The sequence below is a fragment of the Vicugna pacos genome, chromosome 16 (assembly GCF_048564905.1).
Source record: "Vicugna pacos chromosome 16, VicPac4, whole genome shotgun sequence".
Classification (NCBI taxonomy): domain Eukaryota; kingdom Metazoa; phylum Chordata; class Mammalia; order Artiodactyla; family Camelidae; genus Vicugna; species Vicugna pacos.
This window is the reverse complement of record NC_133002.1, coordinates 62441453-62499563: the sequence shown is the minus strand read 5'-3', so window position 1 is coordinate 62499563 and position 58111 is coordinate 62441453. Positions and strand designations below refer to the sequence as shown.

Genomic DNA, 58111 nt, shown 5'->3' with positions numbered 1-58111 from the left:
TTTTTTTTTTTTTTTTTTGGTGGTGGAGGAGATAATTAGGTTTGTGTATTTTTTTTTTAGGAGGAAGGACTGGGGATTGAACCCAGGACCTCATGCATGCTAAGCACGCACTCTACCACAGAGCTAGACCCACACCCCCCGGGTTGCTTCTACCATCGAGGCCCAGCATGTTGTAGTTTAAGTCACCCTCACATCATCTGGCGAAATGGAGGAACAAGAAGAAAGTTGGATGAAGGTGAAAAGGAGACTCACCACCCAAGCCCAGGAGGGACGTGAACTCCCCAGGCTTCACTGGCTTGAAGAAGCCCCACAGCCACCTTCCCAGGCAGGGCAGCTGGACCACGTGAAAAGGCAGGAGCAGGGTGGGCGGGGGGAAGGTCCTGGGTCTCCGATGGCCCTGCTGGCAGCTGTGGTGTCATCCCTTGCTCGTCATCATGGGAGAAATGAACTCCCATGGTTTCAGGCAGCGTTAATCACCTCGTCCGCAGCTGCTATCGCACTTCACTGATACGGAGCGTGAAGCAAGGTCTATGAGCACAGTTTACGGGGAAGAGAAATTAAATAAAGGAAAATAAAAAAGAACAAGGTCCTACTGCATTGCACAGGGAACTACATTCAACACCTTGGAATCACCTAAAATAATGGACTATGAGAAAGAATATATATACAAATAACTGAATCACTGTGCTGTACACCAGACACTAACACAACATTATAAATCAACTATACTTCAAATTAAAAAAAAAAAAAAGAGGAGGAGGAGGGTGGGGAGGGTAAAGCTCAGCACCAGAGCGTGCTCTTGGCATGCATGAGGTCCTGGGTTCAATCCCCAGCACCTCCATTAACAAAAAGATAAAAATAAAGGAAAAAAAGAAAAAAAGCAGGGACATGGCAGGAAGGTGCCTCGGCTCGAGAGGGCGGCTCTGCTGCAGAGTCCAAGCTTGCACTGCTTGCCCCAGGACATGCTGAGCAGAGATGTGCTGGGGCAAGGGAAGCTGGCAGGCCGAGGGAAGCTGGCAGGCCGAGGCGATGGTGAGATACGCCAGAGACCATCTTCCCAGGGTTAGAATTCAGGCTCCTTTTACACTAGAAGAGGAGAGGGTTAAGGGCTGGTTCCAGCCAGACTCTGGAGGGGACGAGTTCATTTCTTCATCCCAGCCTGGTCAGGAGGTTTCCTGTGAGCTCAACAAAGTTATTTTAGCTGAATGCTTGTTACCCAGGAGGCAGGGTTCCCAGACATGGGCCATTGTGTGTCATTTAAGCTAATGAGCAACACCCTTTTCGTGAGTAACTTCTAATAGGACACGGAGGCTCTTCCCAGTCACAGCTCCCGCATGCCGTCTGAGGTTATGGGGGTTCAGCTGTCCTTTGTCTTTTAAGAGGAGCAGCGAGAAGCACCTGCACCCTGAAAAGTTGGCCAGGACAGCAGATCCCTCCGAAACTTGACAGACGGGAATGTGTGGCATCAGGGTGACTCCGCCATCCACACAGGATGGGTGCAGACCTCGTCCAGAGCCATAGCTCTGCCCAGCCCTGCGGACGGCATCCTGCCCGCCCAGCTGAGCACCTGCCCGCCCAGCTGAGCACACACGCTCCGGCCCCGCAGTCCCTTGAGGCAGCTTTCCTTTCATTCTCAGACCACAGTTGTAACAGCTGCATTCAAGTCTAGCTTAGGGGGGCCCCGACAGTTGTTGATTCGGTTTAGAAAAGCTTCATTGTATGTGGGAGCAGGCAGGAGAGGCTGAGGATTGAGCAACCTGACCTGCAACCCCTCCTCACCCCCAAGAAAGTTATCTTGGACCCAAGAGCAAGAGCAAGGTCCTCAGCTCCAGGCTCAGTGCTGGGGGCCCTGGGCCTCCAGGCCAGGGTCAGCTCCCCCCCAGAAGGCCGTGGGGCCCCCCGGGCCCTGGGGCAGGGCCACAGGGAGCTCGTGCCGCCTCCCTGGCTCCGCTCCCCTGCCGGCCACTCAGGTCTAATTCCAGGAGTGGCTGAGGTGGCTTTTCCCAGCAGCATCACCTTACAGGCACCCAGGGAGCGCTTGTGCCTCAGGAAAAGTCTGCCACTCTCCTCCCCTAGAACTTCCCATGACCAAGAGCCTAATCTCTCGACAAAAGAGAACAGCCTCCCGTCTCAGAGCCCCACCAGTCACGCAATAATCCCGTGATATGGGGGTGGGGTGGGCAGGAACCGCAGGCTTTTTCCCATCAGAGAAGCTGTCGGCTCCCCCAGGGGCAGGTGCCGATCCCAGGGAGCCAGGAGCCTCTGGGGAGGGGGACCCCTGCCAACAACCCCGGCCCTCAAGCCTCTCTCTCATTTCTCCAAAAGCCTGGGGTCAAGCCAGGAACAAGTCAGCTTCCCAGAGGGCTGAGCCCTCCAGAGTGGGGCCAGGGCTTCCAGGAGGTGGGAGATGCGGGCGGGGGCGGGATGTCCTGAGGACTGAGACTCGGCAGTGAGTGGTCCTCCCCCAGTCCAGCCACATCAGCTACTGCCGGGCACGGCCCTCCGCCCCTGGGCCCACTGCACGCGGAGTCCCCTCCCTGCATGTCACTGTCCCCTCCGAGACTCTGAGCCCCGACGGCAGGGTTGGGACTCAGCCCTGCTGGTGAAGAAAAGAGCCAACAAGCACAAGCTGACATGAGAGGGACCAGGAAGGGTGGCCCCAGCTCGATGGCGGGGCCACAGGTGGTGGCCCAGGTCCTCAAGGGAGGCGTGCACAAAGCCCTTCCTCAGGGTGCCGTGAGCTCAGACCCCTCTAAACACACACGCGGTGGGGGGTGCGCATGGCAGGAAGGGCCCCATGCTGAGTCACAGACACTCCTGGAGGCAAGGGCCCCCCCCACCCGCGCTGGGCTCCTGGGGCAGCCTGAGCCTGGGATCCCCCTCCCTGCGGACAGACCTGGACGGCCACGCCCCCAACAGGGTCAGCTCAGCACAGTGGCCCTGGCTGGCTGCCGGCTACACAGAGACTGTCTGGAGAGCTGGAAGGACCAGCACAGTGTCCAGGAAAGTGGGGGCTGGGAGGCCTTAGGTCTCTTCAACTTCCTCATTGTCCAGAAGAAGGCAAAATATGCCATCGAGGTGGTCCTTGGGTTCTCTCCCAGAGGGCGAGCGTTTCCCCAGGCCCACCCACGGGGACCTCCTGTGTCTGTGTGTCCCCATGTGTGTCCCCTCTTGTGTGCACACACGAGTGGTGACGGGAATGGTGACCTGTGCCCAGTGACCTGGACAGGTTTCCTCTCCCTCCCAGGGTCCCCTCCTGCTTTTTCTCAGCTGCACCTGCCTCTTGCTTCCTCCAGGAAGTCGCCCTGCGGTGCCTGAGGCCTGATGCTGCCCGGGGAGTTAAACTCCACTCGAGGACTCTTGCCCTGTGTCAAGGAGGCCTCGCTGTCAACAGCGCTTTCTTGGTCACAGCGCTGCGGACAAGAACAAGCCACTTCCACCCATCTGGGACGTGGGCCGGACGAGGAGCCGGGGGTGGGGACCTGGACCGCTGTGAGGGTAGCCCGCAGCCCTGCTCCTGTTCCCCGCCCCGCCCGCTCGACTGCAGGCTCCCTGTGCAGACGCGGGTCACGGCCTGTGCTCTGTGCAGCCACAGTGTGTGGCTATCACCCTCGTTTTAGGGTGTGTCGTTCGTTCATTCACTCTGCAGACACATGCTGGAAGCATCTCTCACAAGTGCCAGGGAACAGGGGGTGCAGAGGACGCAGGTGATCGCAAGGCAGAGGGAACATGAGTGACTGAGTGGCCAGAGGGCTGAGAGTCAACACCTGAGGTGCCAGAGCCCAGAGGGGGAGCCCTCAGAGGAGCTAACACCCCAGCTGGGCCCAGAAGCCAAGAAGTTGGAGGGGAGCCTGGCAGGGAGTGGAGGTGGCCTGGCCTGGGGGAGGGGGACCTGGGGACATGGTCAGACCAAAGGCTCCCCGTGCGGTAGAGCCAGTGGGCCTGGTGGGCACCGGGCAGGAGCAGTGGAGGATGAGGAAGGGTCTGGAGCAAGAGGGGGCCCTGGACTCAGCTTGGCCTGCAAGAAGGGGCAGCGCCAGGATGGGCCACAGGAGCCCAGTAGGTCCCGCTGCTCCCAGACTCCCGTGCTGGGAGACAGGCTTGGTTTCCAGGCCCAGAGGGTGTGGCCCGTCTCCCAGACACCCAAGTTCCCACAGTCGGCTAGAGTGACCCACCGACCTCAGGAAAGTGTGGTACTTGCGATCAGTACCGTAACAGAAGGATTCAGCACTCAGCTGAAGGAAGAGACGCAGAGGACAGAGTCTGGGAGGGTCCAAACACGAGCCTGACTGCGGCCAGACGTGTGACAACACACACGGAGTACTACCCCCGGGGAAGCTCGTGGTGTTTGTATTGTTGCGGTACTCACTGGGGCCTTATCACCTTCTGCCCACGTGGCTGGCTGTCCTTCAGACCCAGCTGTTCCCAGAGGTCAGAAATGACACGCGCTTTCCCAGAGCCCCGAGCACAGATCGCACATTGGACCATCAGGTGGGCAAGACCCCCAGCAACCAAGATGCTCCCATCAGGCAGGACATTGTGGGGCCCGGAGATCCCACCCCAGACGAGCAGGCCAGGGCCAGACCTCTCTGAGCAAAGCTAACCCATCCAACACACTGGACGCGAGAGAGCCGCGGTTTTGGCACACAGGCTAATGCGCATGGGCCCAGCCCCAGGGAGGGGCTCGTGGCTTGCCCCGTGCGCGTCGTGGACACAGAGCGTGAGCCAACGTACAGGGTTACTCCCTTTGCTTCAGGCATGAGCACACAGCTTTCCTTTTGGAGACTCAGACGAGCCCGCGTCAGGAGCCGGGGGAGCTGGGGCGAGGCGGTGGGGGGCCTCTGCACACCCTGCCCTGGGGTGCAGGCACCCCCTCCCCTTTCCCCTCACCTCAGGGCCATAGCCTCTGACCCCAGGGTAGAGGGCAGCCTTTGAGGGACGATTCTGGAGGGTGAAGAACCCAGAATCTCAAGAGCAGAAAACCAGTCCGCAGTGCAGTGTGGGGCCAGTGTCGGAGCTGTGTTGGCTGTGGGGTGTGTGCTGGGCGTGCGGGGTGTGAGGCCCTCTGCCCCTCTCCTGGGGCTGGCTGGTACCCACTTGCTGGAGCAGTGGGTTGTGTCCGCCACGAGGCCTCCCAGCCCCGGAGCCCGCCTGGTCATGTGCCCTGGGCTCCCAGCTGACACATCACAGGGTAGGGTGGTCGCCTCTAAGAGCCCGGGGGGGAGGGACATTCCCACCGAAGGCCTGCATGAGGGACCTGAGAGCATCTGGGGTAGCCACAGAGGAGATGCTGCTTTGCTGGGGGATACTTCCAAAGCCAGACTCAGCATCTCAGCCTGAATCACAAGCTGAATTCCTAACCCAGCAGGGACCGTGTCCTTAAAGCTGCAGCATCAGCTGGTAAGGAGTGAGCCTGGGACAGTGGGATGGGGGCCCACTCCGCTGTGCTGGGCCTCCTCTCCCAGTGGAAGCAGCCCTTCCAGCCCCTTCCCTGGAGCCCAGTCTGGGCCGCTTTGCCTGAAGAACCTGAGACCGCCACCCTGAGGTGCCTTGCAGGGAACCGCTGGTCCTTCAGAGCACCCAGCCCTCCGCCTCTCCTGCTTCAAACCCTCAACCAGACTCAAGTCTCAGGAGGGCCCAGGGGGTGACAGATGCAGTGAGACCCACAAAGGGCGTGAGGCACACACAAGAGGAACTGCGTGGCCTTGCTGACTTACATCCACAGAAACAGGAGGAAATCATGTGGAAGGAACAGAAGGTTGCATGAAGCTGGCTGTGGGCACACTGAGCAGAGCCACCCATCCTGTGGGTGACTGCAAGCAGCAGGGTTAGGACTCTCCGGTGCGCTCAGTTCGTCGGCCAACCTAGACCCCACGGTGCGGTCGGGGTTGGCAGGTGTAGGGGGCCAGCCTTGAGCACAGTGTGCCTTGGTCATCACCCCGGGGCACTGGCCCAAGGCTGCAGGGGCCAGCTCCAGGCCACCTTCCCCTAGCAGCCAGGAAGGGGCATATTACCCACACCAGGGTTTCTTTTTAATTTATTTTCCAAAACCGAGGATGGAGCTTCTGGCTGGCATCTTTGGGTTGTGGGTGAGGAGGGTGGCCCCTTCCAGGGAGGCAGGTTTCTGTGTACAAGGAAGCAGTGCAAGGCGGCCTGGTGCTGCCTGCCTCGGGCCAGCCCACACACCACACCCCACTGCCACCCAGCCCGCTCCAGCCCAGGCTTATAAACCCTCCACGCCTGCCTCTCCTGTTGGACAGAGGCTTGGAGTTGGCATCATGCAGCTGAATTTCAGTGGCCTTCGGGCCCTGGTGACAGGGGCAGGGAAAGGTAGGTGTGAGCTGGGCAAGTGGGGGTGTGGGAGAGGCCAGACCTAAGGCCTCACAGTCCCATGTTGGGGGTCTGCGTGTCCCTTCATGCCTGTCACAGCCTGTCCTGCCAGCACCTGCCCCCCGACTCCACCCACCGAGCCACAGACCGGGGCCTGGGCCGCTCCCCGCCACCCAGCAGGCCCCACTGGGACCGGACATGAGCCCCTCTCTGCTCAATGCAAGGCCCCTCCAGAAAGGGCAGCCTTCAGACTGGGCAGCCCAGGTCTCTTTCCCCAGCCTGGCAGGAAGGAGCTGCCCTCTGGGCCTCCCTTGGCCAGACCCCAGGTGCTGGGCCTCTGATCCCCACCACCTCCTGGGCCAGCGCCCTCTCACTGCTCTTTCCTGAGCAGCAAAGCTGCAGCCCCCAGCCCCAGACTTGACCCAGACGTGTTGGGCCATCTGCCTGCCATCTGCACCCCTGCAGGGATTGGGCGCGACACTGTGAAGGCCCTGCATGCCTCAGGAGCCAGAGTGGTGGCCATAAGCCGCACCAAAGCCGACCTGTTCAGTCTCTCCAAGGAGGTGAGGTGTGCAGCCCCCTGCAGCCCAGGCCCGTGACCCTCAGAACCTGCCAGAACCATCCCTTTGGTCACTGGCCAATGCCTCCTCTCAGTGCCCGGGGATAGAGCCTGTGTGCATGGACCTGGGTGACTGGGAGGCCACAGAGCAGATGCTGGGCGGCGTGGGCCCCGTGGACCTGCTGGTGAACAACGCTGCCGTGGCGCTGATGCGCCCTTCCTGGAGGTCACCAAGGAGGCCTTTGACAGGTGGGGAGTGGGAGAGGAGGTGGACTGGGGAGAGGGCTGCTGAGGAGGCAGAGCGGGCATGGCCACTGTCTGTCTGTCTGCAATGCCCCTAGGTCCTTCGATGTGAACCTGCGCTCTGTGTTCCAGGTGTCCCAGGTGCGCCGGTGGGAGGGTGTGGCTTAGCACGGACGTGGCCCAGGTTGGGGTGCGCTGGGTGGGGTCAGGCTGCCCCCTCTCTTGGCTTCCAGATGGTGGCCCGAGGCATGATTGCCCGCGGAGTGCCTGGCTCCATCGTCAATGTCTCCAGCATGGTGGCCCACGTCACCTTCCCCAACCTAGCTGTCTACAGTGAGTCCCTCTGCCCAGCCTGGACTCCCCCAGAACCCCACTCCATGCAGGAGCCGCTGGACTCCCGGGCTGGGCCGCACGCAAAACGGGCTGAATCCCTAAGGGCCCTTGGTGCTGCGCTCTGTCCACAGGCTCCACCAAGGGCGCAATGACCATGCTGACCAAAGCCATGGCTTTGGAGCTGGGGCCATACAAGGTGCGTGTGGCGGCGCTCGGGGCGCCGGGGGCCCGGACCTGGGGGGGAACCGGTGGTGGGTAAGGCTGGGGGCTGGGGGCGAGGACTGGGCAGAGGGTGTCAGAGGTACGTGGGGGCTGTGGGGCGAGGCTCGTCGGCCACCTGAGGCTGCCCCTCCGGCCTCCCCGCCCCAGATCCGGGTGAACTCCGTGAATCCCACGGTGGTGCTGACGGCCATGGGCCAGCTCGTCTCGGCAGACCCCGATTTTTCCCGAAAGCTGAAGGAGCGCCACCCGCTGAAGAAGTTTGCAGGTCAGCGGGGCTTCGCGGAGCGGCGGGCGCGGCTGGGGCCAGGCTCAGCCAGCGGAGCCGAGCCGCGCTGACCCCGCCCGTCGCCCGCCGCAGAGGTGGAAGACGTGGTCAACAGCATCCTCTTCCTGCTCAGCGACCGCAGCGCCTCCACCAGCGGCTCGGGCATCCTCGTGGACGCCGGGTACCGGGCATCCTCGTGGACGCCGGGTACCTGGCCTCCTAGATGTCCCTGCGCCGGGCGGCCGGGCGGATGACGCTCGGCCCCGCTCCCCGCCCCGCCGCGCTTCTACACCGGGCCCCGCCCCACGCCCGGCCACGCCCCCGGCCCACCCCTCTGCGCCCGCCGCCGGGCCCGCCGCCCCCACCCCACTGCGTGGCTCCACTGGCCTGGGCTCCCCTTCCCGACCCGCTAGCACGCCCCACTTCCAGACGACATTCCACATTTCAGGCACCCACACCCGCGCTGCCGTGAGACCCCGCCCCTGTCGCCCCCACCCACTGCGTCTTTTGCGGTGCGGGGTGGATTTGCCTAAATAAACGCAGGCCATTCTCCTGCAGCAGGCGAGTTCCCTGGGCTCTGGATGGGCTCGCCGCGACGCTGGGAAGGGGAGGGTCGGGGCTGGGGGGCACATTCACCTTCCAAGAAGTGAGCAGGTGGCCTATTCGAAGCGCACCCCGACATGCCCCCATTCCACCGCTGACCCTGCCTTTGAGCTGACTGGCCGCGATTCCTGGCAAAGGAAGAGATTCCTCATATCCAGGTCCCTGACAAAACACCCAACCAGCTCTGGGCAGAGGACGGAGGGCAGCCTGTGGCCACCTTTCCTGCCTGCGGCTCTGGCTCCGCCCCTCAGCCCAGAGTCTTCGCTTTGACTACTGCCGGCAGCGGAGGGGAGAGGGTCTGAGGAGGGTCTGGGGAGATGCCCTGGACCATAGGCCAGCCCTAGGGGAGATGGGACTGAACGCTTAGCCTGGGCGTGAGGGGCGGGGTGCTGGGCCAGCACAGTTTATCCAACCCTGAGGAACCCAGCTCCACCTTGGGGCACACCTTCCCCCACAAGACCACCCACGAGAGGGCAGCCCAAGCTGGGGAGGGGTCCACAGCTGCTGCTGTACCTACTGTCCGTGGCCTGAATCTGGGCACAACAGCTCTGCAGCCTGAACAGCTAGAGGGTCTTGCAGGCAGGGCCTGCTGGGATTCAGTTGTGCTTGCATGGGTCAAGGTCCTGAGTGTGACGAGGCCTGAGGTGACCAGTCAGCTGGACTGGCACAGTATCCAACCCTGGGCAAGGGGGCAAGGGATGAGGGACTGGGGTGGGGCCCTCCAGGCACTGGTACACTGGGCTGGGAGAGCAGAGGGCATGGAGCAGGGGTGAGGAGTGCTGAGGCCACTCTGGCCAGCTGCAGGGCCTCCTAAATCAAGGTCTGTGCCAGAGTTGGTTTGGGTCAGTCCAGCTGGCTCAGTGAGGAGCACAGACAAGTGAAAGGATCTGGACACCATTCCGGGGGCCAGGAAAAGCCAGTGCAGGGACCTGGGCAGATGGGCCTTTCAGGAAGGACAGGCTGGGGGCTGTCTCCCACTCTCAGCCTGGGACAGGCAGAGGGCAGGGTCCAAGGTTAGAAGCAGAAGGCAGGGTGTGCTGGGTGGCCAGGGGGTGTGGGCTGCACCACAGGGCTAGGTCTGGTAGGGGCTTGTTGGCTGTCCGCCAGGCGTTTCTCAGATCTGACTCTTGCTGGACCTGGCCATCCTCTTCTCCAGACTGTCCACCTCTCTGGCCCCAGTGACCCGACCGCCCTGCAATCACCAATTCCCTACTCCTGGCCTCAGAAGGTTCTCACTTTCCCACCATGACCCACAGAACAAAGTAGCTTTTACAGGGGGAGCCAGCAAATACGTGGGCACAGGAGCACACATACATCTGTCACTGGCCCTAAAGCTGCAGGGCAATGTTTGCCTCTGCTGTTCACTGTGTACCCCAGTGACCCCCAGGCTTATCCCCTCCCATCCTACCCACGTTTTTAAAGTGCTGTGGCCTTCTGTGGGCTGGCCAAGTGAGCTAGAGTTTCAACTCCTTTTGAGGCTAAAGCCCACGGTAGTTGGTCTTGGCCTCTTCTTCAGGCTTATTGGGTTATCTAAACCCTTGCCCTCTGAGCACAAGTGAGCCGGCGTGAGCCCCTCCCAGGTCTGGGGGAGGAGAGCATGCGATCCTTTTCACCAAATTTTTCTTCTCAGAAACAAAACAGAAAATGTTGGCACTGAGTTCTCCATTTCGCGTGTAGTTACACATTCTTTCTGCTATTAACTACCACACCTGTGTTTTTTTCTAATAAGCTTGGTAAGGGAAAAATGCTGGTAGGGTCAGCTAAACCAGTTTAGCGCCCCGGGTAGAAGGGTCGCCACCCAGCCGCTTGAAAAACCCCGCCCCAGTGTCCGGCGGGGACCCTCCCCGCCTGCCCCGCCCCGGCCACGCCCACCTATTTCGACCAATCGCCTCCGTGGGCAGGCTATTTGGATGTCCCCGCCTCCCACCAGAATACCGCCCTGCGATTGGCCCGCCTCGCCCCGCCCCGCGCCCTCCTGGACCCCTGGGCTCGCAGTAGGGCGGCCGCAGAGTGCAGGGCCAAGCCGGACCTCATGGATCTGGGGCTCGCAGGGCGCCGGGCGCTTGTCACCGGGGCGGGCAAAGGTGGGCTGGGGTCGGCCAGGGGCGGACAATGGTAGGCTGGAGGGGCGGCTGGGGGCGGCCGGGGAGGGTTGCTCGCCCTGAGCCGCGCTCCCCGCAGGCATCGGGCGCGGCACGGTCCAAGCGCTGCACGCGGTGGGTGCGCAGGTGGTGGCTGTGAGCCGGACCCAGGCCGACTTGGACAGCCTGGTCCGCGAGGTAGGCGCCGCCCTGTCCCAGCCCAGCGGGGGACGGGCGGGGACACGCGGGCGCCGGGCCCTGGGGCTCAGCAAGGACCCTAACCACCCTCCCTCCCCGGGCGCGCCGCCTCCGTGGGCTGCCGACTAGTCGGGAGAATGACGGCGCCCCCTGGATTTAGAAAGAGGCAGAAATGGCTGTCTTGCTGGCCCGGGGCCAGAGGCTCCCCAGGCGCAGGGAGGAAGTGGGCTGGCCGGAGGCGGGTCAGGTTCCTGTTACCCAAGCCCAGAGTTATCCAGAGGCCCAGTTAACTCCCTGTCCCCCGCAGTAGCCTGGGATTCTGAGCCCCCAAAAGGTTATTGGCTCCTCTGGGCCCCGTAACCTCTCTGCTTGTGAGACTGAAAAGTCACCCAGATCCAGCCCCCCTCCGACTGGTGGCAGATGCCCAGCTGTACGCTTTCTTGGAGCCTCTGGTAGATGATCTCCCCACCCCTCACTTAGTGCCCAGGGGTAGAACCTGTCTGCGTGGACCTGGGTGACTGGGAGGCCACACAGCGAGCGCTGGAAGGCGTGGGCCCCGTGGACCTGCTGGTGAACAATGCCGGCGTGGCATTGCTGCAGCCCTTCCTGGAGGTCACCAAGGAGGCGTGTGACATGTGAGCCAGTGAGGGTGGAGGACCCTGGGGGGAAGGGCTGTCCCCTGCAGCAGCAGCCCCTGTCCCTGACCAGGGTCTATCCATACCTACCTCCAGATCTTTCGATGTGAACCTTCGGGCTGTCATCCAAGTGTCCCAGGTGAGCTGCCTTCAGGGCAGGGGTGGGAATTAGTGGGTGACATTCTGCCTCATGCTCCCTCTGCAATTCTAGATCGTGGCCCGAGGCTTGATAGCTCGGGGAGCCCCAGGATCCATCGTGAATGTCTCCAGCCAGGCCTCCCAGCGTGCCCTGACTAACCACAGCATCTACAGTGAGCCAACCCTGGCTGTTCCCTGCCCCCCGTCCCTCCCCTCAGGCCTGAGCACCCAGCTCAGGCTCTCCACACTCTGTCCCCCCTCACAGGCTCCACCAAGAGTGCCTTAGACATGCTGACCAAGGGGATGGCTCTGGAGCTTGGGCCACACAAGGTGAGCCCCGCTGGGAGACCTCCCATCCCCCAGCCCACCTGCCCAGAGAGTCCCAGCCCACCTTGCTGACTTCCTGACTGTCCCGGGGCAGATCCGTGTGAACGCAGTGAACCCCACAGTGGTGATGACACCCATGGGCCAGGCCAACTGGAGCGACCCCCAGAAGGCCAAGACCATGCTGGACCGCATCCCACTTGGCAGGTTTGCTGGTGAGTTGGGCAGGAGCCCAGCTGGGAATTATACCAGTAACCTGCTTGGGTGAGGGGTGGGAGGGCAGCTCCCTTCACCCACACCCTGAGCCCCATCCTGCCCGCAGAGGTGGAGAACGTGGTGGACACCATCCTCTTCCTACTGAGTGACCGGAGTAGCATGATCACAGGCGCCACTGTGCCGCTGGATGGGGGCTTCCTGGCCACCTGAGCCCCCTCCACCCACACGTACTCCTGTTCCACGCTGAGCCCACCTTAACCGTCCCCTTCTCCATCCCTCCAATAAACCTGACTCTTCTGCCCAGCCTGCATGCTGATTCCTAGGCTGCTGTCGAGTGGCTGGAAGATGCAGAGCTCAGGGCTGAGTGTGGGAGTGAGTCCCAGATAGAGATGCCCATTCAACTCACATCCCAGGCCGGGCGGCAGCCTGGCTCCCCAGCCTGAGGTCTGCAGGCCTGGCTAAGTCCCTGGCAGGGCTGGGAGATGGAACCTCCTAAAGAGGCTAGTGAATTTGACCAAGGATGGCCTTTGACCTGGTCCAGAGAGGCCTCTGGGGTGGAAGCAGTAGTGTTTTGAACACAAACATTGGCTGGGATTCCTGGAAGTCAGCGCATAAAAGACAGAAGTGAACTGAGGAGGCAGTGTTGGAAAGTCACTACTTTGTTGACTCGAGTGACTTCTTTGCTGAATCAGACGGTTTTCAACTGCTGAGAACATTTCCTCAACTTTTTGAGTTATTCACCATGTACTGAACACAGGCACAGCACAAGTTCCAGCTGCAGAATTTGCCCACTTCCATGGTGTAGATACTCCCACCTGTTTGATGTCCTTGAGGCGGCGCTGGGGAGAGGCGGGAACCCCTCACCTCTGCCTGGTGTCCCCACCACGCAGACACAGTAGCTCTAAATGACCCCACCCCGAAAGCACAGATAATAATGTACAAAAATAATTAGAAAGTGATGTGCTTTGAGCATTTGTTAAATTGTGTCTTTGACAGAACTAGTTGTAAGTTTATATAATTATTAACAATAGCGGCTTAAAAGCTGGCCAGCAAATTTCCTGAGGTTTAGCAGTCGGCTCAGAGACCCACAGTCTGGGTAGCAGAGTGTGGCCTTCTCATCATGGGTCTGCCCAGGAGGAGTGGTGCCCTGTGTCCTCGGGGTGAAGTTGGTGCCAGGCCAGGCTCCCGGGCCCTCCCAGGCTGCAGGCTCCCTGCCGTCCCTCCTCCCCGTCCACACCACGCTTGTCCTACCTCCACAGCTTCATGGGCCCCTCTGCCTGGATGCCTTTCCTTCTCACAGCCTGGCTCCTTGGGACTCCGCTCAGTGTTCCCCAGACTGGGCGGAACAGCCTTGCCCTAGGCTGTTGGGGCCACACTGCCCCCTGCCACACCTGGGAACTGCTTAAGCAGACAGAGCCCACCTGCTCCCCAGGCCGAGTCCCTCCAGAGGCCCCGTCCACATGAGAGGGGCTGTCTTCATCCGGAAGGGGCCAAGTGCATTTGCTCCCACTATGATCTGGGTCCCTCCTTTGGAAACTGACAGCTCAGTAAGCTCTTCCTTCTTCTCTGGCCCAGGGTTGGGGGATCAAGGTCACCTGCTCTGTACCCACGAATTGGGAAGGGGACTGGGGGCAGAGCACCCGAGGGCAGAGGGGCAGGCAGGGTGAGAGGAGCAGGTCAGGCAGCCAGACAGGCAGGAGATGGTGGAGAACGTTTATTGTATAAAATAAGAAAGGGCCGCCCCATCCTGGGGCACAAGAACAGAACCCACCCCCCAAACTCCCCCAGCAGGGAAGCCCATCCTGGGGCTGCCCTGGGCCCGCCCCTGCAGCCTGAGGGAGTCCCTGCTCCCTTCTGGCCTCCCGTAGGGACCAGGGGAGGCCGGAGCTGTGCCCCTGGAAAGAGGTGGACAGGACCTCCCAGCCCCAGCACCGCCACCAGGGACAGCAGCCTGGTCCCCATGCTTCCTTCCCCTCCCCACCCACACCATTCCCCCACCGCGGACTAGGGGACATCGAACAACTCGACAGGACAGACATGGGTGGGCACGGGCTGTGCCTCCAGAAGTGTGGTTCTAGAAGACCGTGCACTTCTTCCCCGGCTTTTTCACGGGAGGTGGGCAGAGAACAGCCCGGATGGCCTCATCAAACACGGTCTTCAGGCCCCGCTGGGTCAGGGCTGAGCACTCCAGGTACTTGACAGAGCCTGGGGGCAGCGAGGGACGGGGGACGCTGAGGGAGTGGGGGCGGCACAGGCGCACAGCAGACGGGGATGCCTCTCTTCCCCGCTCCCCATGCTGGCTGGTCTGGCGGTGCCCACTCACCGATCTCCCTGGCCATAGCCAGGCCCTGGGGGTAGGTGATGGGCGCCAGCTTCTTGTCCCGCAGCCGCTCGACAGTGTCCTTGTCGTCTCGGAGGTCCAGCTTGGTGCCCACCAGGAGGATGGGTGTGTGGGGGCAGTGGTGCCGCACCTCTGGGTACCACTGTGGGGATGGAGGCTCTGATCCCTGCTCCTTGGGGCCTTCACCCCAGTCTGGCCCAGAGCAGGCCATGGCTCCCAAGGGCCCCTTCCCTGTGGCGCCTAGACCCACCCTGAATCGTTCCTCTTCACGGGGTGACCACTGGGTTCAGTGGGGAGATGACCAAGGACAGAAATCCCCAGCCGGGAAGTTTCCAGGCCCATCAGGGCCTCGCAGTCAGGGCCCTCCCTCCCCTGAAGGCCTTGCAGCTCGCCACTCCAGCCCCACCCCGGCCCCTCGTCACCCCTCTGGACCACCTTCAGACCCCACGCCCAGCAGAACGGCATCACCTCTGCCTTCAAAGGACAGTCTGCCTCTGGAAGGTCTTCAGGCAAGAGACCCCTGCCCTGTAAGGGCAAGTTCTCTGGGCAGCCCCCCCCCCTCCGGCAGAGGATGAACCCTTCGTCCAGCCCTGCCCTACCTTGGCTCGAACATTCTCAAAGGAGGCTGGGCTCACCAGGGAGAAGCAGATCAGAAAGACATCCTTGGGAGAAAGGGAGGGAGAGGCCTAGGCGGAAGTGGTCCAGGAGGCTCCAAAGGGCCACCGGCCCCAGCACCCCCACGTCAGGACCTCTGGGCCTCCACCTAGCCTCCCAGCCCTGTGGTCGCCTACTGTCTGAGGGTAGGAGAGTGGCCGCAGTCGGTCGTAGTCCTCTTGCCCAGCAGTGTCCCACAGCCCCAGGTTGACCGGCTTCCCGTCAACCATCACATTGGCGGAGTAGTTGTCGAAACTGCAGGAGCGGAGTGAGAAAGGTGAAAAAGGTCGGCTGGGTCTCTCAGGCCCGCACGGAGCTGGAGCCCAGCTGGCCCCTCAGCTCCACCTGGGGAGCCCGGACCGGGCCCACGTGGGTCTGGCCCCCAGGCACCTGCGCCCCCCACACCAACCCGGCCAGCCCACCACAACTGCTCACACGGTGGGGATGTACTCTCCCGGGAAGGCGTTGGTCGTGTAGCTGATTAGCAAGCAGGTCTTCCCCACGGCGCTGTGGAGACAGGGTGAGCCCAGGCTGCTTCCAAGCCCGCCCCAGCTCCCTGCCCAGCAAGGGCAATCCCCTCCCACGGAGCCACAAGCCAAGTGAGGCTGCCCAGGGTGGGGACAGGGGTCCCTGCCCAGCAGATCCCCAGCGACCCAGGAATAGAGGAGGAAAACCAGGGCAGGCAGGCCTCTAGGGGGAGCAGAGTGGTGGGTGCGGGCTGGGGCGTGCTGCCCCACAGCTCCAGGCAGGTGCCGGAAGGGTGGCAGGCGAGGGTGGGGCCGGCTGAAGGTTCAGCCCAGGTGAGAGGCCTGGCCCCACCCACTGAGAGGCCAGGCGGGGCCGCGGGCCGCCCGCAGCATCAGGTGGGCCTGGGCTGGAGGCCGGAGCCCTGAGACCAGCCGGGGGGGGGGGGGGGGGTCCCGCCCCACCGCGTCCTCCCGCCCCACCGCGTCCTCCCGCCCCTGCTGGGTCCCCCGGGGCCCACGGTCGGTGGGGTGGTCGGGGGCGCGCTGGGGCCGCCCCGCCGGACCCCGAGGCGGGGTCCTGGGCCCGCGCGCGCCGCCCTCTCCGCGCCCGGGAGCCGAGCGCCCCGCGCGGGAGGGTCCCTGGAGCCGCCCCTGCCCGGCGTGCCCGGCCGAGCGGCCCCCGCGCCGCGCACTCACCCGTCGCCGACCACCACACACTTGATGGCCTGCATGGGCGCGGGCCGGGCGGGCGCGGCCGTGAGCCGAGCTGCGGAGAAATGCCCGGCGCCGCAGCCGCCGCGGACCGGAGCCGAGCGCCGAGCCGAGGGGCCGGAGACAGCCGAGCGCCGCCGAGCGCCGGGCGCGGAGACAGCCGAGCGCGGCCGGTCGGGCGGGCGGGGGGCGCGGACCCGCCCCGAACCCAGACCAACGCGCCTTCCAGAGAAATCTGGTGGGGGGCGGGGATATGACGCATCCCCCCCGATCCGGTCCCCGAGCTCCTGTGACCCACACTAAGGCACCGCGCAGGCAGGCGGCTCCCACCCACCTGGACAGGTTTGGGTGGTCCATGCGCACAGGGTTTCTTGCAGGGAGAGCACTCCCAGGGTCCACCCACCCTTCAACCAGGAGACAGCTGGAGACAACTGGTGTTTGCAGTCACCACAGGCCCCCAAGGCGGGCAACCCCGGGCCCAGCTGTCACCCTCCCCTCCCGTCTGCTGCAGTAGCCAGACCACCACCTCCATCTGGCAGCAGTTGTGGGGAGTGACCCAGCCACACCTAGAGGGTATTTTCTGCAGGGTCCAGCCTTGGGAGTACTGGCTGATGTGGGAGAAAGGCTCTGGGACCAAAATGTATCACAAAGTACAAAAGCCTGTATTTCAGAACTACCGGAGAGAGGGCGCGCTGGGGCCGCTGAGCTCAGGGTTGCTGTTAGAAGGTGACTGAACAGAGGCGGAGGGGCATGTAGGGCTCAGGGCCGCTCCCCCCCGTCTTCCATGAGGGTCTGTGCTCTCAGGCACATCTCCTCCTCCCTGGGACTGGACCGAAGGAGTGGGGAGGAGCCAGGGCCCACTCCAACCCCCAACCCCCTTGGCCAGCCCTCTGGGCCCCCGCAGCGGGGCTGCTCTCAGATCCACCCCGCCACTGATTTTCCGAGTCACCAGCTGTAGACTCTGCCCAAACAGCCCGGGCGTGCCTGATGGATGGCCTGTCCCTTGAGAGGAAGGGATGGGCAGCGGTATGACCCAGACGTCCAACAGATGCCACCTTCCTGCTGCTCGGAGTTTTCCTGCCTCCCCTCATTTCTGGGGGCTCAGGGTCCTCAGGGGGGACCCTTGCACATAAGCCAGGACAGCATTTTGCAGAAAGCTGGCCCTCTGGGCCTCCTCATCCCGGATCCGGGCGATCTCTGCTTCCTTGAGTCGAAGCTTCTCGCGGAGGGAGGCGTTCTCACTCTCCCTGTCCAGCAGTGCCTCCCGGTGGTCACTCGCGATCACTGCAGGGAGGAAGCTTGGTGAGGAAGGGGCGCTGGGCGCTGTCTGGGCGCCTGCCATTCCAGAAGCCCACTGGGGGCTGGGGGACCAGGCTTGCTCACACTTGCCTCTTGTGCCAGGACCTCCGGGAGCTGAGGCCTCAGCCAGGCTCGGCAGGCCAGGCCAGCCCCCTGTGGGATGACCCAGTGAGGGAGGTCCTGCAGACTCTCTGTGGGGGTCTCCAGGCCCAGCTCACCTTTCAGCTGGCGCTCCAGGGCTGCCACCTTCTCCTTAAGCGCCTCCTGGGCCGTCAGCTCAGCCTTCAGGCGGCCTTTCTGCTCCTGCAGCTCCACCCGCACCCTGGTCACTTCGGCGACCTTTTCTTGGTCCTTGTTGCTCAGTTCCTGCCAAGCGTGTGGGTGGGTGGGGGGTGAGATGGAGGCTGGGGCAGGGGCACCCCCGGTAGCCCTCAAAGTCCCAGCTACCTGCTGCAGCTCCTCCAGGCGCCGCTGCAGGCCCTCCACCTGCAGGCCCAGCTGGCTGGCCCTCGCCTGGGCATCGGCCACCGTCTGCTTCTGCTGCAGGCAGGCGCTCTGAGCCTCATCCCGCGCCTGCGCCAGCAGCCGCAGCTTCTCCTCCAGGTGAGCCAGGCGCTGCTGCTGCAGGCATGGGGGAGGGGCTGGTGAATTGCTTTTTGGCCCGTGGCCCTGAGCTCACGTGGGCAGTGACCCCCTACTCCCCGCTTCAGGCTGAGAGGAGCTTTTATTTGCTGTGTGGAAACCGCACTGTCGCTAAAGTTGTTGCGAATACTGCTCTGAATGGGCTCAGCTTGAACGGGGAGCCTCTGGGGACCACTCTCCCCGGGCTCCTCCTCCAGGCCCCAGGCTGATGCCATCCTGCCCTCTGGTCTCCCACTTCCACCATGCCATCACGGGCTGCACGTTTGGGCCAAACCCCTTCCCCACGGGCCTGGAAGATGATGGCTATTTGTGGGGGGTAGATGTGGTCTGACTCTTCCCCACTCCTGCACCCCTGGAGCTTCCATTCTCGACTCCCTCCCTACAGAGATAGGGGACAGCCCTGATCTGGCCCCCTGAAGCCTGCGGTGCCGTACAATCCAGAGAGCCCCTGGCAGCCCCTCAGACCTCTCCCTATGGTGGGCGCTGCCAGCAGTAGGCAGCGGCCTTGGGCTCACCTCCTCCAGACGGACTTGGTTCTTGGCCTTGACAAGCTCCTCCTCGGCTTGGCTCCGCTCACTGAGCGCTGCTGCCTTAGCCCGGCTCAGCTCCTGCACCACAGACAGCAACCCCTGGGTCCTTCCTGCGGCCCAGGAACCCGTCCCGGCCACATCCGGCCTCCCCAGGGGAGGGCAGAGCTCCAGCGCCCAGCTCACCTCCTCCAGGGACAGCCGCGCGGCTTCCAGCCTCTGCACCCTCTCCTGCATGGCCCTCTCACTCTCCTCCAGGTGCCGAGTCATGTGTTCCACCTGCGGGGCGCAGGGATGGGGCCGGCAGGCTGGCTCCCCCACCTTCGGCTCTTTGGATCCCCACCCCAGGAGGCAAGTGAATCATGGGGACCCTTCCAGGTGGGGGCTTGTGGTGGGGTGGACGTGGTGCTGATGGGACGTGTGTCCTCATCTGACCTTTCCAAGCAAGGGCTGCCCCAAGCGTCCTTGCAGATAGCAAGGATGGAGGGTCCATCCCAGCGCTGTCCACCCCCCACCCCCCGATGGCACGGAGCACATGGCAGCTTGCACTGGGGTGACAGCACGGTCAGGGTCCCTTCTAGAAACTGGTCAGGAGGTTCTGGGTCTGACACCTGCCAGGACTGGTGGAAAACTGCCACCAGAGCCCCACGGGCTCCTGGGGGAGCGCACTGGGAGTGTGCCTTGACACTGTGTCAGACCGAGGTGTCCACAGGCCCTGGTGGGGACGTGAGGGGCAAAGGCCAGAGAACGTGACCAATGAGGAACCTCCGTGAAGCGCAAGTGCTCCGAGTCCTCCAGGCTCTGCCGGGACCTCTTCTTCTCGAGCTCCAGGCGCTCTGGAAGCACGGGGGATCGCGTGGGCAGGGCTCCTCTGGTGGCCCCCTGGCTCCCAGGGTCCCCGTCCCCAGGCCCCAGCAGCTGGCCTGGTGTGCCTACCTTCGGCCTGGACTGCCCGCAGCTTCAGCTCAGCAGCCGTGTTGCTCAGCTCCTGCCGGGCCAGGAACAGCTGCTCCTGCTGAGTCTTCGCCTTCCGCTCCAGCTCGTCCACCTGAGCCAGTGTCCAGGGAGGGAAGCTTGGGTCCCTGTCGCGAAGCCCCACCCCGGGCTCTCCAGGCGCCTGGCCCCACGCCCCCAGACCTGGTTTCGCAGAAGCAGGTTCTTTTCATTGGCAGCAGACAAGTCTCTGAAGAGCTTTGACTCCCGCTCTGCAGCTTCCTGGGGGTGAGACAGGGAAAGGGCGTCACTGGCCACCCGCCGCCACGCCCCATCTGCCTGCCCCACGCCCGCCTGCCGCCCAGCCCTCCCTGCCCGCCTGCTGCTCCAGCCTGTGCTCCTTCGCCTGTCTCTGTGCCTGGCTCCGACGTTCCTGTTCTGCAGCGGCCAGGAGCTCCCCCAGGTCCCGGGCCTTCTGCTCCGACAGAGCCAGGGCGGCCTCTGCCATCTGCAGCCTGCAAGGAGGAAGAGCCAGCCTTGCCAGCAGGCTGTGAGCTCCGCCCCGGCCCCGCCTCCAGCCTTGCTAAGGCCTTGCTGTTCTAACTCGTGCCAGGTCTCTACCCAGCTAACACTCGGCTCCTCCAAAAAGCCTTCCCAAGTCAGCACCCCAGCCGCTTCCCACTTCTACTTTGTACACTGGGGTCTTGAGTCCTTGCCTGGACGGTCCTCCTCTGCCCTGTGGGCAGGTCTCTAAAGTGTTCCAAAGCACCCCCGACCCCAGTCCTGTGCTCTGTTCCTCCTTACTTGGCCTTGAGGGCTTTGATGACGGAGTGCCTCTCATCCAGGGCTTCCTGAAGCTGCCCTACACGCACTGCTGATGCCCTGCGGGCCAAGAGGAAGGTCCACGAAGCCCAAGCCCCAGAGCCTCTCCGGGGTTGGCCCTGTAGCAGCCGCTGGTCGTCATGCTCACACAGTGGGCTGAGAATGTGCTCGGTGCTGCCTCTGACCCTCCAGCCCACTGGCTCAGGGAATACACCCCACGACCACAGGTGAGGTCACTCGGAGGCTAGAGCCGGACTCGAACCCCGGGCACCTCCACCGCCCCGCCCCTCTGCCCCTAGTTCTGGGGCCATGCTCACCTACTGCTCCGTGCCATCTCTTCTCTCTGCCTGTCAATTGTCTCCATCAAGTCCAGAAACTGGGGACAGAACCGGACAGAACCCCGTCGGGGTCCAGAGCCTGCCCGCTGCCCATGCGGGCGGGAAGGTGGCCAACATGCACTGAGGCAGCAGGACACCAAGCGGCTCAGCCCCATCCAAACGGAGGATGGGTCCCATGAAGGGGAACCCACCCACCCAGCCAGAGGGCACCAAACAAGAGGCTGCCTCCTGGGCCTGGGTGGGCTGTTTGGAGAGGTTCCAGGGCCAAAGGAGTGTGATGGCCCTGGCACTGGGCCAAGGGGGGGCCCTTCATCCACAGGGCAGGGCTGGGGTTGCGGCCGGGTAGGCGTCTGCGGTCAGAGATGGTGCCACTCTCACCTGCTTGGATTTCTCTTCCCGCAGGTGCTGCACCTCCTTGCTGAGCACGTGGGTGCGGGCCTGGTTCTCCCGGAAGGCGGTCTGCCGGTCCTGGTTGTGGTCCATGGCCTGCTCTGTTGGAAAAAGCCAAGTCATCTACCAGGGGTGCTGAGCCTTGGGAGTGGCTGACGGCCGGCCGAACCCCATGCCCAGAAGGCCCCGTGCAAGGCAGTGTCTCACCCCACAAGTCAGACAGACCCCTCAGGGCACTAGCAGATGAGGGGCTCAGCAGAGGTGGGGGTGACGGTGAGGCCAGGAGCTTGGGAGGCACATGGCAGGGGGATGCACAGGAAGCGGTGGAGGAGGCTGCTCCACTTCCACAAGAGGTGGGCACTTGGGCTCTGCCCCAAATATCAAAGACACACTGCCTGACTTTCAAGAGGTTACTGCTGAGCTCAGGTTTCAGGTTCTAGAGAGATCCAGGACAGGAGCCAGCCAGAAGCAGCCATGGGACCAGAAGCAATGACAACAGCTGGAGGCAGGGCCAAGGACCAAGTGGGCGAGGCCACGTGTTGGGCAGACCCAGCAGCAGGGTGACCCCACACTAGATTCCAGCCCAAGCTTGGGCCCTCAGGTGGCCGGCGCTGCTGGCAGGACAAGGAGCCATGGGAGTGAGTTGTCGGTGTCAGGACGGGAGCAGCGCCGGGCAGTCAGCGCTCGCTCTGGTTTTAACGGGCTACAGTCCTGATGCGCTCACGCGCTCTGGCTGAGCCGCCCACCCTGGGTGGCTAGGCCTCTGTCAGAGGGGATCAGCTTCACGCTCATGACCTGCTCCAAGTGCTGGAAGCTGCCAGCAGCCCGCACGCCCATACCCACAGCTCTGAGGACATCCCCGGGGATGCTGTTCCCAGCCAGCTCCAGCCTCCACAGGGTTCTGTTGCTGGGGAGACAGTTCACCAGGGCGCGGCCACCAAGGAGGCCGATGTGATTCCAGCGCAGGTCTGAAAGGAAACCTGTTGTCACCGGACAGAGAGCACCTGGCGGGGGTGGGAGGGCCAGGCCAGCTAAGCCGTTTCCTTTGTGGGGCCGGGGCTGCCTGTGATCAGCCACAGATCGAGGAGCAGGAGATGCAACCCCCACCCCCACCCCAAGACCCAGACGGCCTGGCTGGGCCTGAGGACCTGGGAGGGCAGTACCGGGTGGCCTCACCCAGCTGCTGAAGGCTGGCGTTGCTCTTCAGGGCCAGGGCCAGCTCCTCGGCGCCCTTGTGGCTGATCTGGTTGTTGCGGAGGTCCAGCTGCCGCAGGGCGCTGTTGGCCGCCAGGGCCCCACAGAAGGTGGCGAAGGCTTCTTCCCAGGTGCCCAGGCTGTTCCACTCCAGGGTGAGGCTGCGGGAAGCAGGGGTGTGAGGTCATGGCACTGGAGGGCATCCTGCTCCCACAGGCTCCGAGGGGGTGAGGAGGGGTGCTAGCTTGGGGGTCTCTGGCACTTTCAGGCTGGAGCCGCCTGCTCCCACCTACTCCCCACCCATAAGTGGGAAAGACAAAAGACTGGAGTGAAGGAGAGAGCTCTCTCATGTTGCAGAACCACGTTCTCTGGAGCCAACCTAGAACCGTGGTTGAGGGCAGCGAGGGCAGGGACCCCCACGCTACCTCTGAATGGACCTGTTCTGTCGGAGGAGTTTTCCCAGTGCCTCGGTCCCTGTGGCTCGAAGGTTATTGCCCTAGGAAAGGAAGAGGCCAGCCAGTCACTCCCCACCACCCCGGGCTGGGCTCTGACGTCCATGGTCAGGCAGTGGGCAAGGCCACGAGAGCTCTAGACAGAAGATGTGGCCCCTGTCAGGTTCTGCTTCCCCTGACCACAGGAGGGCTCCTGGTGTGGACGCTCTGGAACTCACATTCCCACCCTCCAGACACTGGCCCCCAAGCAAGAGACCATGAGAAAACGGTGCAGGGCCTGTGTGCCAAGTGCTTACAGAAGGGGTCTCTGCTGCCATCTGGACCCCTGGCTGCCAGGACACCTGTATCTCCTCTACCCTCTTCTCAGGTGGCACGCCCCTGAGCACAAATCCACCCACCTTTAGATCCAGAAACCGCACCACGGTGTTGACACACAGCCCCTGCAGCAGCAGTGCGGCCCCTGGAAGACAGCAGGGCAGTCACTCTCCCCCCCTTGGTAGCTCCATCTGGGGGCAGCTCCCCCAACGTCAGGGAAGGACGTCCCGGTGGCCCCCATTAGTCAGGGTTCATGCAAAAATGGGTCACCTTACTCACTGTGGCACATTGCGGAGGGGGTAGGTACAGCTCAGTGGCAGAATGTGTGCCTAGCATGCACGAGGTCCTGGGTTCAATCCCCAGTACCTCCATCAAAATAAGTAAAATGAAACTTCAGGAAAAAAAAATCTGCCAAGAGCAGAGTCAGCCTGCTGACCCGTGCTGGGACTCTAAGTGGAGGGACCCTACAGAGAAACAGCCCTCTGCTCACAGTTTTCACGGGCAGATGCTGCTGCTGCTTGCTGTAACTACAGTAAAGGGGAGAAACCTCGGGGAAGGGTTGGGGTGGGAGGACAGAGAATTCCTTGCTGGAGGCTGCCAAGCACTAAGGACCGGGCGTGTGCAGCAAGCAAGCAGCGAGGCAGAGCCAGAAAGGCTGCCCTGAAGCACGGGGCTCGACTCCAGCCTCAACTCTGAAGTTGGAAGGGCTGCCCTGGCCTCTGCCAGCCCTGCGGTGCCCACCTTCCTCGCTCAGCATGCAGTCACTCAGGATGAGCTCGGTCAGCAGTGACCCCTTCTGCAACAGCTTGCCCAGGGCCCTGCAGCTGTCCACTGTCAGGCTCTGTGTGGCCAGGTCCAGCCGGCCCCGGGACAGCTCCTGCAATTGCTGCAGGACACGCTCCTGCGGCTCGGCCCCGCTCTCCTTACACAGCCGGCTGTAGGCGCGCCGGAGCTCCTCCATGTCCCTGGAGTGCCAGCAGGGCCTCCCCCGAACGCTCACCAGCTAGGGCCGGAAGCCGGGGGAGCAGACTGCTGGCCCTTGCTCGGGGCTCCTGCCCCTGTCGGCGGTAGGGCAGGGCCTCTCCCCCGGGGGCCTCCAGAGAGCCTCCGGCAGCGCAGTGCGGAGCACAGGGACCCTAAGTCCTCAGCAGCCGAGGAACGAGGAGCAAACTGAGTTGGTTCTACAGGCGGAGGCCCCAAGAGGACGGGGGCGGGTGATTCCCAGTCGGGGGACCGCTGGAGCCGGGGACCGGGGAGGAGGGCGTCTTCGGGGTCAAAGCCTCCAGCCCCGGGGCTGGTCCGGGCGTCGCACGCGCCCCTGGGCTCCAGGCCCTCAGCCTCAGCCCTCGCGCCGTGGACCCCCGCCCGCTCGCCACGGGCCTTCGCGGCCGCGGCGCGCCTCGGTATCCAGGAAGAGCAGGGAAAGCCGGGAAGGCCTGGCGGAAGCTACGACTCCCAGGAGGCCCTGCGGGGGAGTGGGGCTCACCGAGGCCCAATTAGGGCAAACGAGCGGGCGCGCGCGGCGAGCCCACTGGCTGGAGGCGCGAGGGCGGGGCTCCGGGAGGCGCGCTCAGGGCTCATTGGCTGAAGGCGCAGGGGCGGGGCTTCGGAAGGCGCGCGTCTTGGCCGCAGTCATGGAGGAAACCGGCGCGGGCTTCCGGAAAGTGAGAGAGGGCCCGCGGGGCCGGGGGGAGCGGGCGAGGGGAGCGGGCTGGGGGCGCCGGGCAGGGCGGGGGACCGGCGCTGGCGCGGGTCTGGCGAGGACTCCGCAGCCCCGCCGGCTGGGTGACCCACGTGCGGGTTCCGAGCCAGCCCCCGCGCTGCCGGCCGGTGCCTTCTAGGGTGGGCCCTTCCCCAGGATCCGGCCACGACCCCCACCGCGCGCGCCCTTCATCCTCCGTGGATGGGGTCTCGCGGCCGGGTAGCAGAACGTTGGTAGGCAGCCTGGTCTGCGGCAAGAGGGTGAGGGTCTGCAAGTGCCGGCGGAAATGCCGGGGACTCCCTAGGTGCTCTAGCAGAGAGCGGCCCAGCTCGCTGGTAGTCACATCCCTGCGTCCTCTAAAGCTTACTTTTGGCCTCTTCCCTGTCACGCCCGCTCTGTGCTTTGCGCTTCACCCGAGTCCGGCCGGCTGTGTCGTCTGGGGTGTCTGGCTCCACCAGTGCTTTTCTTAGCTCCACACCTCGCACAGGCAGGCACTGTTCCACGCACTTAACATAGGTTAGCCCACTTAACTGCTCAGCCACTACTTCCACTTACCAGTGGGACCATCCGCCTCCAGAGTCTGCCCCTTTGCTCTGCACCTGGCGGGTGCGTCTCTGGGTAGGCGGGTAGCGAGGTCCGCTGGCTCCCATACCCTGCAGGCTGTGAGTGGGCTCTGAGTCTCACTTTGTTGCCCTGCTCTAAGGTCAGTAGGCCCTGAGCCCTTGCCATCAGGCCTTTGTGGACCTGGGGCGGGAGGGAGGGTCACAGCCCCTGTGAGCACTTCCTTGTGCAGCCAGCCCCCAGTGAGGGTTTTTCCTCTTATCACCCAGGATCACTACTCTGCCCTGGTCTGAAAGGGGTTAGTGATGTCAAAGGGAAAATCACTGCGACTGGGTGACTGGCGGGGTTGTAGGAGCCCCCCACCATGACGGCTGCAGAGGGGAGCACTTGCCTGGGCCTCCTTCCCACGGTCCTGGGCAGCCCTGGAGTCCACCCCAAGGGCTTTGGCCCGAGCTGGGGTTGTGGTCATCACCCAGGTTCAGGGCTGTCCTGGACCAGGGTGACAGGGAGGGAGGGGTCGTGGTACCTCCATGCAGTGGGGCAAAGGCTGACTGCACCCCACATCCCATCCTGCTCTCTGCAAGCTTATGGAACCTCCTCTCCCAGCTGGTGCTGCTTCCTTTAATTGTCACGACAAGCTCATGCAACTGCCCCCAGTGCAGCAGCCTGGCTGAGTTAGCTCTTCCTCAGGGTCTGGGAGCAGGTGGGGCAGTAGAGCCCCCTGGGCCTTTTCTGGTACCTTTCAGGGACACAGCAAGGACCAGCAGGTGGCGCCAAGCTCACAGGTCACTGCTGGGAGGGTGAGGCCACTGCAGCCACTGCCCCAAGTGACCTGTGGCAAGCTCTTACCGTCCCGAGCCCAAGCCCTGCTCCCTCGCACACTCCACTCTGCTCTCAGCTCTACTGAGCTGCACTGGGCCAGGGATGCCACTGCCTGTGACCAAGGCTAGAGGCCTGATGGGTCCCCAGCTCACCATCCCTGCATGACACCCTGTTGCTGGGCTGCTGGGTGCCCACAGCTGGTGTCCTCCTGCCACCCTGGCGTTCTGCTCTGCCGGCTCATTTGCAACCTCTTCTAGCCGCTTCCTGTCCTGGGCAGCCTCCCTCGCCCACCCACGTGTGGCCACCTCCCAGATCCTCACCCCCCAACTTCGACCTTCTCTCAGTCACAGCCACTCACTGGCCACTCTGCTTGGGCGCCTCATGCAACATGTCCCCAGCTGAGCGCCTGCATTGCTGGGACCCAGAATCCACTTCTGCTTAGTGGCAGCATTCTTTAGGGCTCAAGCCTCCGCCTTGAGGAGTCTTGGCCCTGACCTCCCCTTGTCCCATCCCCCTTGTCCCGCATCTTGACTGCTCATTGATGGAGGAGCCCGGCCCCTACCCAGCTCTGTGGCTCCCACAATGCCCTTCTCTGTTACGGGAAGATTCCCTTACTCCCCACGCAGCAGGCTCCAGGGAGGGACCTGGGATGGAGCTGACCCAGTGCCTGGAGCAGGGTCTGGCAAAGCTAGGCAGTGCTGGTGGCATGGACTGGCCTGTAAAGAGGCCACTGTGGGGAGAGCACCTGGTTCCTGGGGGCAGGAGCACCAGACTGGTCTGGATCCCAGGAGGGCTGGAGCCCCGGAAAACAGCGGGCAGGCACCTGTCTGCCACACGCGTCTAATTTCTGGTTCTGGAGATTTCCCCCCACCCCAGGAGAGGCCCCACTGTCAGAGCGTTTCCAGCTGGAAATCACAACCCCATCCCATCCAGAACTAAATGCCTAAGGGGTCTGCAGCAGCTGGGGGTGAGGCAGGGTGGGGGGCAGTGGCACACTGATGCCCACTGCGTTCCCGCAGGAACTCGTGAGCAAGCTACTGCACCTGCACTTTAAAGAGGACAAGACCAAAGGTGTGTGATGGCGGGGGGGGGGGGGCTGGGGGGCTGCCAGGCCCGGGGGCTCCACTGTAGCTCTGCAGGGGCCAGGGCCTCAGGGAGTGCTGGGGAGGGGGCTGAAGGGCACCAGCAGGGCCGAGCCAGGTCAGAAGTGGGGCAGGGAGGGGGTGCATGTCCCCTAACACCCCCTTCACCTTGCAGTCAGTGGGGACGCACTGCAGCTCACGGCGGAGCTCCTGAAGATCTTTGTCGTAGGTGAGCAGAGGGGCCCTGGCAGCGTCCCCTGGTGTCCCACCCGCTCCTGTGCAGACCATTCATGATCCCTCTGGTTTCTGTGGAGAAACCAAAACATTTTTCCCATTTTTCCCACGAGCACCTAAGCTGTGTCCCTGGAAAGCCCCGTGTTTCAGTGGCCTCAGGCTGTCTTCTGAGCTGTCAGCTGGCACAGGGGTGGAGGAGCCACCAGGACTGAGGCCTGGGGGGTTTGGGGTTCCAGCCCCCCAGCCTTACTTCCCTCCTGTGTTGCGGTAGAAGCAGCCATCCGCAGCGTGCGGCAGGCCCAGGCGGAGGAGCTGGGCTGCGTGGACGTGGACCAGCTGGAGAAAGTGCTGCCTCAGCTGGTAGGTGGGCCTCCGGCAACAAGGCCTGGCGGAGGGGGTGTGGGGGATGAGCTGGCACGCACCCACGAGGCCCTGAGTGCCCCTCCCTCCACAGCTTCTGGACTTCTAGGGGTGTCCACCCTCACTGGCAGCCTGTCCGAGTCACCAGCAAGTCCCATGTCCACGTGTTCTCCATGGCTTCTGGCTTCAGACGGGGCGGGAGCTGCTGATCCTCCAGGTTCTCCAGCTCCGAAGACTGGCCAGGTCCCAGCAAGCGCACCGCCCTTCCCCATTGTCCTCTCTCCCTGCTGCTGACAGCCTGGACACAGCAGATGGGGGGTCACTGACAGGATGGGGGCCTGAGTGGGGAACCTGGGCAGGTGCCCTCCCCTTGCGCCTCCTGGGGCAGCTGAGAAGCACTTGGTCTTTGGGGAGCAGGTGCCAGGAAGAGCGGGACCGTTGCCCAAGCAGTTAGCCCGTATGTACCCCGCAGACAAACGGAAGTGCGTGGTTCTGCACTGACATCAAAGTTCGTAAGTCACCTTCAAGCCATTTGATGTTCCTCCCAGAAGATGCTGCCCTGAACTCTAAGTTTGTTCCCACAAAGCAACGTCAATAAATCAAAGCCACCTCCCCAGGCACAGCCTCCTGTTGCCATTAATCACCCCAAGTCGAGTTGCTTCACGTGTGAGCATCCTGCCGTGCACGGGCCTGGCGCTCGCGCAGAGCCCCACACGTGTGGCTGCTCGCCCGGGATGGTGCCTGTGCCACAGGGCGGCTGTGGGTGTGGGGTGTTACTGCTGGCCGGCAGGCAGGCCCAGGAACGTGTGGGCAGGGCTGCTGGGGGTCACACCCCTGGGAAGAACCGCTGGCCCGGGGCAACTCCAGGGCCAGGCAGGTTGACCCGGCCACGCTTACCTGGGACCTGCCTGGGACCTGCGAGAAGCTGGGTCTGCAAAGCCTGGCTGCCCTCTGGGACCTCCTCCTGCTTGGCCAGGCCACCTGCAGGCCACAGCATCCACCTCCCGTGAATTCTGAAAGTCTTGGATTCCTTGGAGCCCAGGAGGACCCAGAGGGTCCTGGGCCCAGCGACCCCGGAGTCAGAGGACCTGGTTTACTGGGGAGGGACAATGGCTTCCCTGCAGCCACGGGCACCTGAGGAGCCATGTCCCCACCCAAAGATGGCATGGTTGGCGGGGCAAGCCCTCCCTCCCTAATTTAGTCCTGCTGGCTTCCCCTGCACCCCTTCCCCGCCTCTGCCCCCCACCTTCCTCTCCCCGCTCCCGGCAGGGAGTCTTGGGGCTTCAAAGCTCTGGGTGCATGTGGAAGTAATTAGACCTGAGGGGAGAGGCTGGCGACCAGTGCCAGAGCCCGTGCCCCACGGACACTTTGAAGTGCACTCAGATGTGGGGCGGGCGGGGCACCGGGAAACCCCAGGCCAGCCCCGCCCTGCTGGGTGGGGGCTGCAGCCTCCTGGCTCCTGCCGCCTGCGGCACAGCCAAGGCAGGCCGTGCCTGGAGGTCCTTCTCCTGAGTTCTCAGTGCGTAATTAATGACGTCAGGTAAAAACTAAGGTTCAGGGAGAACACCTGTGCCCATTAAGAGACCAAGGCCCCAGCGAGGAGGCCCAGGGCCCAGCCCGGCCAGGATGTGGCCCATCCAGCCCCAGGGTTGGCTGGAGGCCCGTGGCTGGGAGGTGGGAGCAGGGCGGAGGACGAAAGAGCCCTCTCCAGGGAAGGACGACAGGAGGGTCTCGAGAGAAGCTCGCGACTTTATTCCCGCTCAGGGTGGGCAGGGGTCCTGTGGCCGGCAGACTGGGCACCTCTGGGCCGGCGGCGCTCACCTCTTGCCGGCTGCAGTGCAAACGCACAGGGTGACCTCGGGCTCCAGGCTCCCGCCCAGCAGCCTCTCCCCGCCCAGCTGCCCCCACGGGACCTGGCAGCTTTAGCCACTTGGGCACCTTGCCCAGACCCCTCCTTGCAGACTGGGCCATCCGGGGGCCGGGCTCGGGGGGCTCCACGGCCCCTTCCTCAGCAGTCGGCTCTGACTCCGAGGGCACAGGGTCGGAGGCTGGCGGCGGTGGCGGCGGTGGTGGGGTCCCGGCTGTCCTGGACATGCACCTGAGGGCAAAGATGCTGGCATAGGATGGCGGGGACTGCGGCAGTGGGTTCTCCCCACTCCTCTGGGCACTCACCTGGCCACCAGCGCGTCAGCTGCAGACGGGGAGATGGTGTGTTCCAGCAGCCTGGGTTCCAGGTAGGTGCCTGCAGAAGGCTCAGGCCACTGAGGAGCTGGCCCTACTCACCTCCCTGCGGCTCGGCTCCAGGAGGGGGCATGGCCAGGACAGGTGACTGTCCCACCCTGAAGCCCCCAGGGAGTAGGGTACGGGGGTATCCGGGGCCAGAGGTCTCCCTCCCAGACCTAAAGGCCGCTGCTCTGGGGCATCTGACGAGCTGCAACGTGCAACCCAGGGCTGGCCGGCGGCGGTGGGCAGAGCAAGGGGCCCCCACCCACCTGTCGGCTCCTCGGGTCCGAAGTGCACGAGGGCAGCAGGAAAGAGGTTAGCCTGCGGGGGGCGCAGAGGGGCTCAGGGACCAGGCGGGCACAGCGGGCGGGTGGTGGAGAGGGCTGCACCCGCTCCACGGGTGGCCTCGTGGGCGCTGCACCCGCCAGGCCCTTCCCACCGAACAGCCCGCGGCCCAGCTTCGCCTGTTCCTTCTCGGGCACCAACCACTGTGCGATCCAGGCGGTGGCACTGGACCGCAGGGACCTGCTGGGGCCAGCCCCTACTGAACAGGAAGCACTCGTGGTCTGTGTGCTCTGGCATTTTAACTCCCGCTCCTCCTTCCTGCCCGCTTTCCGGGGTGAAGTTAATACTCTGAACGCGGGAACTAGGCCTGGAAGCCCCCAGCCTCAGCAGGAAGCAAGAGGTCAGAGATCAGAGACAATGCAGACACTCACAGAACTCCTCCGCTGCCCCCCACCTCACCTGCGTGGCCCAAAGAACAGAGAGGGTGGCAGGCAGAGGGGGGCCTCCATAGGGACAGGAGCGCCCTGGGGGGACCCTCAACTGGCCCTGGCATGGGGCAGTGGGGGCTCTTGGAGTCCCAGGCCAAGAGATGCCAGCCTGATCCACCCCCTAGACTCAAGAGCCCACATGTGGGTTCCCTGACTCGGCACCAGGTCTTGCCTGGTGAGGAAGAGCCAGTGTCAGCCAGCTGAAGCTCCTCCCTGCGCTGGGTCCCCACACCCTTTCTGGGGGCCTGGGAACAGCGCCCCTCCTGAGATCCCACCCGTGGGAGTGGTGGCACCTGTACAGGTGTGGGACAAGGACACATCACATGACCCCTGACTCCCTGGAGGCCTCCCAGGCCAGGGGCAGGACTGTGGTGCAGACTCAGGACTGCAGGGAGGACCCCAGAGCCCCCAGGGTCGTAACCTGCCTCTGATCCTGCCCCTGCACCCGAGGAAGGCCGTGGCTGCGAGCCCCAGTCCTCTGCAGAAGGGCTGCCACTGTCAGCCGACTACGTCCTCTGTGCCCTCAGCTCCCAGCGCTTGGAGTCAGGCCGGGGCATCAACAAGAGGAAGCTTCCAAGACCAGTGAATATTCTGAAGGCCCCACTGTGATGCTCAGGATCCAAGTCTGGGGCAGGGGCTGCCCTCAAGCCCTGGAGGCACTGCAGCAGGGCAGTGGCTGGGGAGCAGGAAGGGGCACAGGGAGGACAAAGGCCCAGATTTCCCCGGGTGGCCAGCGAGGCCAGACCCTGGCTCAGCCAACCCACCAGGCAATGGGGCCACCCTCATGGTGCCACATCCCCATTTCACAGGACCTCACCCAGACCCAGCCAGCAGGGCTGTCTCAGGGCCACAGAGCCTGAAGCCTTGAAGGGCTCCTCTGGGCAGCTCCTCTTGAACCCAGACTCCCTGTTCCCCCTCAGCACCTGCCGGAAGCCCCCTGCCCACCAGCTTGCGTCTCGGGATTCCCAACAGAAAACAAAGGGGGTAAACAGCACAGAAGACCACCATGATTACCAGGAAGGAAGGTCTACCCCTCTGCTCAGGCTGACGAGGCCGCCACAGGTTGCGGTGGACCGCTAAGGGTGATGCTGGGGCCCTGGGCCAGGCAGTGGGTGAAGTGAGGCCCTTAATGCTTGCGGCAGCACCAGCACCAAGGGGGCTCAGGCTTGGGAAGGAGGCTGGACATGGGCACTGGGGACCTCTGCATCCACAGATGGCGGCCTCCTGTCCTCGGCCTCACCCTCCGCCTCGCCCAGCAAATGGTTACTCTTCCAATCAAGCGGCCAAAAAGGGCAGCTGGGCTGCTGTCCCCCACACCCACCATGAGCTGTCACTTTCTGGAGTGCAGGACTGGACCCGGGGCAGCCAGCAGCCAGAGAGCAGCCCTGCCAGGGACATGAAAGCAGGCGGCTTCCGCGCCGCGCCTGCTCACCCGCGGGAGGGAGGAAGGCTTCCTTCCCTGGGCCCTGCCAGCTCTCTGATCACAGGCAGGCAGGGACACCACCCTGCGCAGAGGGCCCCCGGCTCCAGAGCGAGCTGACGGATGAAAGGAGACGGCTGCTGGTAGCAGGGGGCAGAGTGTCACCAGGAATCAGGCCGAGTGGGCGGGACAGGCAGCACCCCAGGGTTCCTAATCGGAGCGGGGCCTGAACACTGGTCCCCTCCATCCCAAAGCATCTTCCAAATTCAATGTTTATCAACAGGCTGGCCAGCGAGGGAGAGCGAGGCAGGCGGGTGGGGACAGAGGAAAGAGGCCCAGTGCCTCTGGGGCTCCTGGGCACTGCAGAAGGGGGCTGGGAGGGGGAACAGGGGTGGGGGGGGCACCTTGCCCCCGCCGACCTAGACTCCTTTCCTTGGTGGGCTTCCAGCCTCTCTGCTGGTCTGGCCCCACCCCCCATTATGGTGGCTGCCCTGGGGAAGCAGACCCCCTCGCCCCAACTCAACCTCTGCAGGGCCACCGGTCACTTAACAAAGACCAGCCTCTGTTACTAATTAAAATATCTGAAGAGACTCTGAAGAGGAAACCATTAGGCCAGAGGGCTGGGGAGGCCCCGGCTGCTCTCCCGGGGTGAAGGGACAGCACATTCCTTCAGCTCTGGACAGCAGCCCAGCAGGGCACCGGATCAACGCTCCGCACCCCGGAGCACTCGGGGCCTCCAGCCAGTGGGGAGGGCCGGCTTGGCATTCCCCACAGAGGCTGCGGGTCCGGGAGGAAAGGCGGGGCAGGGCAGCAGGCCTGGCAGCGTCCCCTCCAGCCTGGAGCCAAACCTGCCCAGCAGCTGGCATACCAGGGCCCTCCTGGGCAGCCGGCAACCTGCAGTGAGGCCTCTGACCCTTGACCCTTCAGGAGCTCCCCTGGCCGCCCCATGTGCCAGTCCCTTCTCACCCAGACCCCAGAGGCAGTCCTGGCTGCGGGTGCCGGCAGCCAGCCAGGCAGGCCCATCCTTGCCGGGACAGGAATAGCAGAGAAGGCTGGAAAGCCCCCAAACCACCCCAAAACCGACTTGAGAGGTGCCCTGCTCCCTGCAGTGCCCCCTCTAAAGAGCCTTCTCCCACTCCTGGGCGGCTGCCCCTCAAGCATCAGCCCCAGCAGCGCCCCCAGCCCAGCAGGCGGCCAGTACCTGAAACAAGGTCAGCATGTGGTCGTCCAGGATGGTTTTCGGAGGAGCAATGACTACGGACAGACAGGTGGACAGTTGTCTGTGTCAGGAAGCCCCCCGCCCCCGCCCCCAAGGAAGACAGATCTGAGAGTGAGGAGGCCTGGGAGCCATGGCCTCAGGGGAGGGGTTTCTGAAGAGCCCCATCAGCCCACAGCACCCTGTCCAACTGTCTGCGGCAGCAAAAACCCAGCGACAGGCTAGGGAGAGGGCCTGGGGCAGACCCACCTGCGGGGGACCCCTGCTCGCACTGTCCCCGTGCAGTCCTGTGGCGTGACCCCTCACCACCCAGACACCCACCGCGGGAGAGTGGGAGAGAGGGTCTGGGCAGGACGCAGGGGGCAGAGAGGCCAACCTCCCTCCCCGACCCTGGGTCCCCAGCATGGGACCCGTGTGCCCGGTGACGCCGCTTCTTGGGAAAGGCTGCTTCGAGCCTGGGCTGGGAGGGGCGGGGGCTGCTGAGCAGGAGGGCCCAGAGACACGCTCACACAGGTGGAACGGCAGCTCGGGGTCACCCAGGTGGCTCCTCACGAAGTCCCGCAAGTCCCCCACTGAAGGAGGAAGCACGGAGTGAGTGGGGACCCCAAATTCAGGCCAGCTCCAGGGCCAGGCCCCTCTGTGCAGACCCCCACCCCCTACAGGCCCAGCAGTCTGACCCTGGAGGTATAGAACCTAATGCCCCCTCAGGCTGAATCCAAGCATGTTCCCGCCCGGCGCCCCCAGCAGCCAGGCCAGCGGGACATCCCTCCCTTTGCCTCTCGCCCTGCCCACCACCAGAGCCTGAGCTCTGCCCCAGGAAGCCCCCCCCAGGGACCTCGAGGGCCTGCCTGCCGCCCCTGCAGCCTTGGGTCCAGGTCACCAGGTACCCCGCTCAGAACGGTGGCATCGCTGCCGCGCCAGGCCAAGAAACCACTGCTGGGTGTGGGGAGCCGTGGGCCCACCCTCTCTGGGCCCCCTCCCACCCACGCCCCAGGCAGGCGGGTTCACGGAGGCACAGGCCCACGGTCGCCGCCCAGCCGGCCTGTGCCTGCTGGCTACCCCACAGAGACAACAGGGACCTGAAAGCAGCCAGCCCCAGAGCCCGACGGCCGAGCAGCCACAGTCCCACAGCCCAGAAGGAAGGAGCCGGGAGGGGCTCACAGGGTCCCCACCCTCCCGGGCGCTCACCGGTCTCACTGGGGCGGAAGCAGCCCTGCAGAACGTGGCGGTCAGGAAACAGGACCCTCAGGACCACCTGGGCCGGGACAGGTGGCTTGTCAGCAGGCCAGCCAGAGCCCGGCTGCACAGGTGGGCCCACCACGAGGGGCCTCCCAACGCACACTGGGCCAGCCGCCCCCTCAGCTCGGCTGCCCCGACGCCCCGGCCACGAGCTGCACATGAAGACAAGCCAAGAACCCATGTTTTTCAACTTAAGGTGGGGCTGACTGTTCTTCAGGAACCGTGAGCGTGCAGTCCTCGGCTGAGGCAGGGGACCGCGGCCAGAAGCGCTCGGGCAGCGGGAGCAGAGCCACATGCAGACCCGCGCCCCGCGTACCTTGGGGTAGCGCTGCAGCTTCTCCTTCATCTGAGCCTCCCGGAAGGCCCTGGTCACCAAGGGGGCTTCTTCCAGGCGCTTCCTGAGGGGAGGGGCGGGGTGAAGGCCCAGGCCTGTGCGGGCACAGCGGAGGCCCCACACCAGGTGGACTTCGAGAGCTGTTCCAGCACGCAAGGCCGGGTGGGAGCCCCTGCCCGGGCTCCGCCCCTCCACAGAGCTGCCAGGGCATGGGTGTTGGGGACCCAGACTTGGGCAGCAGGGAGCCTCCAGAGGGGGCCAAGGCGCACCCACCGCTCGCTCTTGAGCTGGGCCAAGCGTCTCCTGACGTCGTCCACGGTCACCTCGAAGAACTCGTCAGGCAGCTCTGAGGGCCAGGCCTGGAGCAGCACTTCCAGGTCGGGGTGGCACACCACGGGGTCTCGGTCCACTGGCTGGGCAGGCGGAGGGCTCGGCTGACACAGGTGCCCAGGACGGGCCCAGGCCCTTACTCCACGGGACTGGGGTGCTGATGCAGACCCAGGCTGAGCCCAGGCCACGGCTGGCCCCATCTATGGGCCCAGGGCCAGGGCCAGGTCTCCAGGGTGGGATGTGGGATCACCGAGCCTGCCCGCTCAGCCACACCAATGCTGAGATCCTCACCCACCAGCAAGGCATGTGGTCCTGGGGTCTCGGCTAGACTGGGCCAGCAGGTACCTCGTGACACCCTCATGGCTGGGGTATTGGGCAGTGGGTGGGCGGCAGCTCAGCAGGGCCAGCCTCCCTTGGCAGCACCTCTGCTCACTTCCTGTCTCTGAGGGAGGCCCCCATGAGCCCCCGGGGGCTGCCCGCTATCAGGGTCCCCCAAAGCAGGGGACAAACTTGGGGAGCAGCACCCTGGTCAAGGCCACGTCAGGGGCTCCATGGGAGGGGCGGGGAAGCAACAGCCCCCAAATTAGAGGTTTGGCAGAACCCTGCTAGCCGCTGGCCCCATGGCGAGGCTGACCCACCCCCTCCCTGGGGGAGCAGGCTGGCCCCACCCTCTGACCACCCTGGGGACACAGGAAGGGACGGCGTCCCTCCTAATTGGCAGCAATGGGGATGGAAATTACAAGGCAGGCTTGCCAGGCCTGCAGGGCCTCTGGGGGGCTAATTGCAGCGAGTGTCTCCCGCGCGACCACGGGGAGACCAGGCCTGATCAAGGCGTCCAGCAGGGCTGGCAGTCCTCCCTCCACAAAATGTCCATGAGCCTTCTGGGGTGAGGCCATGGTGCCTTCTGCTCACTGCCCCGTCCCGGCCTCGGCAAGAAAATCCCGCCTCCCGCCTCTCGACACCCAGGGACGGCTCAGCAGGCTTCTCTGACCATCCTTTCCTCAGCCTGGCCGCAGCCCCACCTGTTCTAAAGGGCTCCCATGCTGGTCGAGGGCAAAAGCTGCCCGGCAGTCAGGAGCTCACTCCCCCAGTGCACCTGCCAGGTGTCCCCGGGGCCACTCCCCCAGCCACACCATCCAGGCCACCAGCTGCGCCACACCTCACGATGGAGGGAGGCGGGCGCTCGCCAGGACACCCCTCTGATCTCAGGGCACTGGGGCAGGGTGGCCAGGAAGGGGTGGCTGAGGCCCGCGCAGCGGGGCCCGAAGGTGGCTGACAGAGGCCCTTGGGGGCTGCCCCCTCAGAGCCACAATCCTCCTGCAGCCCGCAGGCAGTCCACACCAGAGCTTTTTATAACAAGATGCCAGGCGCCAGGCTGCCCCCCACAGCCACGGCGCCTGCATTCCAGAGGGGCTGAGTGCTCGCTTGGGCTCCTCGGGGAGGACGAGGGCGGACGCGGGTGTGCCGAGCAGGGCACTGCCATGCCCACGAGTGCCAGGCCCCGGGCCCTGGGGCACAAAGCCCACAGGCCAAGGCGCGGGCTCTGGGGCCGCCCTGTCCCCATCCCACCCTGGCAGTCCCGGACACACAAGCCCCCTGGAGAACCCAGCACTCAGGTGACATGCGCTCCAGGGCACGGAGCTGAGGCTGACCATCCAGACACGGCCAGTGAAGCCTGTCCCTGAGAGGAGAAGGCCACTCCGGCCTCCGCGCCATCCCGGTGCTGCCAGTGCACAGCCCGTGGTGACCGTGGGGACTGCAGGCCGCTAGCACTGCCCACAACCCCCAGCCCACGGCCCGCTCCCCGAGGCCCCTTCCAGCACAGGGATGCAGGTGACAACAGCCATTAGCTTCAAGCTGCTCAGGGACCACTGACTTCCCATCAGAAAATAAACTGACAAAAATCTCTCTCTGTGTTGGCTCCAACCTCGATCCCACCCCTCCTCCAGGCCGCTGCTCTGCTCCAGAGGAGCCCGGAGCTGAAGGGGCTGCCTTGAGAAGCAGTCTCACACACTCACCTGCACCGCTCTGCACCCCAGGGGCCTCCCCGCTTCTGGGCAGAGAAGCCGGGGTTCCGAGCAGCCTCTGCTGCCCACCAGGGCCCAGACCACCCAAGTCCTAGAGCTGCCACCATGTCCAGCCCTGGGCAGACCCTGTCCCACAAGAACAGATGGCCATCTGTGGCTGGGCAGGTAGGACGGTCACCCAGCTGTCAAAGGGAGAAGCCACGGGGCTTTACACGCCTCCACGTGGCCCGCGTAACAGAGACGTTTCCCTGCAGAGACAAGAGGGGTGGGCCTGCAGCTCTGCGTGGGGCGAGTGGGGCAGACGCTGTGCCGGGGGAGGCCGAGCCCAGGCCCCGCTCACTTCCGACGCCTGGCCAGCCACCTGGCCCCCATTCGCTATTGCCTCACCCGCTTCCCCCGGTCGCGGGCAGTTATCACGCATGGCTCCCATCCTAGGTGGGTTTACAGAGATGCTTGTCAACGGAGAACAGACGTCTAGGATGACACGTCACTAAGAAAGAAACACCCATGTGGCGGCAACAGTCATTCACGTCTGTTCTCTCACCACCACCACCCTCACCACGGGGCGCGGGCTCCTGTGCGCTGGCCGCGGCCAGTCCCGGGGCCCAGGACGGGGCTCCAAGAGGAATGTCCCAGCTGGTGCCCAGGGACGCTTGCGGAGCGGCTGGCCTTCATAGCCCGCATCTCCAGGTCTGCTCTTCCAGAGGTGTCCAGGGAGCCCCGTGGAGGACGCGCCCCCACCAAGAACTCGACATCACCAGGCCTGGGACATTCCAGCAAACGCATGGGCTTCCCTCCTCACTGGCTCAAGGCTGGGCTCCTGAGCGCTGTCTATTCCAGAGACACAGCTCCAGCTGCGTCTTCCCGCCCAATCCTTTACCCCAGCAAAGTCAGAGGAGTCGTCCCTCCCTCAGTGGCCCAGATGCTGCTATCCGCGAGAGAAGGGGCAGAATAGTGAGGATGCAGCCGGAGCCAGGGTCTCAGCCCACGGAGTGGCATCTAAGTGACCGTGTCCAACGAGGGGGAACAGGCCTGGACGCCATCCTGCAGGGAGGAGGGGCTGGTCTGCAGGCTCCGAGGGGGGGCCACAAGGGACCGGACCCCTCTGGCGAAAAGCCTGGCAGGGGCTCTCTTTCCCGCAAGCACACAACCCTGGCAAAGATTCCCAGGTGCCAGCTTCCCGCGAGGGTCTTACGGAGAAGAGGATACCCAGAAAACCAGACAGAGTGGGATGGGTCAGACTGCTGGGCTGACACCCACGAGGGGCCCAGAGGGCGCTTGGGAGGGACAGGGGCACCCTCTGCGGGGGGTGTCCAGAGGCCCAGGGCCGCTGAGATGTGGGGACCTGGTGACTGATGCCTCAGAGGAGCCCCGCCGCACCAGGAAGACCCTTCAAGGGAGACCCCGGGGAGGGAGGTGTGACGCACTGCCTGCCCTCTGCCCTACGGAGGTCAGTGTGGCCCCAGGCATGGGCAGGGCCAGGCCCGGAGGGGACAGCCAGAGGACGTGCTCCAGCGGCGACCCGCTTGGGCACACGGGGTCCCCTCATGTCAGAAGCGGCCTCCCTGCTGCTGCGGTTTCATCTTCTTGACGGTAATTTTCCAGGACATGATGACACACGGAGAAAAAATGTGAAAAATATGTGGAGGTGACCTCAACCCCAGATCTTCCAGCTTCCTCGTGAGGGCGCTTGTCTTCCTCCCGCCGGCCCACAGGCCTCCCTCTCAGCCCAGACTCTCCTCTGACAATGGTTTTTGGTAACAGGGAACATGAAGCCTTTTCCCTTGAGGCTTGGAGCTTAAATGAATCACTACTCCAGGGACGCGGGCCAAACCTCTGTCACTCCCAGAGCCAGCCGCCCTCTGGAAGGAGCGCCGAGCCAGCACGAGGCTGACTGACCGGACAGCCCTGCACCCTGAACCCGAGCGCCTGGCCCGCCCGCCCTGGGCTGGCGTCCACCCCCGGGCCCGCCCCTCCTCGAGCAGAAGAAACGAGGGGAGAGCTTTCCGGAGCTGGAAAGGCTGGGCCAGGGTGGCACGCGGGTACCGTCTGAAGCGGGGCTGCTCCCAGGCGCCTGGTGTGGCCGGGTGCACGTGTCCGGGCACAAGGTCCACAAACCCCCAAAGGACTGAAGGAGCAGACACGGGGCACGATGGGGGAGGCTCTCCTCACCCGCACACCTGGCAGCTGCCCCCAGGGAGCCCAGGGAAACTGGGCACTCAGGTCCGTGAGCCGCAGGGGGTGGACGCACACCGTGGACCAAAGGGCCAGGAGCAATCCCAACAGGGAGCTCTGTGCGCTGATCTGGACCGGGTAATGCAAACCAGGGGGGCCCGGGTGCCCACCGTCCACTGTGGCTCGCAGGCTCGACACCCATCTCTCCCCGAGTCATCGTGACTGAGACCCGGCAGGACAGAGACAGCTGGAGGGGAACCTGCCTGTCACCGGGCTTTAAAAACTGCCTCAAGACTTGGCCGGGACCTTCAAAGCCAAGGACCCGTCTGCCAGCAAACCTCGGCGGGCATTCCAATTGAAGCCAACACTGTTCTTCTCAGGACAGTTGGGCCCCTGGGCCGCCACCGGCACCCAGGGGGCATCCACCCACAGGGCAGGGCCAGGCCCGCACTGTGACCTGGGGCCACACATGGGGGGAAGCGGGGGTGCCCTTGAGGGGCACGTCACAGACAGGCACCCCAGGCTCTGGCCAGGCTCCTCCCAGCCCCGTGTTCTAAACCTGCCTGTAAGTAAAGCAGGGAGCAGGAGGCAAGGCTGACACCTGCCTGAGGCAGGGTGCAAAGTGCCGGGCGAGACCCTGGGGCCGCGTCTCCAGCAGACGAGACCACCCCCTGGAAGGTGAAGGGGGGGGACCGCTGTCAGCGCCCGCCTTGCCCAGGGGGTCGGGGCCTTTGATCACAGACCCCTGTGCCAGCTGCGTGGGGGGACGCCTGCTGGGATCACACCGGCAGCACAAAGGGCTGCGGGGCGGCCTCCGGGGCCAGCGGGAGGACTTCAAAGGACAGGCCAGGGGCCGCTGGGCAGCCCAGCCTCTCCCCGCACCCGGCTCTGACGGCCAGTAAAACTACCTTCTAATAATTAACGTTCTGAGATCAAAGGCGGTAGCCGCCCGGGTCTGTAAACCATCCCGGGCCTCAGCCGAGGACCTGCCTGCATTTTATCCTGTCTCTTCTGACTCTCTATTCAAATCCAAAACCACACACAGGCAAAACATTAATGGGGAACTTGGAAACTCTTTTTGATTACTAAAGTGTACCTTTGAAGTTCCCCCAAAAGTTCTGTTTTGTTCCCTTCTCCCCTCCCCCAGGACTTAAGGGGACACAAAGCAGACACCATGTGGCTGGCCGGGCCCCCGGGTGTGCGGCTGTCAGTGACAGGAGGCGTGAGGCAGGCGGGCGGGGGACGCTCCACAATCAACCAGCTGCTGGGGCTCCCAGATCAAAGACACGCACTGCTGGCAGCCAGGCGGACTGTCCCCGGGACCCCTCCTTCTTGGAGCCCCTGGGGTCAGTGCTCGGGGAGGCACTGGGACACTGCCCCTGGACAGCAACCACATCCCGGGCCAGCACCAGCCCCCCAGACACCAGCAGGTTCCCAAGAGACACAGAGACCTGCAGCCTTCAGGGTGGGAGAAAGTGACAGCTAGCCCTGGCACCAGATTTCTGGCCCCCAAACCCTGGGGCCTCCAGAGAGAGCAGGTCCGGTGGGAGTCAGGCCCCAACCACAAGTGTTCGCTTCTGATGGCTGATCTCAGGGTCCAGGCTGTGAGACAGGGGACTTCATGCTGTTTCTAATGGGGTCCATACACCAGCGTAGAAGCTACTGGGTCCCCAGAGGGCCAGAGCACTACCATTGCCACCTCCCCAGGATGCACACCTGTCAGGGGGACTGCCTGGGTCCCCCACCCCTCCCCTGTCCATTCAGCAAGAACACACAAAGGGGGGCTCAGGGAACAGGAGTGGTCCCGGCGCCTGCCCCTTGGCAGGGATCCAGGCTCTGTCCCACGGCCAAGCCCCCCCCCCAACTAGGCCCTGCAGGCACAGGTGCCCAACCCTCCCCCATCCCCAGGGGTGTGACCTGGAGGCAAGAGTGAGGAGGAGGCCCCAGAGGAGACAGGATGTAGGCGGCGAGCTCCAGAACTAAAACGTTAGTTAACCACAACCAGCAGTGTTGCTAACACCATCACTGAAACGGGACGGATACCTGGAAGGCAAGGACGGCTTTATGGGGGAAACCGACCCAGGACCTCACCACACAAACAAACTGAAGGAGGAAGAAGACATGGGGTCATCTCGACGTGGGAAAAACAGCTCATAAAGCTTTATAGCCCGCTTACAATAAAGAAAAATTCTCAGGACGGTGGGAATAGGAACTCCTGACTTGATAAAGGCTTTTCCACAGCACACATCATCCTTCAGGTAAACTACTGCCTCCAACGTCATGGTCAAGGTCAAGCAGGGACGCCCACTGAACTGGCTGCCAGTCAACAGACACCAGAGGCCCAGCCACTGCGACATGACAAGAAAACACTTGAGAGAAGGAAGAGCATCAAGACAAAAAACAAAACTGACATGACTTGCAGAGACTCCAAGTGAAGCCAAGCACTGCTGGAACCAGTGAAGCAACAAGCCCACAGCCTTCCAGCCCCCGGAGCCTCCTCAGGGGCCAAGCCCAGGAGGTGGGCAGCCCAGTGCTGGGGAATCCACATGCCTCTACTGGCAGCAGGGTCTGTGAGCACTGTGCAGTGAGCAGTCACATGGAGGGACCCCAGAAGGCAGTGGAAGCTCAGTCGTATGACTTGTGACAGCCCTACTGAAGAAGGTCCTGCACCAGCATCCAGCTGGAAAACACCCCACAGGGGCTCAGGCCTGTCCCCTAGCTTAGATGCTCCGACAGGGCTGCAACGGGCCAGGGCAGCCTGACCCACCAGACCGGCACCATCAGATGGAGGGGTGGAAGACACTGGTGCGATGCCAAGAGCCACCTGCAGAAGTGTCGCCCACCTGGGGGGGGGCCCTTGCTCGAGGGGCCACTCCCTGACCCGTCACTGCCTGTTCAATGTGACCCAAATTGCAGGACGCCTTCCATCGCTCATGTCTGTTGCGGTCAGAGCAGTGGACAGGGGTGGGCATCACTATGGGGGAGGGGGTGGGACAGGGACGGCTGGAGCCCGAGGCACTCAAGGACAGACTCAGCATCGAAGACAACGTGCTGCTGGCAAAACCTGCCCAACACTGCAAAACTGGTGGTGGTGTCTACACAGTTAAGTTATACCTCAACAGAGCTAACCACACAGAGAAGACGTCAAAGTGGCAGCCCAGGGCCCAGGCCAGTTCATCCCAGCTCAGGGAGAGCTGCAGCCCTCCTCCCAGCTGCGGCTCAGGGTGGCCAGGCGCTTCCACGCCCCAGTCCCTGCCGGAGACGCCCAAGGCCCCACCCACAACGCCTGTGAAGGGGGAGCAAACTCGCCCTCTCCCGCCTGTTCAGGGAGCGCCCCACACGCCCATGGGCTGGTGGCGCAGACAGCGGGGGAGCTGGGGGGATGCCCGGCTCAGGGGTAAGCGTGGTGTGGGACAGTCAAAGCCAAACCTCCTTCACGTCAAAAGCCAGCCAAAGCCAGCAGCCCAGGCAGAAAGTGGCAGTGCCAGGAGGCAGGTTCTCCGGCTGTGACGTGGCTATGGGGACACACAGGTTTGCCAAAACCTACCCACCTGCATTTCTAAAATGATGACTCAACGAAGCTGATCTCAGACCGAACAAAACCCCAAGAGCGCTCCCCAGAGACGATGACAACGCACCCAGCAACCCTGCTGTACCCCAGGCTGACCGGCCGGAGGTCAGGCCACAGACAAAGGACCCCGGCGCCCAGCACGCCCTTACCGGCTCCGGCTCCGGCTCCGGCTGGGGCTCCTGGCCAGGCCTTGACTTCTTCGGCTTGGAGGGGCCCGCAGGGCTGGAGAAGGACTTTGGCAATTTGGCTGAAGATGACATGAGAGGCCTTGCGGACCCGGAGGGGCCCCCCAGCCGCTGTCCTCCACCCGAGAAAGGAACAAAAGGGGCAGGTGAGGGCTCCTTCAGGATCTGCTCTGTCTGAGCGTCTGTGAGGCCGGCCCCCAGGCTGGCTGTCTCGTCCTGATGGCTCACATCGCCCTGGCTGAGCCCGGCTGAATTCAAAGGAAGCCGAGGGCCGCTGGCGGCCTGCTCGGCCTCTGTGGATGGCATCAGGCTTCCCGGGCTTTTGCTCCAGGAGGGCCCAGGCTCCTGCTTGCCAGCAGAGTCACATCGCTTCATGGCAAACCTGCAGGGGGAGGCCCAGAGAGCAAGAGAAACTCCACACTCAGCCCCTGCCCCCGGACTCCAGCGTTGTGCCCTCTGGTGACGGCCACACCAAATCCAGTCCCGTGGATGCTCAACTCCCCACGGCCCCATCCCGTCCACCGCTCCTGGGGACAGGAGCACATACGGGCCCCCATGCAGGCCTGTCCACCCTGCAGCCAGCAGACCCCTGACCGGACACACCACGCCCCACGGCGCCCAGCCTCCCAGGCTGCTGGCGGGAGAAGCCACTGGGCAGGGCAGCTGGGCGTTCCCATGTTTGCTATTCCCTGTCCTCAGAGACCCCAGCTCTCTTTACCAAACCAGACTCAGATGCCCCCACCTGATGATGGCACTGCCCCCGGTGAGGCCCAGCGACTGCAGTGTTGTGCTCTGCAGGGCAGCCCTGCCAGTCACCTGTTGGGAGGGAAGGACATCCTGCTGACCCCTCCCTAAGCGCCCTCCGCCTGCCAAGCCCACCACGCGCCACCTGCCTCCAGCCGGGCACTGTGTCATGGGTACCGCAGGGTCCCCTGAAGGCGTGGGTCCAGCCCCTGCACCCTAATCTACACCCACGTGTTTGTCAGCTGGCCCGCATCGGTCCCCCCACCCCACCCCATGTGAGGGCTTGGCAGGCAGAGCTCGGGCCAGGTGAGCCAAATCTGGCCCGCGGACCAGCCCTCTGAGCGCTGGGACTGACCACGATGGCCCCAATCCAGGCCCAGATGCCCGAGGCCCAGTGGTCTGTCTCCTCCAGCGGAGGGAGGGCTCGTGCCCCAGACGCCTCCCACTCACAGCCCTAAAATACCTGCCCTTCTCAGCCCTGGGTCAGGAATCTCCAACTGGGATAAAGAGGTGGGCGTGTCTCGTCCACATCGCGGGGCCCTCGGGGATGGCGGCCACCCCCGGCCAGGAGAGGGCGCTTGGCCAGGGTGAAAACAAAAAGCCCCTGTGAGCCAGGGGACCAAGTGCCAGGAGGGTCCCCGTCACGGGCGGGCAGGCGGGGACAGCAGGGCCTCAGTGCCAGGCCAAGCCTGCACCACGCCGCACTCGTTTTGAAAAAGATCAAAACACAGAGCAAAGCAAATATTTATTAAAATGAAACCACTTTTGTGACTCCTGGGCTTTGGGAGAAGCTGAGAAAACAAACAGGGCTCTGAGGGAGGTTTGGGAGCAGCCCGGGCGGCCCGCGGTCGGTTCCAGTGGAGCCGGCGTCGTGCCTTTTTTCCATGAAACACATCACGCTTTCAGAGCCCAAGTCTCCCTGTCGCTGGTTTGAAGGCAGGTCTGAGGGAGTGAATTTTCCAATTGGAAAGTGGGGCTGGGCCTGCGTGGAGACAGGGAGTGGGCGGCGGGGCGCGGGCCAGGCGGGCGGGCCGGCAGCTCACCTACCTCACCCCTCATGTACACACAGACTGGGCTGGCCTCACACGGCTGCTCCAGACACTCCCTGCAAGGACAGAAGAGAAAGCGCCACAGGTGGCTGCTGCCGGGGGGCACGGGGGCCCTCTGGACGGTACCCAGCCAGTCACCGTGGAAAACTGCCCGCCCTGACTGCCCCCATGGCTGGCCGTCAGCAAGTGGCCTGGGGGTGTCTCCCACCTGCCTCCAGGCCCAGAGCACAAGAAGGACACAGAGCAGGGGCACAAGCCTCGGGTCACTGTCAACTGTGCTTGGGGTTGGCAATGAAAACCTCCCAGGGACCCTGAGAAGCAGCAGTAGCACTTGGCACGAACCCACTATGTGGACTCTGAGGGGGGCTTGGGGGTGACACCAAGACAAATGGGGCAGCGGAGGGGTGGACACCGCCACCAACGTCCTCCCCTGTAAACCAGAGCTTAAGATGGGAGGGAAGGGCACCGGGAAGGACAGGTGGACAGGCTTGAGGATGCGGGTGAGCGGGCACACAATGTCACCCACACCCACGGGACAGCCATCCCCACCGCGCACCGACCTGCGCTGGCCCTTGAGGTTATGGGGCACCGCGTGGCCGAGCCCTGACTCAGGATGGTTAAATGGCTGGCAGCAGGCCTGTGACAACCAAGTAAAGTTGAGTCCTACATCTCCTGACACAGAACTACAGAACTGGCGCCCAGATTGACGCCCCAGGCCCCAGGGCTCACACGGACACACCCCGCCAGGACGGGGGAGAGTGGCTGGCTGTGACTGCACACGGACGCTCCAAACACTGGTGACCGCACACTCCGTGTGGGCTCAGCTCCTTTCGCCACCTGTCTCTCTCATTCACTTTCAGTTTTTGCTTCTGTGTGTTTCCCTGGGCGAGGACACACAGCCCAGAGCCTGCTGCAGGGGCCCCGGGAGGAGATCGGCCCACGCTCTCCCCAAGCCTGTGCTTTACCAAGAAGCTGCTCCCCAGGGAAGGCTTCCGGCCCTCAACCAGGACAACGAGCAACGCAGGGCAGCCATGGTAGGTGTGGCCCTGCACACGCGGCAGGGCCAGGTCATGACCCAAACGGCGGGGGAACTGGCCCACCAAGCCCCAGCAACCCCCGGCCTCAAGAAAACCCGAGACTCCGAAGCACCAGGGAGACGACCCCAGCTGGGCCTGCGCGCTCTTTGTCCTGAGGCCAATACAGAGAAGGAGCGAGGGAGGTGCGCTCCAGCAAACAGGGTCGCAGGACCAGGAGGGGGAAGGAGGTGGGGAGACGTGGGGGTCCCCTTTCTCCCAAGGGCGACAGAGACAAACACCTGGGTTCAGAAAGCGGGCTGACCGCCCATCACGGGACAAGCGGGGTCCCCTCTGCTCTCAGGGTCTCCGGCCAGGAGTCCTCACCAGAGATCCCTGCCCAGGGCACCCGATGGTGACACGGGGGACCACAAATCATAAACAGGGATAACGCACGGCAGCGCCCGGGAAGGCCTGCTTGCCTGCCGCCCTCAGAGGCCTTGGACATCAAACAGCCGCGGCTTTGATGTCGGCTCCTCCAGGGGGATCAGGTTCCCGAGTGTGGGATCTGAGGAGAGGCCTGTAAACACGCCGAGGGGAGGAGTGGCCGCGATCGCTTCCAGACCTTCTCGGCCGATTAGCAGCCTCTCCCATCCACGCGCAAGATCAGGGACCTGGGCGTTCCAGGGCGTGAGGGAGGAGAGCCGCCCCTCCCCCAGTAGGTCTTGCTGAAGGTCTGCGGGTCTCCAAGGGAGCTCAGCAGGGCTCCCGGGACCCCTGGACCCTGGACCTGCTCCCACACCCCTGCCCGGGCAGAGCCACGGGGCGCCACTTGGCCTGGAAGACGGTGCCGGGGGTGATTGGTGGGGTCTTGTTCCCTCTAAGGCCAGCAAACCTGTGCCTGTGGCCGGGCCAGGGGCCGGGTGGGGCGGGGGCTGCGGCTGCTGTGTTCTTCACCCCCGCAGAGAGGCCACCTCCTGGGCTTGGGCCGTGACACCAGGAGCCTTCCCTGCAGAGATGCCCAAGAAGCAGAGGTGAGACTGGCCAGCCCACTCGAGGCCAGTGTTATCTACGGCGGGTACCGGCCCACGTGGGCACGAAGCATGCCCAGAGCCGGCACGGGGGAGGCCGGCTCCAAGTGTGAGAGCTCCTACCAACAACAACATGGAACACCTCCTCCCCCGCTGGCCGCGTGCACAGAGAGCGGCACCTGGGACACGCCGGGCTGAGTTAACTGTGTTCCTGAGATTAACTGCGCCTGCTTTCACTTTCCTTTGCTGTGGCTGCCAGAACACTCTGAATCACCTCTGTGTCCGCACATGTGGCCCACGTGGCCCAAACACTGGACAATTAGTTGCTCCAGATGCTGGGGTCAGAGCTGGGCACCATCCACCCTGATCCCCAGGCAAAGGAGCCGCCGCCTGACCAAGAGTGGACCTGTGCTCACCCACTACGGCTCCCGGCCACGCCCGGCACACCAGCAGCTCTCAGACACTTACCTCCTCCTGGAAGCTTCCTGTGAGAAAAACCAGCTTCCCGCCCATCCCACTGTGGGGACCCCAAGACTTGGGCTTCCCAGAGCTGCCAGTCCCCAGGTGTCAGGGGGCCGCCCCACGTTGGCAGGGCCCCGCAGTGGTGGGCGGCTGACTGCACTCCTGCTCGGCCGCAGCGCAGCCTCACCAGCTCATCTGGTATCTGGCCACGACGTGGGGGCCGAAGACGCCACCCACCCTTGCTCATCTGAACCCTACTTCAAACACCAGCTTCCAAGAAAAGGCCTGGATCCGTGCTCCTGGAGATGACGCCCAGGCAAGTCCTGGTCTGCAGGTCCAGCAATGCCGCCTCTAGAGTGACAGCAGAGAAATGACCAGCTGCCTGACATCAGTGGGCAGGCAGCACACATAACAGGAAACAAGGCCGCAGGAGTGTCCAGGAAGACAAGATGGAGTCACAGCAGAAGAGAGGGTGGAGGACACCCCCCCACATGATCACCCCCAGGGCCTGCCTCCTCCTGTTGTCACCCTGCTCTTCTGCCACTGCCCCGCCACCCCCAACCCGTCCTATTCCTTACATCTTAAGCCCAGCTTACCAAGTCAGCCAGTCCTGAGAGGCTCGTGTGAACCAGCGTTCCCAGCACCTTGGTGCCCTCCCCAGAGGCAGGCCCCGGCCGCCTGGCCAGTGGCCTGAGAGCCAGGGGAACTTCGGCCATCGTGACCGCACGGTGACCCAGGCTCCCCTGTGCGGGCAGCTGAGGAGCCACCGGCCTTGCTGCCCCGGGCCACTCCTCATTTTGGTGGGAACAGCCTGAGCAGAGGGCCCCAGAGGCACCTGCGTCCAACGTCTGCTGCCCCAAGGGGCCCCCTCCGCTCCCCGTGCCCCACGTCTGCTCCTCCCGGGTGGATCCGCCCAGCTGCCCTGCGACGGAGCAGACCTAGCAGCTAACTTGGAGGGTACATACGGTACACACACGACCTTCCGAGTCCAAAGATGGCTTTGTTCCACCCTCACCCCTCAGTAATCTGGCAAAACAGAGAATTCTAGAACAGGTCAATTTCCTGCGGCATGCTGAAGGCACCGCTCGGCCACCTTGCTGGTGGGGCCACAGGGAGCCCGAGGCCGAGCTCCAGAGGCGTCCCACCGGTCCAGGCACAGGAGGCCGTCACCCTGGAAACACACACCTTCAGTTCCAGGACTGTTTACCGTCTCCCGTTTCCTCTTGTGCCCCGCTGTTCTCCTTCCAGAGACGCAGCAGCAGGAGCCACATCCTGGCCTTCCGGCTCCCCCTCCTCCGGCCTGCCTCTGAGTGGTGGGCCGCTTGGCTCTGCAGCTGCTCCCCAGGAGGCACCTCAGCCAAGACGGCAGGGACCCTGCGCCCCAGGTCCAAGCGTCTCGTGGCCCCACATGCCCTCAGGCGTCTGCCACCACTGCAGATCAGCCAGGCCGGCTGACCCTTGGGCACACGAGCAGCTCCGCAGCACCTCGTCACGGGTGGCTGGCGCTGACCACTGCACCTCCCACTGCGGCTCTCCTTTACGTCCCAAGCACCCTTTCTTGTCACTGAGCATTCCCTTTCCACGGCACCCAGCCCCAGTTCCAACAGCTTCTCCCTCCTGGGAGAACAGGACCAAACGCCACCACCCATCCCAACAGTGGCCATCTCTTCCTGGCTGTCCGTGCTGGCCTCTCACAGTAGTCGTCTTGCTCAGACAACTGGGCACACTTGGCTGTGGCTCTCGTTTACACCTGGGGCCCTGGCCGCAGTGCAGCTGCCTGTCATTTTCTGGGTGGGGACCTGGGGAGCCACCCAGGCCCACCATCGGGAGCTGCCGGTGCTCCGGGAGCCACATGGGGGGGCTCAGGCTCACCTGACCCCTGTTCTCGGGACAGGGCTCACAGCCCCAGCCGTGCAGGCAACCCCAGTCCAGAGAGCCTACCCTGCCCAGGGATCCACCTCTGGCACCAGCAGCGTGGAGTGGGAGGGGATCCAGGACCCCATCTCATCGAGCACCTGCCCTGGCCCCCCCCCACGTCCTGTGCCATCACTGCCTCAGCTCCGTGCTCACTCTGTCCGTCTTCCAGGCTGTGTCTCTGCACGGTCCCCTGAGGTCATTTTAGAAGCTTTCTGGGATGGAGAAGAATCACACGCTGGCTTCCAAGCGTTCCTCCCACTCCTCCTTGCTGCCCCCAGGCCTTTGCACTTGCTGCCCCTGGACCCAGATGGCTCCTTCCCTGCGCCTGGTGCATCTGGCTCCTCCAAGACCTCCCCCCCCCACGGCGTTTTGCCTTCTCTGTGAAATCTGACTGCTCTGTACACCTGCCTGTCACTTCTGGGGGACGAGCACCCAGCTCCCTGCTGTAGACCCAGCCCGGCCCGCGCTGAGTAAGCGAAAGAATGCAGGAGAAACGGAGGCAGAGACCCCACCGCCTCGGCAGCACAACAGCTAAGAAGGCCAGTGCTGGCACCCGGGCCCCGGTCTCCGAGGAGCCCGCGCTCCTCTGGGTCCCCATCCCTCGGCTGAAACGAGGGCACCAGCAGCCCGACCGCCCAGCTGGCGGCAGGCGCCAAGGACAGCACAGGCAAGTGGCGGCCTGTGTGCTCATCTCGGCGGCAGCGGGTGGGGTCACCCTAGTGGGGGCGGGGAGCTCTCTCAGGAGAGTGGCCGGGAGGGCAGAGGCTGGCCGAGGGTCGGAGGAGCAAGGAGGGACCCCTGGGTCTCATCACAGGAGGAGCTGGGCAAGAGGGGCCACCAGCACACGAGGTGGGCAGAGGAGCCCATCCGGGCGGCGTGGGCCAGCGAGCAGGAATCTGGCTGTGGGCGCCACGATCAGATCAACCAGGCCGGAGCAGGCTTTCCTACAGTGAGGCCCCATCACCGGGGGCCCTGCCCAGAGCCCCCTCTTCCACAGAGACAAACCATGCGCCAGGCCCTGACAGCAGCACTTGAGACACATTAGCTCATCTCATCTTCACATCACCCCTCGGAGGCCCAGAGAGGGCAAGCAACTTGCCCACGGCCACACAGCAACCAGTACACTCTCCCACGGTCCCTTCCACGCTGTTGGCAAAGATCTTTAAAAGCAGACACACTTTCGTCCCACAGTGAAAAACCAAAGCTTGAAAGACTACCGTTTCGACACACTGAGGAGCAAAGTTTAAGCCATTAATCACCAGACAGAAGCTGGCAAGCTCGTCCAGGAGAACTATGACCAGCTGTCACACAGGAAACCCAGCAAGAAAGACAGGCCACTGGCAACCAGCACCTGCTGCTACAGCTGATGAACAACGGCCCGTCTCCCCACACCAGTTCTCTTACCAGGGCCACAAAGCCCAGCGGCACAGCCTCCGGCGCAGGCACAGCTCGGGCTTGTGGTCGAGACCAGTCCCGCTGATCGTGGCTGCATCCCTGCCACAGAGGGTGGCAGAGCCTGGAACCTACCCTCTGACACTTACCTGATCTGTGCAAAATGGCTGAGAAGCTCCCAGAGCGTCTGGCCTGAACAGAAAGTATCTTGCAACCTGGAGCCATCATCCAGCTGCAGAGCTATACGCACCTGCGGGGGAGACGTGGAACCCAGTTAGGGAGAGCAGCGGGTCCCGCTGGGCTGGGTCTGATCCTCATGGGGCCGGCGGAGGGCATGCCCCATCTCCGGGGCTCCGGGGGCCTCACGGGCACGTGGGAGCCAACACCAGGGTACGTGCCGCTCCTCCGCACACGCTCTGCCAAACCTGCAAACGTCTGTTTGCTGTTGTGTCTCAAGGGGCCAAGTTTTGGAGTAATTCGTTACATGACAGACAACTAACATGCCGTGTTCGCTGAATTCTTCTCACAAATGACGACGCTGCTTTCTAGTCCATCTTTAACAACTGTCTCCCTAAATTAAGACACGAGTCTATAACCCAAAAGGGGGGAAGTGCTCTCCTGTCTCTCTGCCTAGTGAGACACACGCAGAGCAGCACGGGCAAGCAAACTGGAGCACGGGGCTGGGCCTCGGCCGGCTCGGCTGGCCCGCCCGCCCCGCCGGCCCCACCCCGCCGGCCACGGCCCCACCCAGCCCACGGCCCCGCCCACAGGCCATGGTCCCGCCCGCCCGCCCCACCCACGGGCCACGGCCTCGCCCATGACCGCGCCCACAGGCCCCCGCCCAGCCGCTCTGACCCCGGGTCGAACGCTTGCCTTTCTAGGTTGTCGCTACTCCTGCCTTTCTGGCCCAGGGACTCTTCTTCAGGGGCACAACTATTTACGTGAAATCCCAGTAACAAACAAAGGAGGACCTGCTCGTGGGAAAGTGCGAGGGGGTTTCCTAATCACACCCCAAGGAATCCCCAAGGGAAGTCAGGGTTCCTTCTACATGAAAGGCTGAGAACCACAGCTGCCATGGAAAAAGAGGGGTACTAGGCTCAGCCCCCGCCGCTGACTCCCAGCGCGCTCTGGAGAGCGGACATTGCCCCCGGGCCCCAGACTCCTCGTCTCTAGACAGGGAGGAAAACCACTTCCCTGCTGTGCTGGGAGAACACATGGCTTTGCGTGTAAAGGACTCATGTAGGCACAAGAGGGCAGCTAACGTGATTACAGTCTCCATCCACAGTGACCCAACCGTCACTCACTGAATCTCTGGGACCTAAAAGTTACTGATTTGGTCGAAGGCAGTGGGCTGCAGTTGGAAGACTTGGGCTGCGGTCTAGCCAAAACCTGTCCACAGAGGCCTGTGCCAGCTGTTTCCCCGTCCCACAACTGAGGCTGTGCTGGACACCGCACAGAGCCCTGCGGGATCTAAGATTCTTGATGGTTTTATGACCAGAGACACCAGGTCACATGGTGAATGCTGCCAGCGCGGTGAGACAGACACAGCACAATTAATCACCCCACCACTCCAAAAACATTCAGCATAAGGAATGAAAAATCTCATCTCCAATCATCAGTTTTCAAAGCAGAAAAGTGGCCCCGGCTTGACCGATAGAAGGCAACCTCCCCCTGAGGATGGGTGCCTGGCTTGCAGGGTGCTCTTCCAGCAGCAGGCATGCCCTGCCCCTCTGCCGGGCCTGCCGAGCACCCTGCAGTCCAGCCTGAACGAGGGAGCCGGGAGAAGCAGTATGGCCGGCCCCTGCCTGAGCGCCACCTACCATGGTCTCGGGCCCCTCGCGGCTCCGGGAGATGGGCACCATCTCCAGCTTGGCGTTATTAGGCAGGTTGGCAAATCTCCACTGGAGAGAGAGGTCAAGCACATTTCTCTGAAACCTGAAAAACAGACCAGAGCCTTGGGCTGCCTGCAGACCCGAACACGCCCCTGTCCAGTCCCCATGCAGCCCAGCCAGGAGCAGGAAACAGGCAGTGAGGGCCGGCGCACAGAAACAGCAGGTCCCCAACCCCAGCACAGGGTCTCTGGAAGGAAAGAGAGTGAGCGCTGACAGCTCAAGCAAGAATGGAAGGAACACGGGCAAGTCACCCCTGGGCAAGCCAAGGGCCTGCTCCTCCACCCTGGGGAGCAGTGACCAGCCCGAAGACAGACCCAGAAAATTCCTAATAGAACAATGCCCTGTGGTTGAAGCAGTCCAGCCACGGTGATCACTCTCCCTGTAACTGGTCCCCAAAGACCAGTGACAGATGGCAAAGGTGCCAGAGAACCACACATGAAATGAGCCAGTCTGAAGTCCCTACGAAGAGCCAGGCCCTCATGGCAGCCGAGACTCGCAAAGCCAGGGCCTCCCAGCCTGGAGCAGCCCATCAGTCTCTGTGTCCCTGTCCCGGAGGTATCAGCTGCCGCGTGGGGACCTGGCAGCTTTAAGCTTCCAATGGATGAGGAAGAGGCCCACACCGGCCTGCAGCCTCTTCTGATCCTCACGCACAGAGCTCCTGGGTCCACGGCGGGACAGTATCCCGGGAGGAAGTGGGGGGAGCAAAGTGAACTGGTGAGTCAGGAAGGGGAATAACCCAGGCCAGGAGAAGAGGGCGGGTGGAGAATCCAGGGACCTCAAGACCCCTGCTGTCTCTACTGGCAGCTTGCCCTCCTGGGAAGTGAGGCCAGGATCATGGTCAGCACGTGTCACGAACAGGAAACTTAGATGAGAAGTGCCGACAGGTGGCCCTGGCCAACCAAAGGCAGCGCTGGGACCATGTGCAGCTCCTAATGTCCAGCTCAGATCACATCTCGTCTGTGGACAGACAAGGAGTCTGACACGTCTTTGGGAAAGAGGAAAGAGAGGAGAGCATGGGGGCCTCGGAGACCCGGACCCAGACCCACGCCCGTGGGCAGGGAGGGTGGCGGCCAGGCAGCTAGAGCCTGCCTGACCCTGGGCCCTCTCCTCACGACCCCCTTAGCTCCCAGGAACCCTACAGGAACGAGAACCACCACTGTTAACCCTCACATCACTTGAGTCTGAGAAAAGCTCCCGCCCCCAGCAGAAGACACTACTGCCGTGTGGCCTCCACTTTGGAGGAGACAGACAGTGGCCAGAATGAATCACCAGGAGAGTGAATAAAAGAACTTATTCACACCTCTCAAAAGTCAGGCTCTGAGCTCTATTTTTACTGAAGTTGAGGGAAAAAACTACAGTACTGGCGAGAGAATGTGAGATCTGAACACACACAAAGTGGTCACTGGACTGCATGAATGCCAAGGTGCCTGTGCAAACACCGGTTTTCTGAGCAGAACAGTTCATGAAGCCTGGGGCGTCTGGAAGACCTGGGAAACGAACAACTTTGATACCCATCTTCAACAACTTCAACGCTGAGTGCAAGACAGAACAGCAGACCTAAGGAGACCCTGACGGCAGTGGGCTGGGAAGCTCTAGAGGCGACAGGAAGGGGTCTCGTGCACAAGCGCACATACACATGTGCGAGGAACTGCCTTCCTCAGCAGTGGCCGTGGCTTTTTAAACAAATTACACGGTCAGCGGATAAAAGGGAGACAGTAGAAAAACTGATACGTGTGTGAAAGAGACTCAACATTCCGACTAACTCCCATCAGACACCATGCAGAGGCCTCAGGTAGATTCAGGGAAAGCAGAGAGGGTGTGCGGCTCTGTGACAGGGCCCCAGGGGGACGGCCCAACATGGCCCTGGGATTCTCAGTGGCTAGCCATAAGGCAGGGATCCTGGATGACGTGAGGGCACGTTCACTCAGGACCCCACTCTGGAGAGCCCCACAGAAGAGGCAGCACGGGCGGGCCTAACAGAGTAGGCCCTCCTGCCTTGGGAGGACAGCCACACCTTGAAGGACATACTGCTAAACTACAACTCCAGGGGCTGTAAGGCCATCAGAACCACCTATAGTTTGCAAGTTTCTTCCCATTTCTGTGACCACAGCCTCTTGCCCTCAGAGCCCCACCAGGAACTTACACAACCTAATGCTCGAAAACCCACTGGCAGTGGGTGGAATGGTGGCCCCCAAAAACATACATCCACATCCTAGACCCCAGGACTCACGAACGTGACTTCATTTGGAAACAAGGCCTTTGAAAATCTGATAAAGGATCTCGAGGTGAGGTCACCCTGAATTATCTGGTAGGCCTTAAATCCAAAGACAAATGTCCTTACAAGGGACGGAAGAGGAGAAAGACAATACACAGGGAGCAGGGAGGCAGAGACAGGAAGGAGGTGACCATAAGCCCATGGAGGCCTGGGCCCCCAGAAGTTGGAAGGGACAAGACATGGTCCTGCCCCTGAACTCTGGAGGGAGTGTGGCCCTGCCAACACCTTCGTAGGGGGCTTCTGGGCTCCAGATGGTGAGAGAATAAACTTGTGTTGGTTTAAGCCCCAGCGGGACCCTGGGGGAGGAGGGGATGGACTTGGACCCTGTAGCCACCCAGAGCACACTCACTTCAGGTCATATTCGTTGGGGTTGAAGTCCTGCCGCCGGCACGTGTCCTCCAGGACCTGGGGGTGAGATGAGGGCATGAGCCACTGGTCTAGCCTGGTCACCTCCCCCCACCAGTGCGGCGGGGCAGTCAAGTGGCACTGAAGCAGCTGAAGGCACAGAGTCCGCCTCCTGGAAAGCTGGTTGGCTCTGCCGGACAAAGCCTAGTACAAGCCACGTGACTGACTACCCACGCAAAAGCTTCACACGCCTCCCCTGCAAATCCTGCTCACGCTGGTCCTCCTCATGGACCTGTCTTGTCATCCCAGCTCGGCGGGACCCTCCACACCTTCCCAAGGCCACAAACTATCTTCCCACACACCCCAGGAGGTCCCCTCCCCACTTTCAGAAAGCCAGCCCCACTGAGCCCTGGGGAGCCCTCCAAGGCAGGACCTCCCCCCTTCCGGGCCCTGCACGCACTGAGCTATTCTACATCGGCTCAGCACCCCCGCCCCACCTAGTGTGCGCACCGTCCCCTACACAGCTGGGCCCAATGAGCATTTTCAATGACGTAGGCCAGCTGCCGGGTGCAGTGCAGCGAGTGACTCAGCACACCCGGCCACAGCGCCCCGGGCGGGAGGGCGCCCCTGGAGGCTGGGCCGCGGAATCGGGTGGCGGTGGCAGGGAGCGCGATCCCCGCCAGCCTCTTGGGGCGGCACGCCTGCCCCCTCCCCGCAGGGACCCGGAGCCCCGCGCCCGGCGCGGAAGTGGGCGGGCCCGCCGCGCCAGGAGGCCGCTCATTGGCCGCCGCAGGACCCGCCCCGCAGGTCCGCCCGGCCCCGCCCCGCAGGCCCCCGGAGCAACCGCAGGAGCGGCCCGCGCCGCGTCCCCGCCGCCCCGTCCGCACCCGCCGCCCGCCTGCGGCCGCACCTGCAGCAGCACGGTGCTCGGCGTCACCTTCACGGTGTGCCGCCGCCCGTTCGGAGCCAGCACCGACACCGCGGAGCCCCCGCCGCCTGCCGGGGCCGCCATCTTCCGTTCACGTGACCCACCGGCCCGGCGTCAAACAACTTTATCTGCAACAGCCGGACGCACAGCCACGCGGCCGCGGGGCGGGGACTGGGCGGGGCCAGCGCACGCTTCCGGGCCCTCCCTGCCCGGCCACGCCCCCTCCCGGCCACGCCCCCGGTGCTTTCGCAGGGCGGGGAAGCTGGAGTCCGACACCCGCCGGGCGGGGTCTCCCCAGCCGGGCATGTGGCCCTGGGTGCCGACCGGCCGTGCGGGCCATGAGCGCGCCGAGTCCTCGGCTCCCTGTCCCTGCCGGCCCGTCCTGGCCCCGCTGTCCCCCTTCCTACCCGCTGTGGTCCAGAGGGGTGGAGTGAGGCCCCGCACCTCTGCGGAGTGGTTGGCTGCCAGCCCTGTGGGGTGGTGTGAAGGCCAGGAGGCGGCTGCGGGGAAAGGCGGGCCGGAAACTCCAGACCCGAGAGCAGACTCAGTAAAAGTCTGCGATGAGCATTCTGTTTGTGCCCTCACTACCGGCAGCCAAACCCTGCAGTAGAACTTGGCCCCTGATTCCAGTCGCCCAAATCAGTGGGAGGACGGAGGAGGGGCCTGTGGGATCCCAACACCCCTCTGATGTGGGTGTTGCCAGGCCTTCGTGTAGCTGACACATCCGTCTCCCGAGCATCCTCATACTGACAGATGCCTGCAGGCATGTTGGGAAAAATGGGAAAACCTTAGGGTAGCTACAGCTTCAGGGCCACCCCTCAGGATCTGCCTCACAGTCCAATGGGCCCATCCAGCACTCTGCAACCTCAGTGCCTCACCAAGCCACACACATGGCACCACCACCAATGGCCAGTCCCCTCCCCTGAGATGTTGTCTGGCTCAGAGAGGACCCCAGCTAACCTGCCCCGCCCCCTCCTACCTGCTCACGTGGGTCTTACTGTCCAGGTGTAGCTGAGCACACTGGCCTTGGAACAGACACCTTTGGGGCTTTTCTGACCACTGCCTGATCAAGCTCTCCCACCCACCCTGCAGCCCATCAGAGCCCTATGAGCAGTTCTGTGATAGCCACCACCCCCCCCCACATCTCAAGTTGCCTCCAACCTGGCCTCTTCAGCACTTCAGGGTTTCCTCAGAGCCTCATCAGCACTGGGACGGGCCTTTTGTGCCTGCTCACTTGTTTAAGGGCTGTCTCCACGCAGGGCAGCCCTGTCTGCCTGCACTGTGCATGCACTCTGAGCAGACCCCACACGGGGCATATGCTCTGCCAACATCTGTGGGAGGAATGACTACTGATGGGGGCAGATGAACACGCGGCCCCCCAGTGTGTGCCTTCCCCTCTGGCTGCTGATTCTTGCCTGGAGGGGGCGGGGTGCCTCAGGCTTAGTGGGGTCTGTGTCTGGGCACTGGCAGTGGGAGGTGGGGAGGCAGAGCAGAGCCACCTCCCTTAGTGGCCTGGCTAGACTGGACCTAGGGAAGACCAAGCAGGACAGACCAGACCCCATGAGGCGCCCGTGAAG

General features: G+C 63.5%; 6 protein-coding genes across 22 annotated transcripts; 3 read left to right on the top strand and 3 right to left on the bottom strand.

The window, feature by feature from the left end:
- Positions 1 to 6262: 6262 nt before the first annotated feature.
- On the top strand, positions 6263 to 8404 carry LOC107033084 (carbonyl reductase [NADPH] 2). The gene is given in 9 exon segments (XM_072940099.1): positions 6263 to 6330; positions 6796 to 6893; positions 6985 to 7099; positions 7102 to 7138; positions 7231 to 7273; positions 7366 to 7465; positions 7597 to 7661; positions 7835 to 7952; positions 8046 to 8404. Coding segments are annotated over 9 exon segments (789 nt in total). The 5' UTR covers positions 6263 to 6278; the 3' UTR covers positions 8207 to 8404.
- A 2105-nt stretch (positions 8405 to 10509) lies between these two features.
- Positions 10510 to 12450, top strand: LOC102530407 (L-xylulose reductase). Its single transcript, XM_072940098.1, has 8 exons — positions 10510 to 10639; positions 10737 to 10834; positions 11315 to 11469; positions 11566 to 11608; positions 11681 to 11780; positions 11873 to 11937; positions 12029 to 12146; positions 12254 to 12450. The coding sequence occupies exons 1-8, from the start codon at positions 10588 to 10590 to the stop codon at positions 12355 to 12357; spliced, it is 735 nt and encodes a 244-aa protein (XP_072796199.1). The 5' UTR covers positions 10510 to 10587; the 3' UTR covers positions 12358 to 12450.
- A 1396-nt stretch (positions 12451 to 13846) lies between these two features.
- On the bottom strand, positions 13847 to 16838 carry RAC3 (Rac family small GTPase 3). 4 transcript variants are annotated; one of them, XM_072939890.1, is made up of 6 exons: positions 16655 to 16838; positions 15578 to 15649; positions 15280 to 15397; positions 15088 to 15150; positions 14471 to 14630; positions 13847 to 14352 (listed from the first exon to the last, which is right to left on the bottom strand). In XM_072939890.1, exons 1-6 carry the CDS (start codon positions 16675 to 16677, stop codon positions 14222 to 14224), a joined length of 567 nt encoding a protein of 188 aa, XP_072795991.1. In that variant the 5' UTR covers positions 16678 to 16838; the 3' UTR covers positions 13847 to 14221. The 4 variants fall into 4 exon arrangements, with proteins under 4 accessions (XP_072795991.1, XP_072795993.1, XP_072795992.1 ...); XM_072939892.1 differs by lacking the exon at positions 16655 to 16838 and adding an exon at positions 16306 to 16642 and having other exon boundaries at positions 14467 to 14630; XM_072939891.1 differs by lacking the exon at positions 16655 to 16838 and adding an exon at positions 16306 to 16638 and having other exon boundaries at positions 15124 to 15150.
- A 123-nt stretch (positions 16839 to 16961) lies between these two features.
- On the bottom strand, positions 16962 to 24681 carry LRRC45 (leucine rich repeat containing 45). Of its 3 annotated transcripts, none has more exons than XM_072939887.1 (17): positions 23974 to 24681; positions 23316 to 23377; positions 22891 to 22961; positions 22448 to 22626; positions 22111 to 22239; positions 21260 to 21372; positions 20861 to 20919; positions 20526 to 20603; positions 20101 to 20236; positions 19926 to 20003; positions 19725 to 19836; positions 19554 to 19624; positions 18975 to 19067; positions 18777 to 18869; positions 18067 to 18237; positions 17838 to 17985; positions 16962 to 17604 (listed from the first exon to the last, which is right to left on the bottom strand). In XM_072939887.1, the coding sequence occupies exons 1-17, from the start codon at positions 24191 to 24193 to the stop codon at positions 17408 to 17410; spliced, it is 2010 nt and encodes a 669-aa protein (XP_072795988.1). In that variant the 5' UTR covers positions 24194 to 24681; the 3' UTR covers positions 16962 to 17407. The 3 variants fall into 3 exon arrangements, with proteins under 3 accessions (XP_072795988.1, XP_072795989.1, XP_015090603.2); XM_072939888.1 differs by having other exon boundaries at positions 18067 to 18240; positions 20140 to 20236; XM_015235117.3 differs by having other exon boundaries at positions 18067 to 18240; positions 23974 to 24680.
- Positions 24682 to 24786: 105 nt separating this feature from the next.
- CENPX (centromere protein X) lies at positions 24787 to 28611 on the top strand. 4 transcript variants are annotated; one of them, XM_072940095.1, is made up of 5 exons: positions 24787 to 24896; positions 27337 to 27388; positions 27575 to 27628; positions 27908 to 27993; positions 28103 to 28611. In XM_072940095.1, exons 1-5 carry the CDS (start codon positions 24867 to 24869, stop codon positions 28445 to 28447), a joined length of 567 nt encoding a protein of 188 aa, XP_072796196.1. In that variant the 5' UTR covers positions 24787 to 24866; the 3' UTR covers positions 28448 to 28611. The 4 variants fall into 4 exon arrangements, with proteins under 4 accessions (XP_072796196.1, XP_072796195.1, XP_072796198.1 ...); XM_072940094.1 differs by having other exon boundaries at positions 27905 to 27993; XM_072940097.1 differs by having other exon boundaries at positions 28088 to 28236.
- Positions 28612 to 29724: 1113 nt separating this feature from the next.
- On the bottom strand, positions 29725 to 56690 carry ASPSCR1 (ASPSCR1 tether for SLC2A4, UBX domain containing). Of its 9 annotated transcripts, none has more exons than XM_072939877.1 (18): positions 56517 to 56690; positions 55611 to 55666; positions 53564 to 53668; positions 52915 to 53029; positions 51244 to 51344; positions 47188 to 47301; positions 45278 to 45335; positions 44229 to 44302; positions 43451 to 43868; positions 35472 to 35611; positions 35181 to 35262; positions 34814 to 34880; positions 34135 to 34197; positions 33611 to 33663; positions 30486 to 30537; positions 30166 to 30235; positions 29907 to 30091; positions 29725 to 29824 (listed from the first exon to the last, which is right to left on the bottom strand). In XM_072939877.1, the coding sequence occupies exons 1-18, from the start codon at positions 56616 to 56618 to the stop codon at positions 29811 to 29813; spliced, it is 1869 nt and encodes a 622-aa protein (XP_072795978.1). In that variant the 5' UTR covers positions 56619 to 56690; the 3' UTR covers positions 29725 to 29810. The 9 variants fall into 9 exon arrangements, with proteins under 9 accessions (XP_072795978.1, XP_072795977.1, XP_072795981.1 ...); XM_072939876.1 differs by having other exon boundaries at positions 29932 to 30091; XM_072939880.1 differs by lacking the exon at positions 47188 to 47301.
- Positions 56691 to 58111: the final 1421 nt, after the last annotated feature.

Bases quoted from the DNA above. Each gene is read 5' to 3' on its own strand.
- ASPSCR1 (XM_072939876.1), bottom strand. From the start codon at position 56,618: ATGGCGGCCCCGGCAGGCGGCGGGGGCTCCGCGGTGTCGGTGCTGGCT. The intron at 30,236-30,485 runs GTGGGTGGGGGC...AGCCTTCTGCAG, and splicing joins CGGACCCGAGGAGCCGACAG to GCACCTACCTGGAACCCAGG. The intron at 30,092-30,165 runs GTGAGTGCCCAG...CTTTGCCCTCAG, and splicing joins GCTGACGCGCTGGTGGCCAG to GTGCATGTCCAGGACAGCCG.
- RAC3 (XM_072939889.1), bottom strand. From the start codon at position 16,340: ATGCAGGCCATCAAGTGTGTGGTGGTCGGCGACGG. The intron at 14,631-15,087 runs GTAGGGCAGGGC...CCATCCCCACAG, and splicing joins TTGAGAATGTTCGAGCCAAG to TGGTACCCAGAGGTGCGGCA. The intron at 14,353-14,470 runs GTGAGTGGGCAC...CGCTGCCCCCAG, and splicing joins GGCTATGGCCAGGGAGATCG to GCTCTGTCAAGTACCTGGAG.
- CENPX (XM_072940094.1), top strand. From the start codon at position 24,867: ATGGAGGAAACCGGCGCGGGCTTCCGGAAA. The intron at 24,897-27,336 runs GTGAGAGAGGGC...GCGTTCCCGCAG, and splicing joins CCGGCGCGGGCTTCCGGAAA to GAACTCGTGAGCAAGCTACT. The intron at 27,994-28,102 runs GTAGGTGGGCCT...CTGGACTTCTAG, and splicing joins AGAAAGTGCTGCCTCAGCTG to GGGTGTCCACCCTCACTGGC.
- LRRC45 (XM_015235117.3), bottom strand. From the start codon at position 24,193: ATGGAGGAGCTCCGGCGCGCCTACAGCCGGCTGTGTAAGGAGAGCGGG. The intron at 20,920-21,259 runs GTGAGAGTGGCA...TTCTGTCCCCAG, and splicing joins GGGAAGAGAAATCCAAGCAG to TTTCTGGACTTGATGGAGAC. The intron at 19,837-19,925 runs GTCTGGGGGCGT...ACACTGGCTCAG, and splicing joins ACCTGCTTCTGCGAAACCAG to GTGGACGAGCTGGAGCGGAA.
- LOC102530407 (XM_072940098.1), top strand. From the start codon at position 10,588: ATGGATCTGGGGCTCGCAGGGCGCCGGGCGCTTGTCACCGGGGCGGGC. The intron at 11,470-11,565 runs GTGAGCCAGTGA...ACCTACCTCCAG, and splicing joins ACCAAGGAGGCGTGTGACAT to ATCTTTCGATGTGAACCTTC. The intron at 11,781-11,872 runs GTGAGCCAACCC...CCCCCCTCACAG, and splicing joins GACTAACCACAGCATCTACA to GCTCCACCAAGAGTGCCTTA.